This window comes from Balaenoptera acutorostrata, chromosome 15 (genome assembly GCF_949987535.1).
Source record: "Balaenoptera acutorostrata chromosome 15, mBalAcu1.1, whole genome shotgun sequence".
In the NCBI taxonomy this organism is placed as follows: domain Eukaryota; kingdom Metazoa; phylum Chordata; class Mammalia; order Artiodactyla; family Balaenopteridae; genus Balaenoptera; species Balaenoptera acutorostrata.
Genome location: NC_080078.1, coordinates 15,829,417 through 15,889,149, shown reverse-complemented (window position 1 = coordinate 15,889,149; position 59,733 = coordinate 15,829,417). Strand labels below are relative to the sequence as shown.

The 59,733-nt window shown below is 48.5% G+C and overlaps 3 protein-coding genes across 4 annotated transcripts; 2 read left to right on the top strand and 1 right to left on the bottom strand.

Annotated features, from left to right (window-relative positions):
- The first annotated feature begins 24,931 nt into the window (after positions 1 to 24,931).
- Positions 24,932 to 35,035, top strand: FUS (FUS RNA binding protein). Of its 2 annotated transcripts, none has more exons than XM_007186455.2 (15): positions 24,932 to 25,021; positions 26,575 to 26,599; positions 26,691 to 26,845; positions 27,590 to 27,734; positions 27,904 to 28,085; positions 28,303 to 28,510; positions 30,107 to 30,141; positions 31,670 to 31,702; positions 32,513 to 32,616; positions 32,972 to 33,101; positions 33,312 to 33,413; positions 33,549 to 33,672; positions 34,003 to 34,103; positions 34,220 to 34,367; positions 34,673 to 35,035. In XM_007186455.2, exons 1-15 carry the CDS (start codon positions 25,009 to 25,011, stop codon positions 34,710 to 34,712), a joined length of 1,545 nt encoding a protein of 514 aa, XP_007186517.2. In that variant the 5' UTR covers positions 24,932 to 25,008; the 3' UTR covers positions 34,713 to 35,035. The 2 variants fall into 2 exon arrangements, with proteins under 2 accessions (XP_007186517.2, XP_007186518.2); XM_007186456.2 differs by having other exon boundaries at positions 24,941 to 25,021; positions 27,593 to 27,734.
- Positions 35,036 to 41,164: 6,129 nt separating this feature from the next.
- Positions 41,165 to 42,349, bottom strand: LOC103004444 (apoptosis-associated speck-like protein containing a CARD). The gene is made up of 3 exons (XM_007186457.2): positions 42,076 to 42,349; positions 41,815 to 41,871; positions 41,165 to 41,455 (listed from the first exon to the last, which is right to left on the bottom strand). The coding sequence occupies exons 1-3, from the start codon at positions 42,347 to 42,349 to the stop codon at positions 41,199 to 41,201; spliced, it is 588 nt and encodes a 195-aa protein (XP_007186519.2). The 3' UTR covers positions 41,165 to 41,198.
- Positions 42,350 to 49,458: 7,109 nt separating this feature from the next.
- TRIM72 (tripartite motif containing 72) lies at positions 49,459 to 59,025 on the top strand. The gene is made up of 7 exons (XM_057530209.1): positions 49,459 to 49,686; positions 50,129 to 50,525; positions 53,235 to 53,330; positions 53,420 to 53,650; positions 54,502 to 54,524; positions 55,423 to 55,541; positions 56,451 to 59,025. The coding sequence occupies exons 2-7, from the start codon at positions 50,136 to 50,138 to the stop codon at positions 57,026 to 57,028; spliced, it is 1,437 nt and encodes a 478-aa protein (XP_057386192.1). The 5' UTR covers positions 49,459 to 49,686; positions 50,129 to 50,135; the 3' UTR covers positions 57,029 to 59,025.
- Positions 59,026 to 59,733: the final 708 nt, after the last annotated feature.

The following is a 59,733-nucleotide window of genomic DNA, read 5'->3' as shown; positions in this document are numbered from 1 at the left end:
CTTCAGTTTGCCCCCGAACAGGGAACAAAGAGAACCTGGGCACTTCTAAGTTTCTGATCATTTCCACCTCCCTCATCGCTTAGGCAGCTTTAACCTCCTTTAAGATCTGAGGACCAGCCCCCCACCCTTCCTTACCCAGATCTTCAGGTTCTTCTTGGGTAGGACTGAGAGCTGGGAATCACAGGGTAAAAAGAGGAAGATATTGGTGACATCCAGCCCTTGATAGTGCCCAACTACCATCTTCCTACTTTCCTCTTCCCCAATTCCCTGCCCTCTCAGCCACCCTGCCAGCACCCATGCTACCCCTCCCATCTTTTCTGCCTCTGTGGGTGATATTCCCCTAGTCCAACTGCCTTACCTGAGTCCTGGAAGGCTCCTGGGATGGGGCTTATGGCTGGAAAGATGGAGTCAGGAAGAGGCTGGAGACCTATTCTTACAATACGCCCTCCCTGACCCCCTCCCCCCAAGCTTTACAGGTACTCCATCCCCCCATGGCACCCAGGCCTCCTTTCCTCCTCCTCTCATATGCTATTCCTTCCCCTCCCGACACCTCACTCCCACCTTCTCTGATGTCCTCCTCCCCTGCCTCCTCTGACACCCCACTCCCCAGGCAGACCCCTGGAGTCCTGCTTTCCAGCTCCCCAGATGTTAGAAGCCAGGCCCCTTAGAACCATGCCCTGTCCCCTGAGGTTACCAAGGATCGCAAGTGGGAGAAGCAGGTTCTGGGACATGGTACATTTGAGTCAGCTGGAGGCACAGAGATCGGTGAAGATCTGCTCCCTGCCACAGCTCTGTCTCTGCCTAGGCAGCCTGTGACTCCTGATGGTCCCAGGGACAGCCCCACCCTCCCTGGCTGGAGCCCATCTCTGGGAATCTGAGTGGATCTGGGGCTAGAAGGAGGAAGTAAGGAGCCTGAAGTCCCCACCCAGAGCCCTGTGTGCGTCTCACGTCTCTAGAGGCCCAGTGTGGGTGTTGGGGGCAGGTGTCCTCGCTCCAGGACACTTACTGGGTGGGAAAACCTGCAAAGGCGGAAGGAGAGGACAGCCAGGGGCTGGGGGGCCAAAGTTCTGGGTCCTTGGTGAGGCAGGGCTGCAGGTCAGCAGTGGCCCTTGGGACAGAGAAAGTGGCCCCTCAGTGGCGTGACTCACCTGAGACTTCATCTCTCTTTGGGGTGTGGCTACCCCAATGGCTTGGCCTTTTCTTCTCACACAGCTCTGGTTACTGGAGTTGCTGGCCAGGTCTGGGACGGGAGCCCTAGGGAATTCAATCCCATCCCAACAAAAGGATCACAGATTCCGGCAGGTTGGGCAGGACATAGGATTCTGGGAGGGGGCTGGGCAGGCTGGTAAGGCTGAGAAAGACTCCACCCTTCTTTGTGTCAATGTAAGTACTCTCAGGTGTTTTGCCACTTACTCTGTGTGACCTTAGGAAAGTCACTCAACCCATCAGTATATTCAGTAGGAGTCTACTTAAGAAATATGGTGCCTCGAAGAGGAATTGAGGAGAGTTTAATGAAGGAACTATTTACAGAGGTGTAGGCAGGGAACAGGGAAACCGACAGGGATGGTGAAGCACCCCGGGGGCTAGCAGTAACAGAGAGCCCTGCCTGAAGGGGCAAAGAGAGGGAGCAGATACTGGAACCGGGAAAGAGAGAGCTGGGCTGTAGGAGAGGGCCAGCCAACAGGAGTGTCTTCAATGGAGGAAGGCAAACTTTATCAACCTGTGGCTCAGCAGGGAGGGGGCTGGGAAAGAAAAGTCCCTATCTCACTCTTCTCCTACCCTCTGATCACCTGCCAGCTCCTCCCATCATCTGAAACCTACCAGAAGTCAGAGTGCAAGGGAGCCCGTGATGTGGTCCATAAAGGTCGCCTTCTGGGGGAACAGATCAGGATGGAGAAGTGTGGGGAATGGAAATGGAGGGTCAAACAAAAAGTATCCACACAAATATATCTATTTTCTTATCAATAGCATAAGCTAATAATAACAATACTCTATTAGTCCAGTTTCCCTAGAAAACAGAGGCCTAGGCAAAGCCTACATGCTGTTTCTTTTTTGGGAAGTACAATCCCAGGGCAGCAAGAGTAAAGGAAAATAAGAAGTGATCAGGGAGAGAGGAAATACATATTCAGAGACCCAACAAGTGATTGACTGGATTCAACTGATAATCTTGTTAACTTTAGCTAGTCCGTGGCAGGAAATGAAGGTCAACCTGGTGGTGTGAAAATTACTAAAGGGAAACCTCACTGAAATGGAGTTGGGAGGCCAGAAGGGGGAGCTCTCACGCACATACTACTTGATGTCAATAGAGTTCCCTACTGGAAGAGACATCGCTTTGCATCTCCAGCAGGAAGTGACGCTACTTTTCTACCCCCAGCAGGAGGAAGAAAGATTTTCTCCCTGCCTGGCAGCAGCTCAGCCAATGAGAGACTGTCATGACTCAGCCAGTGAAAAGCCACTATACTTTGAACTCCCAGTTTCTTCGAATGGACTTTTTGTTTATAACAGCCCCTCTCAACTTCCCCCTCTCCTCTATAAAAGAGTTAACTCTCCTTTGCGCTACCTGGCTTGCATGTGGTTTGCCATAGTTGCATGTCCCGAATGGCAAATCTTTGTTGCTTCCGAATAAACCCATTTTGCTGGTAAAATAACTGGCTGTTGTATTGTTTTAGGATAACAACTTCAGACTTGTTAACACAATCCTCGGGTTTCTAAGTCTCCCCCGGCACTCATTTGTAGGCATTTGCCCCTCCAAAGATAAAGAACCAGTCATTTATTCAACAAACACTCAGAAAAATGAGGCATGGGAAGAAAGAAGGTAGGAAGAAGAGGGTGTGGAGAGTGGCTAATGCAAAGCATGCACGCCACGAAGACCCTCACCTACAAACTGCTTCCTCCAATTCAGCAGTTAAGTGTTTTGGTCTCAGGACCTCCTTAGAAATCTTAAAAATTATTGAGGAATCTAAAGAGGTTTCGCTTATGTGCCTTATATCTATCAATATTTACTGTATTTGAAATTAAAACTGAGAAATACTTGAAATACATATTAATTCATTAAAAATAAATTCATTATGTTAATGTAAATAACATATTTTTATGAAAAACAGCTACATTTCCAAAACCAATAAAAAGGTGAGAAGAGTGGCATTGTTTTACACTTTTGAAAACCTTTTTAAGTGTCTTGATTAATAGAATACAGCTGGATTCTCATCTCTGCTTCTGCATCCAGTCTATTGGGACATCATGTGTCAAGAATCCTTTGGAGGGCCTCCCTGGTAGCGCAGTGGTTAAGAATCCACCTGCCGAGGCAGGGGACACGGGTTCGAGCCCTGGTCCGGGAAGATCCCACATGCCGCGGAGCAACTAAGCCCGTGCATCACAACTACTGAGCGTGCGCTCTAGAGCCCGTGAGCCACAACTACTGAAGCCTGTGTGCCTAGAGCCCGTGCTCTGCAACAAGAGAAGCCACCGCAACGAGAAGCCCGTGCACCACAACGAAGAGTAGTCCCTGCTCGCTGCAACTAGAGAAAGCCCGTGCGCAGTAACGAAGACCCAACATAACCAAAAATAAAATAAATAAATTTATAAAAACAATGATACGAACGAACTTGTATACAAAACAGAAGCAGACTCACAGACACAGATAACAAACTTATGGTTACCAAAGGGGAAAGGGCGGTGGGAGGGAGGGATAAATTAGGAGTTTGGGATTAACATATACACACTACTATATATAAAATAGATAAACAGCAAGGACCCACTGTGTAGCACAGGAAACTATACTCAATATTGTGTAGTAACCTATAAGGGAAAAGAATTTGAAAACCAGAATCACTTTGTCATACACCTGAAACTAACACAACATTGTAAATTAACGATACTTCAATAAATAAATAATGAATAAATAAATAAATAAATAAAACAGAACCCATTTTATTATCTCTCTTTGTTGTGTGGGGTGACTGGGCTCCGCTGGGTTGTTCTTCTGCTGATCCAGCTTGGGGTCTCTCATGTGGTTGCAGTCGGATGCAGCTGGGGCTGGAAACTTCTGGATGTTCACCTGGGATGGCTGGGCCTCTCTCCTTCTCCACGTAATGTCAAGGTCTCTCCTCTCCATGTAGTCACTCTACATGGTCTCTCCAGCAAGGCAGCTGGACTTCTTACTGGTGGTGCAGAAGTTCCCAAGAACTCTAGAGCAGACGCTGCCATGCCTTCTTGGGGCTTAGGCCTGGACTGGCACAGCTCCACTGCTGCAGCATTCTACTGGTTAAAAAGAGTCACAACCTAGCACAGATTTCAATGAGAAGGGGATTACAAAGGGTATGAATACTAGAAGGCATGCTTCCTTGAGGGGGCCATCTTTGGAGCTGACCTACCACAGACTCTTAACAGGTATTTCACAAAAAGAGGCTACCCAACTGCCAATATGCATATGAAAAGCTGTGCAAGATGGCTTGAGAGAAATGAAAATGTAAACCATCAAGAGATTCCACCAAACACCCACCAGAATGGGCTAAAATTTTAAAAGCTGTCGATGCCAAATGTTGGTGAAGATATAGAGTGAGTGAAATTCTCATACACTGCTGAGGGGTGGGGATGGTGGGTAGAAAATTGTTTGGTAATATTCACTAAAGCTGAACATATATCTATACCATGACCCAATAACAATACTCCTATGATTAGACACAAGAGAAATGAGTGCACCAAAAGACATGAGTGTAGCAAAGTGTCTGTTGAAGCTTTATTCATAAGAGACAAAACCCAGAAACAACATTAATGCCTAATAACAGGAAAATTGATAAATCAATTGTAATATATGCATACAATGGAATACTATGCAGCAATAAAAAAGGATGAATTACTGATATGTACACTCACACGGATGGATCTCACAGAAATTATGTTCAACATATATAAGTATCATAACTGTATGATTCCAATTATATAAAATTCAAGAACAAAACTAATCAACGATTATAGAAGTTAGAATAGTGGTGACCTCTGGTGGAAGTAGTGACTGGGAAGAGCACAAAAATACTTGTTGCAGTGCAGGAAAGTTCTATATCTTGATCTAGGTGGTGGCTACTCAGGTATATACAAATTCAGAATTTCATTGAGATTTAAGATTAGCACACTTTGTGCACTTTTACTGTGTGGTCGTTATGCCTGAATAAAAAGAGACAAAGCACATTTTGCAATTAAGTGGATTCCAGGGTCAATTAAGGAAAAACAACTGAGCCAGCTCCAAAAATTCTTTCCTAGACCACAAGCTTTGGTAAAAGGTGGAGCATTCCATCAGATACACCAGAGCAGGCATGTTATGTAGTTTCTGAAAGTTTAGCCAAAAGAATGAAGCCCTTTAGTGATTGGAGAAACAATAAAAGCACACGTAAGCAAAGTTGTTGATACTACATTCCTGATAAAAAAGGTAATTTCTTTTAAAAAAAATTGGTAACAAGTTACTTTTTTTTCTGAATTGGCTTTCTCACTAAAAAGGTTGATTATCATTGACCTAGAAAAAAAGACATTCTTGAGATAATCGTTAAAAAATATTGTTTCTCCCAGCCAAGCTTTTGAAAGGTGCTGAGCAGAGGGGGCAGGAGATTGTTTCAACAGGTTAAGGTCAGGGCCACATACACTCCATGTGACTAAGCTGGACAGTGCTGCATCTTCTTGTGAAAAGATGTGCAGAAATTGGAAAAGAATCTGGGGTGTCTGCTCTAACGCACACCAGAAGGGTGTCATCACAGAGCAAGGCTGCAAACATTTTAGTTTGGAAAGCTGTTAAAAGTGGATGTAACCCCTGGTAAGTTTGTCAGGTAAAATAGACGATGTTCAGTTAAATCTGAATTTCAGATAATCAATGAACAATTTTTTTGTATAACTATGTCCCACGCAATATTTGGGAAATCATTATTCGTGTTTATCTGAAATTCAGAGTTAATTTGGCATCTTGCACTTTTATTTGCTAAATTTGGCAACCCTATTCCCTTGGCTATAACATTGCCTTGCTAAGTTACTGTGTTGTTGTCTCTCGCTTGGAAGAAGGAGACTTTCTGGAGTGTGTTTCAAAATAACATGAGACGGGGTCTAAAATGCGCACACCATGTAACTCGGTGCAGTGTCCCTCTGAGTGGGAATATTTGAGAGACCATTGATAAAGTTGACATATTTGACTTCACTCTGTACCAGAAGCCAAGTTGACTGGTACGGTCAAGATGTCGCCTGAAGCTCCCGCTTGTGGCAGGAGAGAGTAACTGCTCCTCTTTCCATTTCATTCTACCAGACACTCCCATCCCCTGACTCTATCACCTGGTCTCCAGGGACCATGCTGGCACAAGGTCACCACCTGGGCCTCCCTTCCTTTCCTCCAATACATCCCCCAAGCAGCTGAGGCATACTGGAGACAGGAACTGCCCCAGGACTCAGCACTTTGGTCTCAAACGAGCAGCCCTACTTCAAGAGTACTCATTTTAGTGAGGTGCAGTCTATGCCATGTGGAGGGTGGTTCTTGAGAGAAAGAGGAAATGATCTGTATTGGGGTCTGGGAGAGAGACCCTCTGCCTCTGAGGAGAGCAGCTGTGGATGGGTGTGGCTGAGCCCGGTTTAGCCCCTGGGGGTAAGAGAGGGTGCCAGGAGATGATTGGGGTGGGGGTGAGGGCAAGATTTTTGAGAAGCAACTGTGGCAACAAGGCCCTGACTTGGAGGCCTGAGCTCAGGAAGTCTTCTGGACCCGTCTGTAAAGATGGGGGATGAAGCATGGTGGGCCTTGGGTACTCATACCATAGCAGATGTTTCTCCTGTAGGCTGTTTGGGTTTTCTGAATTCTAAGCATCTAAAATGAGAGCGTGTATGAGGAGGGAAGCTGTAGATTATAGAAACCCATTCAGATTATATTAATAAAAAACAGGCACATTATTTCAGGTTTCCCCTTATGAAAAATTAATAAACAGAAACCTCAATTAAATAGAGCTGGGAGACCAGAAGGGTCTACAACAGGAAACAGAGCCCAACAGCAAGAAAAAAGACTCCTTTTCTGGCAAAGACTTAGCCAATGAAAAGCCATGGACTCTTTGTTTACTATAGCCCTCCCAACTTCCTTTTCCCCTCTATAAAAGAGTTCTCCTTCCCCTGTTGTACAGGGACTTGCATGTGGCTTGAATTCCCTGCTGATCCCAAATAAACTCATCTTTGCTGGAAAAATAACTGGCAGTCTTTTTATTTTAGGTCAACATTTTGGTGGCCCATACAGAGACCAGAGAAGATCCCTGAAGGCTCTGGGGCTGGTGAGCAGACAGGTGTGGTACCCACAATTGAGCCCATTTTCACTCAGTGCTTTCTCACCAACCCTGGAGTTTGAAGGTGCATCTTTCTCCTGGATCGGAGCTCACACCCTCTTTGCATTTGAAGCTTTCCAGGATTTATTCAGGGTTTATTTTTAGGTTTTGTCTTTTGAGTTAAGGCCTTGTTCTGCATGTGAGTACACATTTGATACTTCAGTCTGATTTTGAGATCAGACTGTTTCAACCAAAGCTGGCTGAAAATGCCTTTGGCCCATTCCTTTGGGAAGAGGGGCTGCTTCACTTAAACTGTGCCAGTTTTGCCACCTTTGGCCTATTCCTTTCGAATAAGCTATTCTCTGGAAACTGGCTGAAAAAGTCTTTGGCCTGGCTCCTCTGGGTCCAAGCTGTTTCCTTAGAATTGGCTGATATTGGCTTGCAAGCTGTCTGAATTGAGCTGTTTGAAGCTGGAAGCTGTTGAAGCTGTTTGAAAATTTTTCTTTTACTCTAGAGAAAAACTTCTGAGAAATGGGATCCAGGTTATCTAAATATTTTGAGAGTGCCCCACATCTAGGGACTCTAGCCGATTTTATGTTTCAAAACTGCAGTTCTTCCTCATACTCATTTCTAACTAAACTGACCACCTTGAACAAAGGCAATTTAGAATATCGATGGCCATGATGGGGAACTTTGGAAATCCCCAAACTTAATTTCCTTAAAGCCAAATTGGACTACAATAGCTCAAACGTTTCCAGAACTGAGTGGAATGCTTATTTTGATTGATCTTTTGAGGCTTCCCAACATTATCTGGAGTCTAAATTGCCTCTCTGCAAAATAAGATTTTAAGGTTAACTGAGGCCAACAAATGATTAAAGAAAGAAAACATGTTTCCGGAAGCCTCAGGCTCTTCTTTCTTGGCTTCTTTGTCTCAGGCACCACCTCTGGTGTCATCTTGTCTCTGTCTATGGGGCCATCTTCCTTTTTCCCTCCTATACAACCTAGGTGTCCTCTATACCCTCAGTTCCCCAGTACCAATTCTCTCCCTGAACTTCCCCTGTTCTATGAAAATCTCCTTGTTCCCTTTTCTTCTGAACTTGTCAGAATCTGTTCCTTTAAAATTAAACCTTCTGAGGATCCAGAGGCTAAACCTTTAATAGCTTATACTCCCTGGACTAAAGCTGAACTGCAAGCCATAGTCAAAGATTTTCCCAAAGTAACTGAAGTTTCTCACAGATTTGCTGAGAAATTTAATAAAGTCCTTCAGACTTATTAACCTGGTTTCTCTGACTTATCAGCTATTTTTTTTTTTTTTTTGGCTGTGCCACACAGCTTGTGGGATCTTAGTTCCCCAACCAGGGATCGAACCTGGGCCCTGGCAGTGAAAGCGCTGAGTCCTAACAATTGGACGGCCAGGAGATTCCCTTTATCAGCGATTTTCTATGCCTGTCGGTGAAGGCCAGGCCCAGCATTGGATGAAAATTGAAAATAATTAGAAAAATCCTGACAGATCTCTAGAATTACAACTGGGAGACCAGCCTGCTAATTTATTGTATGAGCAGGTTCATACAGTTGCTAGGCGACTCAATAGGGAAATTTGAAAGTCTGTTGATTGGAACAAAATTCAACCTTGCACACAAAAATCTGATGAACCTGTTCATGGCTACTGCAATGGGCTTCAGATTATTTAAAAAAAAAGATGGCCCTTCCTTTAGATGTTGATTCCACCCAGGTAGATTTTAGCTCTATATTTGTTAATGAGCTGAGCTGGGAACTTTCCCTTTTAGTTAAAAGGACCAGGATGGAGTGGGAAACTACGCCCACTTCAGATTTAAGGAAGACTGCCAAAATTCTTAATTTTCAACTCCAGCAAATGAAATCTCCTAAATGAAACCCAAACCCTCCTAGTTTCTGCTATTATTGCAAAGAGACAGGACATTGGAAAAAAGATTGTTACAAATTTAAGTGCTTTAGATGCCTTCAGCCCTTTAAGCAGTCTTTCCAACGTCCTCTTAATTCTCAAAATGATGAGGCTCCAAGGATCTACAGGGGCTCTTCCCAAACTTCCCTTTTAATCAGTTTGGAGAAACATTTCTCCAGATTGGGGATGAATTTCTTCCAGTCCTAGCTGACACCAGAGCCACTCTTGACCCCACTATTATAAAACAGCCCCTGCCTCAGAGTGCTAACACAGTTCAAATAGTGAGGACCTCTAATGAACCTCAAGAGGTTCCTGCCTCAGGGACTTCCCTGGTGGTCCAGTGATTAAGACTCCATGCTTCCACTGCAGGGGCGTAGGTTCAATCCCTGGTAGGGGAATTAAGATCCCACATGTCACACAGCTAAAAAAAAAAAAAAAAGAGGGGCGTTCCTGTCTCTGAATCTATTTATTTTGTTTAGGCCCTTTGAGAGATACACACCTTTTTATACTTAGTTCCTCTGCTCTTACCCATTTATTAGGCTGAGACTTCTTAGAGAAGCATCATTCAATAATTTCTTTCTCTCAAAAGGAGGATATAATTTCAATCAAAGTAACCAACAAGGTGAACCAAATGACCCTTTGACATTCTTTATGCCTTCCATCTCTGACAGTACTAGAGCTGATTCTGGAAACACTGATCATTTGTCCCTATTGAATCAGCTACCACCTTTCTTTTGGGAAAAAATCTCCAAATGATGTTGGCAAAATTCACAGCACACCTCCCATCAAAATTCAAATAGAGGGCTTCCCTGGTGGCGCAGTGGTTAAGAATCCGCCTGTCAATGCAGGGGACACGGGTTTGAGCCCTGGTCTGGGAAGATCCCACATGCTGCGGAGCAACTAAGCCCATGAGCCATAACTACTGAGCCCGAGTGCCATAACCACTGACGCCCGCGCGCCTAGAGCCCGTGCTCCACAACAAGAGAAGACACCGCAATGAGAAGCCCGCGAACCACAACGAAGAGTATCCCCTACTCACCAAAACTAAAGAAACCCTGTGAGCAGCAACAAAGACCCAACATAGCCAAAAACAAAAATAAATAAAATAATAATAAAATAAATTTTAAAAAATTCCAATAGATTCCTCAAAACCTCTTCTCAGAATTAATCAATACCCTGTAAGTCAAGAAGCCCTTCAAGGCATAAATTCCATAACAGAAGATTACAAGTTTCAAGACCTCATTATCCCTTGTATTAGCCCCTGTAACACTCCCAGTTTTACCAGTGAGAAAACCTGAGGTCCAAGGGTGGAGGTTGGTCCAGGACCTCCAATAAACAACATTGACAATAAACATCCCTGGACACCCTGTCATTCCTAACCCTCATATGTTACTAACATCCATTCCTGGGAAGCTAATTCTTTACTGTAATTGATTTACAGTAAAGAAATGTAGTGCATTCTTTAGTATTCCAGTTGATGAAGCTAGCCAATACCTTTTAGCCTTCACCTGGGAAGAAAAACAACTCACCTGGACAGTAAGGTTTCAAGGTTTTACTGAGAGTCCCTACTTCTTGCAAATCCTGAAGGCTGATGTATATGATATAAAGTTCCCTAGAGGTTTTATTTTGTTGCAATATGTGGATGATTTGCTTCTTTGCTCTCCTTTTCAAGCCTCCTCACAGGAAGACAACATCCACTCACTAAAGCTTTTAGCCTTAAAGGGACATAAATTCACCAAAGAAAAATTACGGTTTGCCCAAACCCAGGTTCAATATTTAGGGCATTTGATAATAGAACAAAGGGTACACTTGGATCCAGATAGGACTCATTGTGTCCTAAGTTTCCCCAAACCCAAAACTAAGAGTTAACTGGGAGGTTGTCTTGGGCTAGTTGGTAATTGCTGAAACTGGATTCCAAATTTTTCTCTTATGGCCAAACCTGTGCATGTTTTAGTCAACAATAACAACCCTGACCCAATTTTGAGCCAGACAACATAGACTTCAAGGCCTTAAAAGGAGAGTTTGATGAACATACCTGACCTTGGGAATCCCAATGCTCAGATTCACCTTTTCCTTCTCGTATATGAAAAGGAAGGGAAAAGAGAGCATTTGGGGTACTCACCTGAAAATACAAGGACCTCCATCGATCCATAGGGTGTTATAGCCAGTAACTGGACCCAGTGGCACATGGATACACCCCTTACCTTAGAGCCATTATAGGCACTGCCCTTTTGGTTATGACCACTGAGAAAATCCTTGTGAGATCCGCTTTATCCATTTTTGTATCTCATGCAATAGAAGTTTTCCTGAATTTTCACCACACTCAATAGTTCTCAGTCAGCCACCTCACCTCCTATGAAGTCCTTGTACAAACTGCTCCTCACATAACTCTTTTTTGTTGTAATAATTTTAACCCTGCTACTCTTCTCCACTCTGTCACTGATGAAATTCCTCATGACTGCTTAACACTGATGGACCACCTCCTGACTCCTTGTGATGGTCTGCAGGAAATTCCTTTGGATAACGCTGACTTCTCATGGTTGACTGATGTTTCTTTTTTAAAAGGTAACAATGGCTAATATCATGCTCGGTATGCTGTGCTACTCCTTTTGATGTTGTATTGAGGCAGCATCTTTACCGACGGCTACTTCAGCCCAACAGGCTGAATTATATCGTTCTTGTTCTTTAGCCAAGGACAAAATTGCCGATGTTTATTTATTTATTTTTATTGTATTTATTTATTTATTTATTGGCTGTGCTGCGCGGCATGTGGGATCTTAGTTCCCTGACCAGGGATGGAACCCGTGCCCCCTGCAGTGGAAGCGCAGAGTCCTAACCACTGGACCGCCAAGGAATTCCCCAAAATTGCCAATATTTATATTGATAGTAGATATGCTTTGGGAGTAGTTCATGATTTTGGAATGTTGTGGAAGCAACATGGCTTCCCCTCACTTCCAGTGGAAATAAAATGTAAAATGGCCCTTATATTCAGGAATTACTGGATGCAATACTTTTACCTGCCACTTTAACTATAATTAAGGTTCTGGGGCATTCTAAACATGACTCTTTAGAAGCTAAGGAAAATCACTTTGCTGATATTTCCACAAGAATGCTGTCCTTAATGGGACCAAGAGCAGCCAAACCTCTGTCATGGTCCAAAGGAATATTTTCCCCAAAGGATAACTTAGAAAAACTGGCTAGAGAACCCCAACAATTGGCCTCAGAAAAGGAAAAAGAAGTTTCGAAATTCAACAACTCTTGGTTTGATAAAGAGAGAAGGCTCCGGTTTGGGTCAAACAACAACCCAGTCCGACTGGAGACTCTAAAATTCCCACTTTTCACCACTGTACATGCATTAAACCATTGATCTACTAATAAAATAATAGCATTCATGAACCAATATTGGTGAGGAAACATTAACAACACCACAAAAAGTGCCTACCTCACTTGTCCCACTTGTCTGAAGTATAACCCAGGGAAGCCTGTTTGTACTGCTCCTGGACATTTTAAACTGCCTAATGGACCATTTGAAATCTGGTAAATGGATTTCATACAACTTCCTCCATCTTATGGGTATAAATGTTTTAGTCATGGTCTACATGTTTTCACACTGGACTAAAGCCTTCCCTTGTAGACAGGCTACTGCCTCTTCTGTGGCTAAAATCCTTTTAGAAAAATCTACCCCTACTTGGGGAACTCCTTTTGTATTTCATAGTGATAAAGGAACCCATTTTACTTGCCACATACTTCAACAAGTCTGTGCTGTTTGGCCCGTTTTACAAAACTTTCACTGTACATGCCACCCTCGACCAGGGATTGAACCCACGGGTGGCCTTTGGCAATGAAAGCATGGAGTCCTAACCACTGGACTGACCGACAGGGAATTCCCTCGCTCCTTTTGTTTACTTGAACACATTAATGGCATTATTAAGACTCAATTGGCAAAGTTTATAGAGACCCTCCAAATACCTTGGTCAAAAGTACTGCTGTTGTTCTTTCTAAATCTCAGATCCACCCATTTTTGGAACCCATGAATCTTATCCTTTGAGATAGTCACAGGTCATCCAATGCACTTGGCTCTTGATTCTTTTGACCCACAACTGATAAAAGGAGAGATACTCCAATATTTCAAAGGCATAATTGCTTGTATTAAAAATAGTCATGCTGGACTTCCCTGGTGGCACACTGGTTAAGAATCTGCCTGCCAATGCAGGGGACACAGGTTCGAGCCTTGGTCCGGGAAGATCCCACATGCCGCGGAGCAACTAAGCCCATGTGCCACAACTACTGAGCCTGCGCTCTAGAGCCCGCGAGCCACAACTACTGAGCCCGAGTGCCATAACCACTGAAGCCCGTGCGCCTAGAGCCCGTGCTCCACAACAAGAGAAGACACCACAATGAGAAGCCCGTGCACTGTAACGAAGAGTAGCCCCTGCTCTCAGCAACTAGAGAAAGCCCATGCAGCAATGAAGACCCAATGCAGCCAAAAAAGAAATAAATAAAGAGAAAGAAAAAAAAAAGAGAAAAGCGTTTAAAGAAATAATAATAATCATGCTTTGGTAGAGCAATCTTTTCACAGTGTGCCCTTGGGAGATGAAGACCTTAAACATGACATCTTGAAACCTGGAGATTTAGTCTATTGGAAAAGATATCTTCAGAAGAACTCTCTTCAACCTCACTGGAGAGGCCCCTATCAGGTTCTGCTAACCAGCCCTTGGGTTGTCAAACTCCAAGGCATAGACCCTTGGATTCATGTGACACACCTAAAGGAAGCACTGAACCCTGACTGGACCTGCACATTATCTGGTGTCCTGAAAGTAAAGAGTTCCTAGAACTGAAAGAGACAACATCTGATAAGACAGCTTTCCCAAGATATCCAGACCAGGCATGTTGGATGTTTGTCACCAAACTGTTGATGATGACATAATGGGTCTCTGCTGGACTTTCTCTTCAGAAACTCTGCTGGAGCTTCTGTAAAAGACTTTCTTCCACTATTTAAAAGAAAAGTTCCGGGGACTTCCCTGGAGGTCCAGTGGTTAAGACTCTGCGCTTCCACTGTAGGGGGCACGGGTTTGATCCCTGATCAGGCAACTAAGATCCTGCATGCCCTGCTGTGTGGCCAAAAAAAAAAAAAAAAAAAGAAATAAAAAGAAAAATCTCTTCAAGGAGAAAGGATCCTCTTCCCATGGCAGGATTGTACTTCCTGGCCCCCTAGAGTCATGTGACTAGTTCTGGCCAATGAGCTCTGAGTGGAAATGCTATGTTGTTGGTTCACCAACTGGCCCCATAAACAAAGGGCAAAGAGAGGTCGAAGAAAGAAGCAGACCACTCCAGACTCCAGATTGGTAGATGGCAGGTGTAATAAGCAAGGGAACTTACATACGAGGCTTGTCTTGGGCGGCCACAGATGAGTAGATCTCCATATCTGCCAGCCAGAATCTTAGAAGTTTATATAGAGGCCTTAACTGGGTTTAGTCATGTATACTGTCCAGATGGTCTCAGCAACACCATACTCTCTCAAGGCTACCTCCTTGTAATAGCTCCCACTGTGGGAACAATGGGCAGAGAGTACATTCCAAGGACGGGGGTGTGGGGGGGTGAGGAGCCTCCAAAAGACTGGGTCCAGCTTTCTGATGTCAACTGGTGGTCACTTCCTCTCCATGACCTCCTCCAACACATGTGCAACTACCAGGCCAGAATTTTAATGCTGGGACCTTCTAGCACTGGCTTTTTCCCCTTGCCCCGGTAATGAGCAATGTTCCAGCCTGGCCCCAGGCTGGATGATGCAGAGCAGAGCCCTCAGTCAGCCCTCAGTGGACGTGAAGCATAAGCACGACATAAACCTACGTGTGTTAAGCTCCTGAGATACTGGGGTTATTGCCACAGCATGATAATTTAGCACAGCAGTTCTCAAAGTGAGGTTTGGGGACCTCTATGGGCTCCCAAACCCTTTCGTAGGGTCGGCAAGATCAAAACTATTTTCATGATAATACCAAAAGGTTATTTGCTTTTTCACTCTCTGGAGTTTTCCAGAGACTACGTAACATGTGATGACGCTATCACTCCGATGGCTAACGAAATGTGTGCTTGTGTGTTCTTGTGTTTAAAAAAATTATCAGTTTTAATTTCCAATACAGTAAATATAGATAGACGTAACCTACATAAAGAAAAGCTTTTGGGGGTTCCTTTCTTCTTCCTTTCTTTGTTTTCATACCTATATACATTTCCCCCAAATATTTGTTTTATGACGTGTATTATTACACAAAGTATACATTTAAATTATAGTGCTAGGCAGAGCTTTAGCTTTCATTCATAGGGATGTATCCTTGCCCATCCATCTGGGCTTTAAGAGTACTGATATAATTTTCAGAGGAGATGGCCAGCAGGGCTGTTAAAGCAGTGTGGTGGCTCTGCTCTGCTGTTCCCTTGTGGCTCCTTGTGCAGGTTCCAACGGTGCTCCTAGCCAGCTCATCAGACACTTACGGCCATAAGGTCCCCCAGCATGCCAACTGGAGTTCCTGCTGTTGGAATCTATTTTTGTATTATCCCATTTATAAAATCACAGGCTCTCCTGTTACAGGAAGTTCCTTGTCATTTCTTTCCCTGTGTTGCTGGGGGGTACTTACATCATTGGTTTTATTTTTTTGTTTTTTGGGTTTTTTTTGGCTGCACTGGGTCTTCATTGCGGGCTTCTCTCTAGTTGTGGCACTCGGGTTTAGTTGCCCCACGGCATGTGGGATCTTAGTTCCTGGATTCTTAACCACTGGACCACCAGGGAAGTCCCTCATTGTGGGTTTTAAAAAAAAGTTTTTAATTAATTAATTAGTTTTTGGCTGTGTTGGGTCTTCATTGCTGCGCGCGGGCTTTCTCTAGTTGTGGCGAGCGGGGGCTACTCCTCATTGTGGTGCGCGGGCTTCTCATTGCGGTGGCTTCTCTTGTTGTGGAGCAGGGGCTCCAGGTGCGTGGGCTTCAGTAGCTGTGGCTGAAAGGCTCCAGAGCACAGGCTCAGTAGTTGTGGCGCACAGGCTTAGTTGCTCCGCGGCATGTGGGATCTTCCCGGACCAGGGCTCGACGCTGTGTCTCCTGCATCAGCAGGCGGATTCTTAACCACTGCACCACCAGGGAAGCCACCTCATTGTGTTTTATTTTACCATTTCTATGTAATGATTCTCCAGGTTTCCCACACTTTTCAACATCAGAACATGTTTCAGAACATGTTTTATCTTTAGGTCTGTGTCCATTTGCCCTCTGGCCTTTTTTTTTTTTTTTTGGCCACACAGCATGGCTTGCGGGATCTTAGTTCCCCAACCAGGGATCAAACCCACGCCCCCTGCAGTGGAAGCATGAAGTCTTAACCACTGGACCGCCAGGGAGGTCCCCCTTGGCCTCTTTTTGAAAGATATAGTGTTTCCAGGGAACAGAGATTAAAAATTAAAGGTCTATTCCTTAGAAGTTTTAGAGGCTAAAGTAAAAGTCTGAATTATTGAGAACTACTAGTTAAAGTAGGTCCTGCACAACTATTTGCTTTTTGTAATCCAGTTGACCCTTGAACATCACGGCAGGGTTAGGGGCGCTGACCTTCCACTTGTAATTTATGGTCGGCTCTCTGTACACGTGGTTCCTCTGTATACGAGGTCTCTCCATATCCATGGTTCCAAAACCTGACGATTCAACCAACCGCAGATCGTGTAGAACTACAGTATGTATTTATTGGAAAAAAGACAAAAACCAAAAAACTGCTTGTAAGTGGACCTGCAGTTCAAACCTGTGTTGTTCAAAGGACAACTGTAATTAAAAACTTAGGCTAAAGCTGAACAAGGGTATCCTAGATCATCCTGAGCTTTTCCTGATAAATTCCAATTACTCTGTGGTACTTGAGTATATTCAAATGCTTATTACGTTCTTTAGATAACACTGCTGAATAAGAGTTCTAGAAATGAATTCAAGATGACACAGGAAAACTCTCACCCAGAGAGTTTATTTGAACCATCATTGCAAATACTACTTGCTGTCTTGCACTAGTAAAAGGAAGTTCTGAAACAGACAAGCCCTGGTGAATTACAACCTCGTAACTCCACTATAATTAGATACATTTTGATATGATTATAAGCAAATTTCCACACAACTTTGGTACTGGTTCAGAGGGTTTTTCCTATTGTCATAGAAAAAGTAGCAGATAACAATTATGTTGAGCACAGCTACATTATTTTTCCCTGTGGACAATAATAAACTATGCCTGTATCTCCAATTTTACACTCAATGGTGGTTAGGTTTCTGGATGACGGAACGATGTGTTTCTTCTACTGCAGAGAAGAAATACATTTCCACCTAAAAATTACTAAAGCCAAATTTACCCATGATGTCTTCTTATTTCAGTAAGGACCATCAGGTAAGAAAACCCCTGAGGACTTCCCTGCTGGCGCAGTGGTTAAGAATCCGCCTGCCAATGCATGGGACACGGGTTTGAGCCCTAGTCTGGGAAGATCCCACATGCTGCGGAGCAACTAAGCCCGTGCGCCACAAAGACTGAGCCTGTGCTCTAGAGCCTGCAAGCCACAACTACTGAGCCCGTGTGCTGCAACTACTGAAGCCCGTGCGCCTAGAGCCCGTGCTCCACAACAAGAGAAGCCACCGCAATGAGAAGCCCACGCACTGCAATGAAGAGTAGCCCCCACTCGACGCAACTAGAAAAAACCCACGCACAGCAACGAAGACCCAACACAGCCAAAAATAAATAAATAAAAATAAATAAAAAAAAAAAAAAAAGAAAACCCCTGAAATGAGAAGCAAATCTCTCAGTTTTACTATGCCATGTTTTTCACACTTTTTTCTTTTTTTAAGCAACACTTTCCTAAGTTGTTTCATATGAAGCTTTCACTAAAGAAAGGAGTTGCGGGACTTCCCTGGTGGTGCAGTGGTTAAGAATCCACCTGCCAACGCAGGGGACACGGACTTGAGCCCTGGTCTGGGAAGATCCCACGTGCCGCGGAGGAACTAAGCCCGTGTGCCACAACTACTGAGCCCACGCACCACAACTACTGAAGCCTGCACGCCTAGAGCCCGTGCTCCGCAACAAGAGAAGCCACCACAATGAGAAGCCCGTGCACCACAAAGAAGAGTAGCCCCTGCTCGCCACAACTACAGAAAGCCTGCGTGCCGCAACTACAGAAAGCCTGCGTGCAGCAACGAAGACCCAACGCAGCCAGAAAAAAAAAAAAAAAGAGGAGTTGCTAAGTTCTCTGGTTTCTAATCAGCTAAGAGGCAGGAGCCTTAGAGCAAAATTCTTAAAAAGAAAAAGACCCCTCAAAACCTGTTTAGTTGGAAACAGAATTCATTGCAGTTTGGCTAGGCTCATCTTGGTGACCCACTAGATCTGAAGACATAGTTTGAAAAAATAAGAGTGTAAAATATCTCACTGATTCTCTTTACTTCTTAAAATGTGGCCTAGAAAAATTAAAACTACGTAAGTGGATATTAAGGCCCTAGATAGTTCCTTTGGACATTCATTAGAAACAATTTTTTATATGTGTAGTTTTCATTTTAGTTGCCCCACAAAGAAAGTAAGGCGAACTTTCCTCTTACTTGTATCTTCCTGTCAAAATATGCAAATGAATTTGAACAAAATATATTTGGCATGTTCAGGTCTTTGCATAAACAACTCAAGCATAAAGTTTTTTCAGATTTTTTGCTTATTTCTCAGGAAGCCCCTGTATTGCTACCTTTTCTCAGCCCTTCTCCTTTTTCCTTTGTCTGCAGAGCGAGAGACCCTCCCTGACAGGCAATGATGCGGAAATGCCACCAGAGCCTTTCATGTTTCATTTTCATGAACCGGGTACCAGTATTTGGGGCTGGCCAGTTTGTTCCCCTGGGACCTCTAACCCATTTGGAAGTGGATGTGCCATTATGACAGGACAGTTGTGCCCTTTGGTGTCACCATGGCCACCAAACTCCTCACCCCGTGTCCTTTCTGTCTCCTGGCTCTGCCTCCTAGGAGGCTTTCTGCCATTCTTGCTCAGACCCAGTGAACCGTGTGGCCCTTTCCTAGCCGGTCCAAGCAGGTTTTCTCTTAGCACAGCCCAGTGAGCTGCCCAGTATTTACTTTCCCAGTTCCGTTTATCATGACGACTTCCCACAGAGACACAGAAACTGAGTTAACCGCCCCGCCAGCCAGCGGCACTTCCTGTCCTGGGCGCTGCCCAAGGAAATAATAAAGCAATTATTTCTTACTTGAAGCTGTGCATCTTGAAGGACGGGTGAGAGAGAAAAGGACATTTATTCATGCAGTTATGTTCCAGGCCCCGTTACAGGTGATTTGCAGATGGAAATATCATTTGATATTCACCTTAGACCTACAAGGTCACTTTCTTTCATTCTTATTTTGACTTATAGGAAGTAGCAGAGTTGTCTTACACCTCAGGGCCTCTGCTTAGGGTGGTCTAGGTTTTGTCCCGCAGAAAACTCGTCTCCAAGAGGCAAATTGGGGCTGAGTGAAATTCAGCTCCTGCTCTATTCGCTAAGCCTTGGGCCCTGCTTGGGCCATATTGGCCTGGAGGAAGGGATGTCTTCCCAAGTCACACAAAGACACACTGCAGGCTAGAAGTGCCCAGGTCTGGCCCAAAGCCCCACTCCATCCCTCTCAAAGTTCCTGAGAAGAGGGATGTTGTCTGCTCTTCCCCATGAGCCCTGTAGACAGGGACCCAGCCACAGCGTCTGGAGGACAGGCCCTCGGTCAAGCTGGCTTCTCCTCCTTCCTCTGTTCACGCCATTCTTGGGATGACAGATGCCTTGTTCATCTTGTAGACTCCCAGCTGAAAAGTCATCATGTCTATTATAGGGAAGCCTGATCCATTCCACTGCTCACTGCAAACCTAATCAAGCCTCTTTGGTCCCACCCTACAACATCCTCTTACCACCTACTGCTATGGCACTGTGTAAGAGTCAATTTCTTTTTGGTCAATATACATTCATGGTAAAAAATTCAAACATAAAGGAGGATCCAGGGAAAAGTGAGTTTCCTTCATACACTCAATCCCAAGTTTCTCAGACTCCTTCCCCAGAAATAAGCACTGTTACTAGTTTTTTTCTTCTTCCAGAGATATTTTATGCATAAACAAACATATATATATATATATATATATATATATATCAGTAACTCTCCTCCCTCACTTTAAAACCTAAATAATAGCATATTACACACATATTGTCCAGTACCTTGCTCCTTCCTCCCATTAATAATAGAGATTAGATAGTCTTTATATCTGTGCATTTAGATCCACCTCATTAAAAAAAAAATCTCACGGTGTCTGTACACTTAGATCTATCTAATTTTCTTAATCTCATGGTATAGCTGTATCACAGTGGTTCTCAGTCTAGGGTGACTCTGTACCCCCTCCTCCTCCAGCCAGGAGACAACTTTGGTTATTAAAACTGGGGGTGGTTACAAACATCCAATATGGGTAGAGGCCAGGAATGTTGCTAAATATCCTATAATACACAGAACAGTCCCCCACAGCAAAGAATTATCTGTCCTAAAATGCCAATAGTGCCGAGATCGAGAAATTTTGCTGTATAATAACTCAGTTAACCAGATCCCCTATTGATAGGCACTTAGGTGGTTTCTAATATTTTGATATATAGACAGTGCTGCAATGACAATGGTATAAATTGGAGTTCTCAGTAGCAGATGATATAATCTATTTTAGTTTAAGCAGAAAGGGATTATAAGGTGGTGACTAACTTTTTGAGAAGGTTAAGAGTCAAGTTTGGATGCTTCCCAGCCAGTAATAGATACCAGGCTGAGGGTCCAACAATACCACAGAAAATTTCTAGTGGAAATTCCAGTGCTGTTGCCTCATGCCATTGGCATTAGTGATACTAAGGATGTTATAACCTGCACAAGAGCTACACCTGAAGGACCAAAGGCTTGGGCTGCTATGCTGGCCGGAACAGCTGAATGTACCAAAAATGACTGCCGCCTCCAATCCTGCGTGATGCATCTGCTGGACAAAATTGGGCTGGAGATGATCAAGAGACAGGCGTGGAACTCAGGAGCGTCACGGCTGGACCTACACATCAGGGAGCTGAAGGCACGATGTGGATGAGATTGTCCACAGCCCAATTTTTACCTTGGAGTCTTTGCTAGGGGTCTGAGAATAGCAACGGGGGGTCACAGATTTGGACAGGAAAAGAGTACATTTAAATTTTTACTAACCTCCAATTGACATTTAGCATTTTTCTCAATAGGCTGTCTATAGGCAACAAACCACAGCAGTGTCTGGGTCTTTGACACCAACAGAAATCTCAGAAATTTTCATATCACATTGCAGCTGTTGCAGGTATCTTAAAATATTTTTTACATTCTGTTCTACTTCAAAATTCAGATATTATGCTATCAGGTCTGTATATTTGATCACGAAGCTATTTTTAAGAAATATTTTGATAACTCTGTTTTCATTTAATCAGTTTCCTTTGTATTCTTACAATGTTTGTTTTATGCATTTAAAAATATTCTAAGAAGGGGTCCACAGAATTCACTAGACTCTGGCACAAAAAGAGGTTAAGAACCTCTGATCTGGAACTAATCACAAACTCAACTGCCTCCAAGGGCCAGGTAGAGGCCTGAAAACCAGGACCTGCTTTGGTTTCTTACTTTTGAAGGGAAGAAATATTTTCCCTTGCTTTTAATTCCACTCTAAGAACAACTACGTTAAACACCTGATATAAATGGCAATTGACTCTGGCTTCCATGTCAGGAATACTAGGAAGTAATGGAGACTCTGGTCAGTTGCAAGCACGTGCCCCAGCAGCTTCTTGTCCCAGCTGACCCTTGCCCTGCGGGAAAGTGGGCCCTGGATGGCCAGAGCCTCCAGTTTTCAAGAAAAGCCAGAAGTTCGGATTTTTCTCTATTTTTAGTGTTGGCAAATGGTTAAAAAAATTAAAAACAACATGTAGGCTACAGACAACCTGTCTGCGGGCTGAGTTTCACACCAGGCTGCAGTTGGGGATTTTGAGTCTCAAGGAAGAAGCAAAGGAGGCTGAACACAGAACTGTGGAGAGCACTGCTATCTGCAGGGCGAGCAGAGGAGGAGAATGCAGGGAAGGAGCTAAATGGACAGTGGGAAAGGGGGGAGGGCCCGGAGCAGGGATGCCAAGCTAGGAGACTTTTAAGTAGGAGTGAGAGGCCCCTGTGTTTCGTGAGTCAGGAGAGGTTCACTGAGAGCGATAAGCCTGGAGAAACAGTCACTTGAGGTAGCCTTTCAGAAGTCACAGTCTGAGCCTATTACTCCCTGCCACGCTGCTGCATGAGTGCCCTTCCCCACCCACGTCTTTGACTTTGCCATTCTGTCTGCCTGTTACACCATATCCTCTGCTGCTTGGTGAAATCCTACTTATCCCGTAAGGCCTGGCTTCAATGTCACCACCTCTTTTTCCTCTTCTGTGGTTGTCTACCTGATGGATGACTTGCTCTCCCAGAAGAGTTTCCACAGTCCTTGATTCCATGTTACAGCACTTACCACATTTGATTCAAATACACTTTGGGGTTTGTGGGTCTCACCCACACCTTGCCCACTGGCTATAAGGTCTTGTGGCTCAGGGACTGGATTTTTTTATCCTCTTCTCTCTAGGTCTGCCCCAGGCTTGGTACATATTATGCAGTGCTCAAGCGATGTTTGCTGAAGCACAGGGGTTAAGAGCAGGAACTCTGATCCAGGCTGCCTGGGTTGGGAACCTGGCTTTGCCACTTTCTGTGTAGCCCTGGGCACAGCTTTTCACTTTTCCATGCCTTTTTGTTCATCTGTAAAATGTAATCCTCATGTCAACATTTTATTGTGAAGAATAAGATTAAACAAGCTATACTTACAGCACTCAGAACACTGCCTGATACTTAGTAAGCCTTATCAAAGTGTTATGTTATTATAAATACGTTATATATAAATATTATTATTATTATATGTTAGCTTTATTATTAAATTGCTTCATCTATTTTGTACACTAATTCATCCTCAGTACCCTGGACAGTCCCTGGAACATTGTAGGTACTTAATAAATATTTGTAGAATCAATGAATGAATGAGTGATGGACTTCCCTCTGTTTGCCCTCACTCCAGTGTCACACTGCCCTCCCAGTGGGGGTGGGGTGGGTGACAGGGTGTTTTAAATTGCTTCATCTATTTTGTACACTAATTCATCCTCAGTACCCTGGACAGTCCCTGGAACATTGTAGGTACTTAATAAATATTTGTAGAATCAATGAATGAATGAGTGATGGACTTCCCTCTGTTTGCCCTCACTCCAGTGTCACACTGCCCTCCCAGTGGGGGTGGGGTGGGTGACAGGGTGTTCAAGGGCCATTAGGGCCTAAGTCAGGAATTCAGTAGAAGTTTGTGGGCATAGCCCACAATTATTTCTCTAGGAAAACGTGTCTAACCTACAAAGGAAGTTCTGGAACCCACGTCAAAGGTAAGTTGGGAAGGAAAATCTGCATGGCACATGTACCAGGAATAACCTCCTTTGTCTTGTTTTATTCGATACTTTCAAATTTCCTTCTCTAGGCAAGGCTGATTAGAGTGCAAGTTGCAAGTTAATTTGAATTTCACTTTTTGTCCTTGCTCTTATAGGGAGTGAAAAGGCTTCAGAACACTTCAAAGTGTTTGCATAACCAACATAAGGAGTGTTTTGCAGCCACACAGACCTGGATTCAAATCAGGACCCCTGACCCTTAGCTGTTCTATAATCATGGATTGCACTCAGCCTGAGTCTCATTTTTCTTACCTGTAAAATGGAGATAGCTTTACTTTCTTCATAAGACTGTAATGGGAAAGCAATTAATTGTGCATTTTGAAACCACTTCAGCTCTATACAAATATCAGTTATTATTGGATCTCCACATTGGTTCCTCGGTAGGGTTTCAGGAAAATAAAGAGTAGCCCTTTATCAGTAAAAAGGCTGGGAAATCCCAGATCTAATCTCAGTGCTCTTTGAGATCCGGAGGGTTCGGGCTTTCCCGTCCAAGAGCTAGTCAAGCCAAGCTACTCACGGGCCAAGCCGTGAGCGTGTGGGTGGGCGATCAGTGCTTGACCAGACTAGGACCCAAGGGTCCGGGCTAAACTCCATGCTTTCTTTCATGGCAAACGTCACACTCTACAAACCCTGGTAAGGACTTCAGGAGACGCAAGCCTGAAAGACGATGAGTGAATACCTAGATGCAGGGAGAGGGTCGGTGGGTGTTGTCGGTGGAGAAACACTAGAGCCAGAGAGGGAGGCTGGCGCCAGAGGGAGGATGCGTTTGATGCAGTGTAAGGCGAATGGAGCGCAGGAGCTCTCCATCCTGAGTGAAAGTGAGGCCCAGTGAAAGGGGCCAGCTTGAGGAATTTCGGTTCCCGCCCCTCGACTCCCGGCTTTGACTACAGTTCCGCCCGCAACCGCCCGGGGCCCCTCGCCCCGCCCCCAGGGGGGTAATCGGGCCGTACCATTATGCAATCATAGGGGTGAGGGTGAATCGTGGGATTAGTCCTGCAAAGCAAATCTAACTTCTTTGTATGAAAAACAGAGGATTACATATATTATTTGCAAGGTTCTTAGTTAATACGCTTCCTTTCTGCCTGCTAGGGTCCTCTATACTCCCTGAAGAGTGGCAGGAGTCGGCCATGATTCCCCCTTTCCTTTCCGCAGTTGGTGCGTTCCCCCGGCATGCGTAGGCGGGGAGGCGTACATAAACCTCGACGCAGGAGGCGGGGCTGCTCAGTCCTCGAGGCGTCGGTGCTGTGGTGTTGGAATCTTGTTGATTGTCGGCCTGTGCGCGCGTGCGCGGACATGGCCTCAAACGGTATGTAAGGGCGCGAGGCGGCGGTGGCGTGCCGGCCCCGGGCCTCGTTGCCTCCTAGTCGGGCTTTTGTTTTTCGGTGAGACCTGGGCGGCGATCGCGTGTAGGGTCTTCTCGCACCACTGGCGGGAAGCAGCGGAGAGGGGTGGAAGGGGGAGGCCGATGTCGCCATCTTGTTTCGCTCCTCTGGCGCCTGGCGCGGGGCGGGAGGTCTTCCCTTCGTAGCCCCTTTCCTTGAGATGAGGGTTGGGAGGGACTCTTCTTGGTGATTGGAAACGTGAGGCACGGATGGAAATGCTCGGTCCCTGTAGCCGTTTCTCCTCCTCGTCCCCAGCCTCGCGCTCGGGCCCGCTTTGTCGCAGTGCTGCATCCGGGCACTCGGAGCGCGCACGCGCTCTGCTGGCCCCTCCCCCCTTTCTGGCGGCGCGAACCCCCCCCCCCCCCGCCTCGTGTCGGTCCTGCTTTTTGTCGCGAGACCCTTCGCTGGAGGCTCCGCGGCGCGCGTCCGGTTTGGGCCTCGCCCCCGGGGTCCCTCGGGAAGGGGCGGGACCGCCTCGTTCCCGCCTCGCTTGCCACGCGGGCGGGGGCGGAGGCTTGGGCGCGCTTAACGGCTGGGGGTGGTCCAACGGACTTGGGGACCCGGCCCGAGGCTTTTCCCGCCTAAATTTCCTCTCTCGGAGGTGGGAACTGAAAGGAACAGCCGCCCGAGGCCACACCTTCTCCCGGTCCTTTTGCCCTTTTCTGCGGGAGGAAGCGACTCGTTTCCTGTACCGGGGAGACGAGTGGATCTGGCCAGCGCGTCTAACATGTGGCGTTTTAAAAGCGCTTTCGCTTCCTTCGGTTCACCGAGTCTCCCCACAGCCCCGAGGCGGGCAAGGGAGATAAGAAAACGCACTCGTGGGGAGCCACAGGGCTGGGGACTTGAGTACCAGTCGACTTGCCTCCCGAGGCGACCGCTCTTTGATGGTGATCTCCGTCGTTTGGGATCAAAGAGCGCTCTTCTCTTGGTTAGCTAGCTTTGCATTAAAAGCCTCCGTTTCCAGTCTCCAAGACTGGGCAAAGGGTGAAGAGCGGCCTCTTTGGAGACGTTCTTGTTTTTCGGATTGAGAAAGTGGAGGCTACGTTCCGAACAATTCTGCCTCTGGCTTGAATTAAAACCTGTTCTGCTGAAGCAGCTGTGTGACTTTAGCTTGACTCTTGGTGATGTCTTCGTCTTCGAGCGGGTGTGAGAAGGAAATGTGTATATTTGTGCAGTTCCTGACTGACATCGATTGAAGTTGCAGAAAATTATAGCTGTTCACCAAGACTCTTGCTTTTTCCAATACTTCAGGCGTCTTGGTCTCTAGAAATTCGCTATTTCTTTGCTTTTCTTTATTGTAAGAAAACTTGACTACCGTCTGCCATGTTGCTCTTCTCAACTAATGTTTCATGTGGGAATTTATGCCTCGTTGACTTTCCTCTCCGGGGGCCCCAAAGCTAGCTTGAGTTAAGATTTTTCGCTCTAGTCTACTCTTAGGAATGGTTGAAGGTAATATAATCGTGTTTTTGTTTTTCAGACTATACGCAACAAGCAACCCAAAGGTGAGTGTCATTTCTGGGCTTCCAGAGTTTGTCAAGGGCAAGGGTGGTGAAGGTGTTTTTTTCTGAGAGCACGGTTTGTCTTTTTCTCCAGTTATGGGGCCTACCCAACCCAGCCTGGGCAGGGCTATTCCCAGCAGAGCAATCAGCCCTATGGACAGCAGAGTTACGGTGGCTACGGCCAGTCAACGGACACTTCAGGCTATGGCCAGAGCAGCTATGGTAGTTCTTATGGACAGACCCAGAACAGTGAGTCTCTTTTAGTGGGTCACCCCACCTCTGCCTGCTCTTTCTGAATGTTGCTTTTTTTAAACCTAAGCAGTGCTGAAATGTTTCCTTTAACCAGTCTATGACCCTTAAAGCACTTCAGTGTTTGAGTCCTTTCAAACAAAAATGCTTAATTGGTTTGTAATTCTGTTTCCTGTTATTTTCTTTGACTTTTTACTTTTCTGTTTATGTTGCACTTTTCCCCATTTCCCCTAAGAATGAAAGTGAAATGGGAGGGCGGGGGGCGTAGTATTGCGTAAAGGGAGAAAACTTTCGGATACTTAAAGGGAGAAAATGACTTCCTTGAAGATGTTTGAAGTCAGACTGCTGTATATCACATGATACACCAGGAGGTGGAATTTGCCCTGAGGTCCTGAAGTGTAAATAATATGGGGTTGTCTTATTTGTACTGCACACATACGGGCAGGTTAAAATGCTGTTAATTAATAGCGGTCTCTTGGGCTGTGATTAGTGGTGGTCCTGGAGGCTGGCTTTGGTGTGGGTCGGATGAGATTGGAACTCTGAAGTTGGTAGAAATTGGAATATTAAGCTTTAAGGTAAAAGAGAAGGGTGATCTCTGAGTTGCAAGATTTCCGAGCATCTTCTAAGAGGCTGACTTTTCAAGTATGGGAAGCATTAGGTGGTATATAATGTTTTCTTCAACCCATTCCCTGCCTCTTCTCTTTCGTCGTAGTTTTTGTGACTTCCTTTTTCTTTTTCTTGTAGCAGGCTATGGCACACAGTCAACTCCCCAGGGATATGGCTCAGCTGGTGGCTATGGCAGTAGCCAAAGTTCTCAGTCGTCTTACGGGCAGCAGTCCTCATACCCTGGCTATGGCCAGCAGCCAGCTCCTAGCAGCACCTCGGGAAGGTAAGGAGTTGTGGGGAGAGGGGAGAGGACTGAAAGATTAGGGGTGCATGAGTAAGCATGAGGAGTAACGGGGGTGGTCTCTGTTGGGTACAGAGAATGGGATGTACTGAAAGTGAAAGAAGGTTTTGGACATGCTGGCATTATGATTCTGCTTTTTCTTTTTCCCTAGTTACGGTAGCAGTTCTCAGAGCAGCAGCTATGGGCAGCCCCAGAGTGGGGGCTATGGCCAGCAGTCTGGCTATGGTGGACAGCCTCAAAGCTATGGACAGCAGCAAAGCTATAATCCCCCTCAGGGCTACGGGCAGCAGAACCAGTACAACAGTAGCGGTGGAGGTGGAGGGGGTGGTGGAGGTGAGATGTTTTCAACTTTGTCTCATACTTGCTTTTTGTAAGGAATTGTATCCTGCTCGACCCGTTCCCTAAAAGGGTTCTTAAAAATCTTGCGCTTTGTTTCCTAGCTTCATTTTTTAATTTTTATGGTCATTTATCCCCTGGCGCAGTTGAACTGTTTTATGCCACCTCGCAGTCTGTTTCGTGTTTTTTAAAGGCATTCTTTCTTTCCTGACAGGTAACTATGGCCAAGATCAGTCCTCCATGAGTAGTAGTGGTGGCGGCGGTTATGGCAATCAGGACCAGAGTGGTGGCGGAGGCTACGGGGGAGGCCAGCAGGACCGTGGGGGCCGTGGCCGGGGCGGTGGCGGTGGTTACAGCCGCAGCAGTGGTGGCTATGAACCCAGAGGTCGTGGAGGCGGCCGTGGAGGCAGAGGCGGCATGGGGTAGGTGTCTTGTGAGCCAGGGAGTAACATCAGTGAGCAGTGTGGAGGGTTGCATGAATCTCCCTTGAAGCCTAGTCCCTTAGTGCATGGTTAGTCTTATTCTAGGGATTTGTGAGGGCTTTGATTTAGGAGCATTGACTGTTTCTTCTTCATACATACATCCCCATTTTATTTTTGTGAGAACTTGGGAGCCTGAACTTCTACCCACACCTCTGTATAGAGATTTGAGTACTGACACTTTTATTTTCGAAGAAAAAGAAACATGGGTGTATATGGATTGGAGTCATTGATATCCTAGGCAAGAAACATGGAAGTAAAGGCTTCTTTCTCTGCAAGGGAAACCGATGATCCCACTCCTGGTAATAGGGAAACTTGTTACTTGTATTCCCATGTGTCCTCTGAGGGAGTTGTAAATGGTTAACCTGACTTGAGCTTCCAGGAATTGGCTACTCTCTCTTTATTCTGTAGTCATTTGAATCCACGAGCACTCATTTGACTGACAGTAATGATTTTGTGTGTGTGACTTGGTTTATGGGGCTATCTGAAGTGTGCAGACCTTTTGGACAAAATACAGTACGCTTGACAGTGGTATCCCACCTATTTGCTCCACTGTCCCCCTTCCTCTGGTTACTTGTCCAACTGGACCTTCTTTCCTCCCCTTCCCGCTGAAGTTGAAGTAAAACCTTAGATTTGATGTTAAAGCATTTGTCAAATCTGTTGGTAAATATGATTTGAAGGACCCTACTCTGTCTCCCTTGAGAGGGGAGGAATGTCAGTGTGTTACTCCTTTTTGGGAAAAAGTAGGTTTTTTAAAGAGTTTGTGTATGGTAAGTATTCAGAGGTGGGTGGGGGCAATCTCAAAAACAAAATAAGGAAAACTCTGTTGTGTGCGTGTGTTTAATGCAAAACTTTAAAAAGAAAAACAACTGTTAATGTGACTGTTAACTTGCTCTGCATTTTATGTGCCACAGGTATGAAAGGTGACATTGCAAAATACTCCGCTCTTCTCACAGTGTAGAAGGGGTGACCCCGGGGGTGGGGAGAGATCAAAAACAGCTCAGTAGTTAGGGTAGGGCTTAGCTAAGTTTGTCTCGCTTTAAGGGGAAATTGCCTTTGGTTTTGACTTTTTATGGAATGGGGTTTGGGTCTGCTTGCTGCTTTCAAAGCAAAAAACCACAAAAATGTGTTCAGGGCTACCCCAGCCTGGTGTGAAATGTCTTCTGGGTAATTCGGGGGTAGGGTTTTTAAACCAACTACTGGGTTGTCATCCACTCGCGACAAGAGGAAAAAACATCTGCTACATCGGAAGAACGACCAAGGAAAATGGGTCTTTTTTTTTTTCCAGAGGAAATAGATATATAACCTTTTAAAGCAAAATCCTTAAAAATTGTGTCTGAGAAATTGCACACGTGTGTGTGACATGCTCAAAGGTCAGACAAGGGGTGGTCAGGAAGGGGAATGTATTTTAGTAGCCATTTGTATTATCATTTTCCCAAAACACCTACCCATGTTTGGGGAATGTTGAACAAAATCAAAAACCGCCCTTTTGTAGCCGTTGGAAGCTTCATGTCCTTTCTTCTAACTTGTCTTCTCCAGCGGAAGTGACCGTGGTGGCTTCAATAAATTTGGTGGTAAGTGAACAGAGTTTCCAAAATTCCCAACTCCCAGCAATGCTTTGTCTGATTGTTCATTTGCAGATGTCTTAGCGTGTTTTAAGTGTCAAAGGTTTTGGAGTGTCCAGAACCACCTCCAGAAAGGGGTGGGGTAGAATGCCACCTGCTGCCAGATGTGTGCTAACCTGGAGGCAGGCAGGGGTAAGACTCAGCAGGCATCTGGTACCAATTCGGTTTGACCCAGGTTAATAAGAGGTGTTTAAGTAGGCCTCTGACAGGAGTGTTGCCACACCCGGCACTTAGTGAGCACTGTAATGAGAAACTGGAGAGTGTGTGCTGGAACACGTGGGGCCGACTTGGCTTTAGGAGCCTTTTGATCAGTGTGTCCGAGGTTAGTGTGTGTGTGTGTGTGTGCGTGCGCGCGTGCGTGCGTGTGCGTGTGTGTATGTATGTGTATGTAACAACCTCCAAATGTTTTAATTCTGGACGAGGGATGTGAACTATTGCCCTGCCCTGAGGATGGTGAAGTTGGTATATATTTATTAAATACTGAATGGTGTCAATGCGATTCTACATACACGCATTTAAACTCAATTCAGATGGGCAAATAGAAACTAGCTCTGGGAAGGAAGGTGTGGACTACTTCCAAGAAAGGTTGGGAGTATGTGTGGCTCATGGGAAATAACCAGGTCTTAAACAGCACAAACTGAATTCATGGAAAAATGGCAAATTTGAGAAGTCTCCCAGTAAGCTGGAACTTTTCTGGTTTGGTTAACAAAAGGTTTCTTGATTTGTCTCAACATTTAAAGCCAAAGGCTTGGGTTCATGATTTAGGTGTCATTGAGTGTGGGTACAATATTTATTTATGATGAATTCAGATAAACTTTGGTCAAAGATGGTCTCTGGAAAAAAAATAGAGGCTGCATTATGGAAATAAGATTTCTGGTCTGTTCCCTGGGACATGCTTTAAAAATATAATAGCTGTTATGTATGATTTTTATTTTCATATGGTTTTGGGGGAAACAAACATGGTTTTAAGAATGGTTTCTAAAGATGAAATTAAAAATTGTTCTACAAGGGATAAGTGTCTTTGGTGTTAAAGTTTGGAGAAACGGTATGGATGCATATCACATTGCTGGTGGTGAGCCCATTTCTCTCTGGGGTGAGAGAACAGGGCCAAGCTATGAGTTGGTTTGTTAACTTCAAGGGGTCTCCCTCCTGGCCCTCCCAGTCTGTGCTGAGGACATTTCCCAGCCTGAGCTGGGGGAGGCAGCATTTTCTGAAGTGTGGCGTTGTCCCTGTGGGGACTCAAGTTACATACAGGTCTTAGGAAAAGGGGCCTCTGTCTTCCCCAGACCTGCCTAGGATTTTTCTCTGGGCAGACAACCCAGGACAGGGTTTGGAATGAGGCTGTGAGCACTTACCTGATATTTTGCAAAAGTTTGGATTTGGTGTGAATTTTTTTCCTTGTCTTTCTCAGCCTGTTGACTAACGGCTCCTCTTTCCTTGTTTTTTTGTTTTTTGTTTTTATTTCATGTCACTTAAGGCCCTCGGGACCAAGGATCACGTCATGACTCTGGTAAGTCCAGAGGTGGCATGAAGGAATGGCTCAAGTGGTGTCAGGACTTTTCCTGGATGTTATTTGAAACTTAAAGGGATCTGAAGAACTGTGGGGTAGAGAAGAAGGAAAATGTGGGGAATGGAGTTTAGGTGTAGCTATACTTAACAGTGATTTATAAATGAGCCATGTATCAGAAATACCTGATGTGGTGACTTCCTCTCCCAGCAATTTAGTAGGTCCGGGAGGAGCCCGAGAATTTGCATTTCTAACAAGTTTCAGGAGATGCTGATGCATCTGTGTGTGGACCATAATCCTGAACTGCTGGTTCAGTTAAAGCAGTGGCTTTTAAAAATGGGGATCGTAACCAAATTATTGAATGAAAAAGACACATAAAGGGAAGCACTTAGTGTATTTTTTGTTTTAATTATGTTTGTATACTGGATTTTAGTGTAAGATTGGTTTCTTAACTTGGGGGTCTTCAACTGAACGTTGACAAACAACTGGTGTACTTACTGTGTGGTTGGACAGTTAACTCCTGAGCCCTTGTTTCTTTAGTGAGTATCAACATGTTTCAAAGGGTAGTTGTAAAACTAAATTTAAATTTGTGAAGTGGCTGGCATACTGGTACTCAGATAATAAAATAGAAGGGATGGGGATTTCTTTTGTCTGACCTAAACCAAAGTATATTGCTTGCTTTAGAGTTTTTTTTCTTTGAAAGCAAAATAGCAAGTATTTCTTAAAGTTAGGTTATTAAGAGTCACTGACTTGTTTTACCTTTGCTTGTTTTCTCTCTTCAAATTCATGTTTCTTTCTGCGTTTGACAAGCAGAACAGGATAATTCAGACAACAACACCATCTTCGTGCAAGGCCTGGGCGAGAATGTTACAATTGAGTCTGTAGCTGATTACTTCAAGCAGATTGGTATCATTAAGGTACTTGTGGAGCAGAGTGGGTGCTTTCTATCAGTGCTGCAGGCTTTTGGATTTCACACCTTAGTGAAAAAAAAAGTCTTAATGGTTGCCTGCTTCATTTGTTGAGGAAAGAACATTAGCCTTTGCCATTTTCTAAAGGGAATCACATTTTAACACAAAAGAGGCACAATTGATAAAAAAGGGAGTGTCTGAAACTTTTGAATTTGTAGTCTATAATCTTTACTTTCATCTTTTAATATTGAAGTGAGAAACAGTTATAGTTGATGGCTTTAATTCAAGTTACGTGAAAGAAAGGTATGGTTATGATAGTGCTGTCTTCTTTAAGACTGATGTTATCTCACATTGATTTCTTTAGACAAATAAGAAAACAGGACAGCCCATGATTAATCTGTACACAGACAGGGAAACAGGCAAGCTGAAGGGAGAGGCAACAGTATCATTTGATGACCCACCTTCTGCTAAAGCAGCTATTGACTGGTTTGATGGTATGTATGAGGAGGCTGGCAGGGGTGGGGGACAGGGTAACTAGCTTTGGGAAACGGCCTGTGTTTTGAGGATTTCTTTGAGTCTTCCAACACTCCTATTTTGGTGTGGTCTTATTACAAGAAGGCAGAGTCTTCTCTTGATTGTACCAAGTGTGTTTTTGGACCCACAGGTCTTAATAAAAAGTCTCTATACCGCCTTTATTTCTTTAGGTAAAGAATTCTCTGGGAATCCCATCAAGGTCTCATTTGCTACTCGGCGAGCAGACTTCAATCGGGGCGGTGGCAATGGTCGTGGAGGCCGAGGGCGAGGAGGTGAGGAGCTACTTCTGCTGGCGTAAGAGGTGATGGGGAGAGAAGGGAGGCAGGGTGGTAAGGGTTTGCATGGGAGAGAAGGTTAGGTTAACCAAACTTGGAAGCGGAGCAGACCTATTCTTGTGTCTGCACTAGGACCCATGGGCCGTGGAGGCTATGGAGGTGGTGGCAGTGGTGGCGGTGGCCGAGGAGGATTCCCCAGCGGCGGCGGTGGCGGTGGAGGACAGCAGCGAGCAGGGGACTGGAAGTGTCCTAATCCGTGAGTGAAACTTCTTTAATTCTTTTCTCAGCCCTCTTACACGTGTGCCCTTTGGTATTATGGTAGAGCTTGTGTTTTCTGACTAATAGATGTCAAAGCTACACTTTGACAGGCTTGGCCAGGAGTCACCTAGGTGAGGTAGCTCTAGTGGGAACGGTATTGGACTGGGTTCAATAACCTGCAGTTTTTGTCTGGCTCGCTCCTGAGAAACAAGCCCTTTTGCTTTTCTGAGGCCTCATTTTCCTCACGTAAGGTAACTGGAGTGTTTGTAATTCTAGGTCTTGTCTTACCCCGCCCCCCGGCCCCGACTAATTGTCTTATTTTCCTCAGTACGTGTGAGAACATGAACTTCTCTTGGAGGAATGAATGCAACCAGTGTAAGGCCCCTAAACCAGATGGCCCAGGAGGGGGACCAGGAGGCTCTCATATGGGTAAGGAAGAGGCGGAGCTGGTGGTAAGGAGTTGGGATCAAAAAGGAGGCTAGAGGGGAGGTAGGAGGAATTTGGGGGATGTGATATGGGGATATATCATGTTTCTTTTTTCCTAGGGGGTAACTATGGAGACGATCGTCGTGGTGGCAGAGGAGGCTATGATCGGGGCGGCTACCGAGGCCGAGGCGGGGACCGTGGGGGCTTCCGAGGGGGCCGGGGTGGTGGGGACAGAGGTGGCTTTGGCCCTGGCAAGATGGACTCCAGGTAAGTAAGACTAAATAGAAATGAAAGTAGAACAGTTGAACAGAGGTCATGGGATTGTAAGGTTTTGGGACAGTGGTTTCGTTTTGAGGGCTAGGTTGGAAAGCTGAGACTGTAACCATAGTGGGTAGGGAAGGAGGGAAGGAAGATTATCTGGGGGAGCTAATCTGTAGACTCCCATGTACTCTATATACCTAGGGAGATACGAGCTATTTCTTGGGGTTGGGTAGCAGGGGCAGATAGGATTTCGGGGGTGGGTTGGGTAGAGAGGTTGGTAACTCAGACCTAATGGATACTCTTTCTTGCAGGGGTGAGCACAGACAGGATCGCAGGGAGAGGCCGTATTAGCCTGGCTCCTGAAGTTCTGGAGCAGCTTTCTTCCTGTACCCAGTGTTACCCTCATTATTTTGTAACCTTCCAACTCCTGATCACCCACGGGTTTTTTGTGTCGGACTATGTAATTGTAACCATATCTCTGGTTCCCATTAAAAACCATCATTTTAGTTAAATTTTCTTCCTCTTCCCCCTCTTCACTCTCCTGGAGCGTTGATGTCCAGGTCAAGAATGTGGGGAGTTTTCCTCTTTCAGATCAACCTGCCTTGTGGGAACTGGAATAATTTGTTTGTTCTCGCTTAGCAGGAACTGGAATAAAGTGTTTGATACTTGTTTCAGGGGAGAAAAGGTCAAGTGTATCCTTGAAAGTAGAGATTAAACTTTTCTGTTATGGTAATAACTAGATGAATGAAAGGGGTAAATGAGAAACATGTGGTGTGTTGGCCCAGAATTGTCCAACCATTTGGAAGTTTTTCTTTTACCATGTTTATTCACATGCTGGTTTTAGTGAGTTTATTATTTATAGTAGTTGTGTTCTTTTTTTAAGGCCTTTTGGCTCTTTTGGCACTTTTCTGAGTGGGGCTCAAACAAATTAGGTTGCTTTGGGGGTGGTATTCAAGCTTGATCATGATTGGAGCACGTAGTTATTAGCCAGTTGGGTGTTTTGCAGGAAGGAGAGTAACTGAGCACCTAATTAATGGCCGGTGTTCCGTGGCCTTGCTCACTTCATGCCCAGTGCATGGGTGATGTGGCTCTCACTTCTCAGGAGATGGTCGACTCCAGGAAGGAGTCCCTTTCTTCTCACTTCTTTTTCATTTCTTGGCATTTCGTTCTGAAATCATTTTTCTGAAAGGGACAGACTCCTGTCCTGAACGTTTGTTTGCCTAGGCCTTAAGAGGATGCTAAATTTTAGGGAAAGAGACTTGGGAAGGAGAGGAGATGGTAAAGGGGGGAGGTTAGCTGGGACAGTAAGGTAGAGGCAGTTCTTTATATTTCAGGGTGACCCCCCCCCATTAGTTTTCCTGAAGGTGGGACTTTGGTAGGTGTCTGTAGGGAGACAGTGGTCTAGCTGGGTCGTGTTTACATCCTGCCCATACCCAGAGGGCTGAGGTCATTGATAATTTTGAGAAAGGCAAAGGGTGGGGCTGATGAGCTGAAACCTCAGGCTAGTGCCCGTCAACCTTACATGCCTTTCCTGACCCCAAAAATCTCCCCCCCGCCTTTCTTCCAGCTCAAACCGAGTTTAGAAAACTTGCCCATTCCTGCCAAGCAATTGAATTTTAGTTGTACAGAACCGAAAATTATAGCCAACAGCAACAGGCTTCTTTGCTGTCAGAAGCACAGCTCGTAGAGTGCCTGGGACCCCTGGTGGGAAGTGCTTTTTCTCTTGGTTTAAAATTGTCAAGTATGCTGTAAGTATTCTCTTCTTAAGAGTTGTTTCATCTTCCAATCTCTGGTGATTTGAGACGGAAGCTGTGGCTTTGTCAAAAGGAATAGCTGCGTTATCCTCCCTACTGTGTGGAGGTGCTCTACCAAGAGTGGGTGGAGAATGGCTGAGCTTCTCCAGGCAGTGCTTTCATTTGGTTTACTGAACTTGGTACATGCGAGAAACCCTCAGAATTAGAGCCAAGGATATGGCAGTGTTTCTCTCCCTGGTGCGGTCAGCTGCCTCTGCTGTTTTTGATCTGCTTTCTTACAGTGATGCTTGGTTTGAATGGCACTATCCATGTCTCTGAGAAGTTTATTGTGTGTGCTTCACCTGGTGGGGTTCTGGTGTTCGGGTTTGGTTGTGGTTCCTTCATCCCTACTGCTAGCGGTGAAGGAGGTTGAAGCTCTGGGTGAGACCCAGTTACTGACTGGGACTGTTAGTATTTAGTTCTTGTCCTTTAAAGGGCTTCAGTGATGGGCCTTGCTCTTAAGTAAAAGAAAATAGAGTCCCAAGTGTCTAGTGGGTAGATCCAGTTTGGGGTCCTTTTTCCAGGAGAAAAGAATGGATGACGACAGAACTAGGAACAGAGGGAATGTTGTCGATTCTGGTGCCAGCTTATCCATTGGCGAGAAAATAGGAGTGAGACCTCAAGGGGGTTGGACTTCGGGCCCTCTGCTCTTTGCTGCATTCCCTTGTAAGCACTAGGCCAGTAATAGCCAGTCAAATTTCTCTGATGAGGATCTTAGGCTAGTCCTTAGAGATCTAAAGAATACATTATTACTGAATTATGGAAAATGGCCTGCAGTCTGGAAGCACTTAGGCACCTGGCTCTTTTGAATTGGGACAGGCTAACTAGGGAGGAGTGAGGAGGGTAGGTTGTGGTGGGGAAAAGTGTGCTGAAGTGTGCTGCGGGTCTGTTTGCTTCCACTGATTTAGTTCTCAGTCTTTTCACCTTTTCCCCATCACATGCTGGATTTCAGTAACTTGGATATAGGGCTGAGGTTAAGTCATTGCTGGGTCCAGCCCCTATGAGACTCAACACATTAACATTTTTATTTAGGCATGTTGCTTCCCACTTCCGGTCTCCTGTCAGTCTTCCACCAGGGGTTTTGTAACCAGGTCTCACTCCCTCTACTAGTCTGTGAGAGGCTCAGCTCAGTGTGAGGTCCCATCTGCAGCCATTCCTCTCCAGTCTTTCCAGAACTCAGACTCCCTTTTCTGCCTTTGGGCCCTCAGTACTTAGCCTCTTTCCTTTCATCTTTAACTTTTTATTTTGAAATAATTCAGAGTTAGGAGGTTTCCACAAAAATTATGTTGTTCACCTCCCCATGCAGACGGTAATCTTCATGGTGCTGGGTATATTAAGAAATGAGGAAGTAGTGTCAAGTGGATCTGGCCAGCAGGTTTGACTTTTGGGCTTGTAGAAATTGCCCCTCAATCCTATGGTGTTAGCAGTTAGAGCTTTAAGAGACCATTGAATTTAAAATTCCTGAATATTTTTGAGGGAGGAACAGAAGTATGTCAGAGGAGTTTGGGTCTGGGAATAGTGCTCTGTGGATGGGTTGTGCTGTTCAGCTCCTTGGATTGTCTTGGGGTTATAGTGCGAGCATGAAGGGCTCCTTTAACATGAAGGATAATTGAGAGCCACCAGTGTAGGGATTGGAGACAGGAAGGGAGCTTGGACTACAGGGTCGAAGATAGGGGACTCCTTGTGTGTAGTGGGGAACTGAGCTTAGGCCATTCCCGGTAGAGAATGCCAAGGAGGGGGTGGGGTTGGGTATGGGAAGAAGAAACTGAAGGGAAGCAGGAGCCAGGCCTTCCAGGTAGCATTCTGCACGCGTGCCTCAGGGTGGCAGTGTTGCACAATTGCGCTGATTCCTTGTAGCTGTTCCATGCAGGATCCTTAGGGCCTCACTGCAGCCTGCTTGGGGTAAGAACCTGTCAGATTTAGCTTGATGGCTGTCCCCCACCCCCACCCCACCAACCAGAATTTGAGGGGAAGTGGGCCCATCCTGTATACCCTTTCCCTGAGTGAAAAGGCAAATCCCTATGTGAGAAGGCTTCTGCAGACCTGTCACCGTCTGACTGAGGTGGCAGAGCCAGATTCTCTCTGTAGCAGTGTGTCTAAGTTGAATACGTACCTGAATCGCTCGGCAATGTGGTTAGGACGTCGGTTCTAACTCAGTGTGTAGGTCCTGGTGGGGTGCTGCGACCTCTCTGGCGATGTTCTGAAGTTCTGCAGAGACTCCTTTTCTGCTCATTCCCCCCACCATGTCTGGAAAGGGGAACTCAATTTTGTACAAAACTGTCCATGTAGACAGTGTAAGCCAGGAGCTAAGAAATAGGTCATCACTTGTGGAAGGCTGGGTCCTGCATGTGGGTTTTTGTTCTAATTAGCACAGGCCCATCGAACATTTGCTGTTGATCTGCTTGTTTTTTTTTTTTTCCAGTCTTGTGATGCTTAGAGGTTTGGGCAGAAAATGTTGATTGTTCCAGATTGAGGAGCCTAAGCCATTGAGCAGCTAGGAAGGAAAACATCCTGGAGATCACTGTTGACACTAACGTGTGCTCGCTGTGGGCCAGTTGCTGTTAGGTGATGAGCTATGTCCTGTTATCCCTACTTTATAGATGGGATGCTGAGGTACAAACTGGCCTTAAGTCTCATAACTGGTGAGTGGGGTAGAGCAGGGATTTGAATCTGTCCTTTGGCTGCAGAAGTGTGTCCTTAACCAGTATGCTGTGGCTGGTAGAACTCTGAGCCTCCCCCTTCCCCCCTCCCCCACCAAATATAAAGGAAAAATAAAGCCCCCAAGAAGTCTTTCAACTTAGGGGAGCTGTTTCTTAGAACCGTGTCTTTTGCCTCAGGCCTGCACTAGTTTTTGTAGCTGCTCTGAGCATCTGCTGTGCAAGGAAGTGTTATGGCTCCATCTCATGAGAAGCATTAGGTTCCTGTGAAGTTCAAAAAAAAAACCTCTGTTAAGACACTAGACATACACAGTGACTGCTATTTTTCACATGCAAGGCACTGTACAGAGGCTGAAAAGATGTCTTTTTATGGGGCTCTAACGGGAGAGTCCTGTGTGAAAATAGAACGTGACAATATGGTTTGCTCTACCACGGGGAACCTAGGTGAAAGTGCCACTGGAGCCCAGAGGAAGGCCCTCTCTGGGCATGCTAGGACAGGTGGGTTTCAAGGTATCCAGAGTCGGGACCAGCGTGCGGTAGGGCAGGGGGTGTAAGTAGTGTTGAGATCCAGTGGTGTGTGAAGAGGAAGGTAGGAGAGGTTGGATGGGGTTATTCAGGGTCAGGCTGGAAGCAGGGCTTAGGTGTCCTAGTGTTAGAAGGGAGTCCATTTCCATCAGTTTTCAATACTCAGGCCCTTGAAGGTGGTTGACTAGAAGCGGGGAGATCAGGAGGCCTGTTGCGGGTAAGGCATGAAGGCATATGCCATTTGGGGGCAGTGAAGTTGAAGGTGTTTGGGTGTAAGTTGGAAGACTGACTAAACCTGGGCTTTACGGAACATGCTGGAGTTTCTTGTTTTCTGGTTAGGCTGCTGCTGTTGCCATATGTTGAGATACAGGGATAGTAAAAGGAAGACAACTTCAGTCTGGGAAATGGTAAGGTCCTTCAGAACATAAGGGAACAAGCACATCTCAGGGATTGAATAAGGCTTGGTTTATAAGATTTAAGAAGACTTGGTAGAAAAGGGCTGAGGGTGAAATGGGGAGCATCATTTATTTTATGGGGTAGTTGGCCAAAGAAGATGAGCCCACGGGATCCTGAGTGAGTGGGCTGATTCCCGCTTTTGGGGAAGCTCAGCTTTCCTCCTGGAGTCCTAAATGGCATTAGGAGCAGTCCCATGTCACCGTAACCTTGACAGTGGTCATTAGCTTAGCTTTTTGGTAGCTTTCTCCTGCAGCAAACAGCTTGTTTTCTCCTGTTGCTCTGGTGATCCGGTCATCAGAATAGGGAAGTGTTAGACGGTGTGGGGTGGGGGGAGGGGGATAAGCACTGCATCTGTCCATTCTTGTGTCTAGGGAGGGTGTTCCAAGTGAAGCCTTCATACAGCTTTTTCATTCTTCGCTGGTCTATCGTTGTGAGTGGCACACTTTGTACCCTCATGCCTGGATCGCCGAGTCTGATGATCTGACTCCTAAGGATAGGATATCTGGCCTTCTTGGGGCCTGCCTGTTGCTTTGCATCTACCCCCTGCAGGCCAGAAAGAATTTGGGTGCAAAGTGTACTCAGGATGTGGTCCTAGGATCTGGTTCCCTAACAGCCTCTGGAAAGGCTCCCTAAGTGCTGTTTTGTGGAAATAAATACTCCTATTTTCTTTTGTGGGCACAATTTCATCAAGAGAAGGAACAGCTACTAGAACTCATTTCCTGAAGTTGCTTTTGTGGTTGGCATGTTTTCTGGGCAAAGTGTAACCTATAACCCCTCTTGCAGTGGGTAGGAGGGAGCAGAGGGAGCAGTGACGCCTGCTGGTGTCAGTGCCAGAAGGAGCCCTAGGGACACTTGGTGGTTTGTGCTCTTTCCTGTTTAGATGATACTCTTGTCGCTTCCCCTGAAAATTGCTCTCATTTTTCAATTTTTTTTTCCTATGAAAAAAAAGAAGCTTGGTAGACGAGTCTGTTTCTAAATGCATCTGTCAAGTCTGGCCCCCTACAGCTCCAGGCCCTTTGTACATATTTCTATTTCAATTTTTAGACCTTGGCCACAAGGCTAACTTGTGTTCACAGGTCTCAAGGGCAGACCCTCTGGGGTGGCATTAAGGGAGCCAGCAAATGGTGAGTGAGGGACCATTCCATGGTGACTGAGGTAGGTAGGATGAAGTGTCTGGGGAGCCTGCTGCCCCAGGAACAGGCGGAGACCAGAGCTTCATCTGAGCCTCTGTGGCGCTTGGATATGTAGCTCAGCTCTGCATGAGCTTCCAGGCTGGAAGTAGGAAGACACACCAAGTACAAGCTGGTTTTTCATATATTATGTATATTAAAAAAAAAATCAGACTCCAGGTAAGTTGGCTGGAACTGCCAGGGGTTGTCTGTGGGACCGCTGCTGGGGAAGATGCCTCAGCTCTGCTCCAGGTCGACCACCAGGTAGGGCTGGGTGTCCCTCAGGGCCTGGAGGAGCAGATCCTTGCAGGTCAGGTTCCAGGCTGGAGCAAAGCTGAAGAGCATCCTCATCTTGGTAGGATTGGTGCGCTCCGCCCGCACTGCCTGGTACTGCTGCTCTGTCAGGACCTTCCCGTACAGGGCGTCCAGCATCCCATCCACATCTGTGACCCGCGCAATGAGGGCCGCCCGATGCTGGTCCACAAAGTGCAGTGCTGGGGCGGGAGGGGGGAGAGGGGATGAGCTGGGACCAGGGTGGGTGCTGGAGCCTGTCCCTCTTGACACTTTGCTTTCTTTAGAAATTGCCCTGAAGGCAACCCTAAGTGGTGGGGCTCAAGGCGGGCATGCCACCGGGACTCTACGTATAGTGGGATAAGTTTAACTTTGTCTCCCTTTCTCCTCCCAACCAGGCTCAGCCCCAGGAGGTGTTCGTGAGTAGCTGGGTGGGAAGGGTTGGCCTAGCTTTGTGCTCTTTGGGTGCTCCTGGCCTTGGGACAAGAAGCTATGCAGGGGTACGGTGGGGTGGGGCTGGTGAGGTGCCCAGGTAGGTGAGGTTGGGTGTTGAAGGCTTTACCTGGCTTGGCTGCTGTCTGGGGAGGTTCCTTGATCCCGGCTGGCGTGGTTCCGGGGCCTGTAAGAAAATGTTAAGTGGTGTCTCCCAAGTGTTTCTGGGGTCAGGGGGTCTCTTGGTCCGGAAGCCTCCCCAGCAGGAGAAGATTTTATTAAAGGGTAGCAGAAACAGGAAGCGGAAGCTCCGGGAGAGGCGAACTTCTGGGTTGGGAGGAGGGTGTAGAGGGGATACTGGTCCGGACCTGTGTGGAGGGGGCGCACTCACCCTTGCGCAAGGTCTCCTGCAGCTGCTCCGCCACCTCCTGCATGCCCATGTTGCACAGCACGAGCACCGTGAGCTCGGCGCCGTACGCCTCCAGATAGTAGCTGACGAGCTTGTCGGTGAGGTCCACAGGATCCATGGGCAGCAGCGTCCCCCGTGGGATGCGTCCGTAGCCTTCGCGCAGCGGCACTGAAAGCAGCTTCATCTTGAACTTCTTGAACTCGTCAGCGGTCAGGTTCTCCAGTGCATCCAGGATGGCATCACGCGTGCACCCCATGGCTCCTGGGGTCCCCTCCGGCAGCCGCCGCTTCAGCTCACTTGGGGTGGCTGCTGAGCAGGAAGTCTGCTCTGGGGCGGGACCTGGAACTCCCCGCCTTCACTCCTGTCCCTGCCCCAGAACATTGCCCTTGGGTGTTAGGCTCTTGACTACTGTGTTCCTTCCCTTTCTCTCCTGGCCATCGGGGGGCGCCCAGATCGCATCCTTTGGCTGGTCTACAAGGTGGGACCCAGGAGACCTGGTGGAAAAGGGCTCATGGGTGCTGCCTGCCTCTCCAGGCTTGGACTAGGTAGCACAGATCAGGAACCTGGTTTATTGGAGCACTAAGGCTTAGAATCGTGGAATTTTGGAACCCTGAAATCTCCATGTTTCCTTAAACCTTATCATCCTCTCTCCCTGTCATAGGATCAGAACCATAGAATCCTAACAGCCATGTAGCTTCCCAAATTCCACAGGTAGAGATAACTGTGCTTTCTCTCGCCAAGCCTCAGTTTCCTTATCCATAAAATGGGGATAATAACTCTAACTCATTCACTTAGTAATTATTCTAGCATAACGTGGGCTACCTGATGGTGCCTGAAACCTTGCCAAATGCTTCCTGGGAGAGCCAGGATTTGGTCCCCCAGGAACTGAATTTCTTGGGAAGTGATGACAAGAGACACTTGTAATGGTTGAGAAAATTCTTGACTGGAAGGAAAGTCATGGGAAGAGAGCTGTTCTGGGATCAGGGGGCTTGACCCAGAAGAGCAGATGAAAGGTGGCTTGGGTTGGTATAGGTTGGAGTGGGATGGCGTGGGTTGGCGTTGGAGGCCAAGCTGTGCCCAGAATCCTTAACTTGCCCTTAACATGGCTGGGAAGGCCCTGCTGGTCTGCCCCTGTGGACCTCACCAGCCTTGTCTTGCACCACACCCTGACCACACTCCATCTATGAGTTCCAACCACACTGGCTTCTCAGTTCCTCAAATGTGCCAGGCTCCTTTGCTTCTCCAAGCCTTTGCACATGCTATTCCCTCAACCTGGAGCTCTCTTCCCTCTCTGCCTGACAAACTCTCAAGACTTTAGGTCTAAAGTTAAATGCCACTTCTTCTGGGAGACCAGGTTTAGAATCCCTCCAGTTCAAAACACTTGCTACTGGTTTGTAGCTCTCATAGCAATTGTGACTAAATTGTAACTCAGTATTTGTTTAGGCACCCACCTCCCCACTAAAACATGAGCTCTATGAGAGCAGGGACCTTGTCTGGTTCATTGCTGAATCTCCAGCATCAAGAGTGCCTGGGACATAATAGGTACTCAGTGAAGATTTGCTGAATGAAGGAATGACTTGAGGCTGTGTTACCTGCAACATGTGTTCAAAAGCTTCCATCAGAGTAGCAGGGCCCTGCTCCCCATCTGTGTGCGTGTTGCCCCACACAGGCTGGGTAGTACTATGTGCCAACATCCTTACCATGGGTGGCACTTGTGGCCCAGCGGCTAGTGTTCCCTGGCTCATGGCTGTTTATTATTGTGCCTCTTCACTGGTCTTCGTCCTTGCAGAATCTCCATGTCATTTTGTGCACTGTGGCCAGAAGGCTACATCTTCCTAGCCCACACATTGATGCTGTCCCTCCCCTGCTTGAAAACCTCCTATGACCCCTCAGTGCCCCCAGAATCAAGTCTAAGCTCCTTGGCTTGGCCTTTAAGTCCCCTGCCAACTTCCTCTGCAGCACTTTCTACCCTGTGAGCCTCTGGACCTCTGCACGTGCAGCACCTGCTCTCCGCTTGGCCTCTCTTCCCTCCTGGTCTGCTTGATGAGTTCCTGCCTGTCCTCCAACATGCATCAGGAGTCACTTTTTCTAAGAAATAAAAAAATGGAGCCCTTATGTATAGGCTGTGATCCTCCACATGCGTTATTTCTAACCCTTACAACAGTCCCTTTGGGATACGGTATAGTAGTCCTATTGTACAAGTGAGAAGATTGAGGCTCAGAGAGGTTGAAGGACTTGCCCAAGGTCATATAGCTGAGGGATCATGCAGGTTGTCTGGTTAGCTTTTGAGTCTGGCCGCTGTCTACGCTTCCCAGTTGGCTTTTCTGTCCTCTCTGTGCAAAATGAATTATTCCTTGGCCATGTCGGCTGGATACCCCTATGATGCCTTTCTCACAGTGTTTATCACACACTGTGTCTGGTCACTCTGCTTTCCTCACCAGACTGAGGACCCTTTCAGGTCCACAGCACCCAGCACAGGGCTTGGCACAGATCCAGCCTTGATAAGCTTTCATGAAATGACAAAAGAATCCTAGAATCTAGAATCATAGAAACCCGCTCTTTTCACATTTGTTGGAATCTCAGAAGCTTTGGGTGTTTGATCCATGGAATTTAAAAAGCGATTGCCTGATTCAAACCGCACCCCCCCAAAAGAGCGGGGATCCCCTTGGCCATACATATGGCCATTTGCATCTCTTGAATTCTTGTTTGGATGGGGTGGCCTTGGCTTTACGTAAAACCAACGTAACACATCTCAACGGATCTTTTGGGGCTGCAGGGAATTGCACCTTGGGGAGTGTGTGTCATGACTAGGAGGAGAAGGTGGTCTCCTCACACCTGGCTTCCTGGAAGCGGGGGAGCTGAGGATGTGTGTCATGGTGTGACACGGTGCCCCTTCCCTTGTTCCTGCTTATCACCACCCAGGGCCCTTCCTCTTGGACCCAGCTTGCCCCTGGCACCTGACTCAGTCTCATTCTTGCTCAAACACATTCAGACTGAGACACAGAAGATCCGGCTGTGATTTTTCGCCTGACATGCTTCAGAGCACACGCTAGCACTTTGGTGTGATGTCACAGGGAGCCAAGGGACAAGGGGCTGGAAGTGCAGGAGCATCCTCTAATAGCAGTGGAAGCCTCACTCCTGCAGTGATTTCAGGCTGGAGGTCAGAGAGCACAAGTGACACCTTGTCAGGTGGACATGCTCTATTGAGCCCACTGTAGACTCTCAACTCAGAAGGAGAATCTATTTGATCCTAAAAAGATGTATTAACTATATATAAAATAGATAAACAACAAGGACCTACTGTATAGCACAGGGAACTATATTCAATATCTTGTAATACCTATAATGGAAAAGGATCGGAAAAAGAATATATATATACACACACATGTATAACTGAATCGCTTTGCTGTACACCTGAAACATTGTAAATCAACTATACTTCAATAAAAAATAAAAATTTAAAAATTAAAAAAAAGATGTACTAAGGACCTACTAGATGCCCAACCTCATGATAAGTGATGTGGGAGACTAATAATAGTAACGACAGCTTCCATTTTTCAAATTTACTGTTCCAGGCACTGTGCTAAGCACTTAACATGCATAATCTCATTTAATTCTCCCAACAACCCCATGAGGTAAGTGTGTCTATCCTACCTCACAGAGGAGGAAACTGAAGTTTTCAAAAATTCCTCTGGAAGCCTGCGCTGGTAGTACATGAGGAAATACAGACAGAGCCACCTGACTCCTGGGCCCAAATTCCAACCTACGTCCTCAAAGTCCCACTCTCTGTCTTCAGAAATTGACAAACTGCTTGGAGAGATAATGTATATGGAAATGTATGCCTCCTCCAGACTGTCCAAATACACCCTTAGGAGGGCAGATGTTGCAATACTAGGAATGGTAATGTTAACTTCCTCCTCTTTGCAGAATGCTCAAGAAACTCACAAAGCACATTCAGAAGACTGTGGAATAGTGAGAAAAACAGGAGATGAGGGGTATCAGACCCACTCAGATTTGATTCCCAGACCCTCTACCTCTTAGCTGTGTGACTCAGGGTGGTCACAGCCCTTTTCTGGGGTCTGCACTCACCAGCACATAGGGAATGAGTGCTCTGAGAAGGACAGTGGCTTCTCTAGGGTACCCCAGGGAGGTAGACTCAGAGCCAGCTCATTCTTGGAGACTGCAGGGCGGTTTCCCCCTGCGGAGGTGGGGAATAAGAGCCCTGGGCAACTCTCTGGGAAGCCGTGGTAATCCCTTCTCCCTGGGCCCCCCTTTTCTGGGGGAAGTACTCCGAGTTCTGAGCATTGACTCCTGGCAGGAAAGAACCTCTGGGTCTCCCCTCGGGCCCATCTTCTTGCCCCCGGACTAGGCCAGACCAGTTGTTGGTGGTAAGATGCTTCCTGGGTGTGATCCGACACCTCCACCACCCAACAAAAGTAACTGATTGCTGGAGCCAGATTGCACCTGCTGGGGTCAGAAGACCATAGACTGCCAGGACATTGGGCAAGTCATTTAATCTCTTTATGCCTCATGGCTTCCTGTTAAGATAGGAAAAATGATGGGGTTGTTATGAGGTTATAAATGAGGTTATGAGGTTATAAATGGATTGAGAATTGTGAAGTGCTTGGAACAGGCCTGGCACAGAGTAGGTGCTTTTGTGATTGTTAAAGTTTCTTAGCTTCAGTTTCCGAATCTGTGAAGTGGGGATGATGTTATTGACCTTACAGGGCTGTAGGGAAGGTTCGTTGGAACAATTAGTAGTAATAATTGTAATAATATCAATATCAACATTTATTGAACACTTTCTACGGGCCTGGCATTGTTCTAAAAGCTTTCTATGAATTAGCTTGTTGAATCTTCATAACGATCCAATAGTCTCGATAATAATCCTGACATGATCCCCATTTTCCAGATGAGAAAATCAGGTTGATCAAGGTCACACGACGAGGAAAGAGCAGTCAAGATTTGAACCTAGTGGTGGCAGTCACTGCTTCCTAAGTCCTTGGGTGCCAGCATGCTGTTCTTGCTGTTTATTTAGTGTATTATCTAGTTTCATCCTCATAACAACCCTACAGGGATGGTATTATTATCCTACTTATCCTTATATTGTAGCTGAAGAGGCTGCAGCCCAAAAAGGTAGGTGATCTTTCTGGGGGCACCCAGCATGAGTTTGTGACACCAGCATTCAGATCCTGCATCTGCAGGGGCCCCGATCGGGGGATTTCTGGCTTCTCTTTGCATTTATCTAATACAGGGAGTTCTCACCTCCCATGGCACTTATCACTCCAGCCGTTGGGAAGCTCTCCCTTAGGACAAGCTGAAATCTGCCCCCTCTGAGTTCTGGGCCTCAGCAATACTAGTCCTCACCTCCTCCTCCCCTGGACATGGTTTTGGGCCCCTTCTTGTCCCCCACCCTGCTGTAGATGATCTATGTCCCTTTCATGGGTCAGAGGTCAGATCTGGCCCATCTACAGAAAGGGATTGAGTTGAGTGTCACCTCCCTTTCCTGGGCACCCACTCCTAGTGACCAAAACCTTCAGCCCTAGCCTAGTAGGGGTGGAAACTCTAGGTGAGATCTACATTCAGGTTGTTGACTTTTTGAACCGAAATGAAGTGGTTTCAGAGACCAGCTCCAGATGTGCTCTCATCCCCACCTGCCTCCTGTTTGGGGAAGTGGAACTTCCCTGGATTTCTCAGGGTTCTGGTAAAAAGCCCTACCTTCCTGAGACTCTTCATATAACCAGAATCCTTCATATAACCAGGATTAATTGCTCTAATCCAAAAGAATGATAAAACCTCACTTATCTCTTCCCGAGAGGCCCAAATCATTACAGCCCGAACAAAGTTCCTAGGTTAAGACCCCAAGGTGCCAGGAAGCCTGGAGCAGCTCCCTCAGTGGGCCAGCATGAAACATGCAAGAACTTCAAATGTTCAAGAAGGAATGAGCCCCCGAACTCAGAGACAAGTCATAAAAGCAGAGGTGTGCTAGGAGCTATCTGCCCCCTGGGGAGATTTATTTACTTGCCAAAAAGTTGGAGTAAGAAGATCTTTAAGGGGGGCTTCCCTGGTGGTCCAGTGGTTAAGACTCCACACTTCCATTGCAGGGGCCACGGGTTTGATTCCTGATCAGGGAGCTAAGATCCCTCATGCTGCAAGGCGTGGCCAAAAAAAAAAAGAAGAAGACTTTTAAGGAGGGAAGGGGGACAGCTGCTTCCTTCACCTTTATAAGCAGGGAAAATAATTCTTCCTTGTTTCTCACCTGTGGGGTGTCTGGCTACTCTCATGGGACAATTGACCTGGCTCTTGTCGAAGCTCAGACTAACAGAGACAGAGAGTGGTCGAGGGAGAAATGAACAAATCCAGGAAAAGGCTGAGAGGCCAGAAGAGAAGGACAGAGTGAGTGTTTATTCATTCATTGAGTATTTACTGAGCACCTGCTGTGTGCCACAGGCTTTGTTCAAAGTTGGAGATGAGCAGTGAACAAAATTTATATTCTGGTAGGAGGAGACAGACAAGAAACCAACAAGTAAAATATATCATGTGTCAGATCGTGATAAATGTTATGGAGAAAAATAAAAAGGGGAAGGGAGATGTGAGACTTAAAATCAGGGAGTTAGGAAAAGCCCCACTGAAAAAGTGACATGGGGTAAAGATCTGAGGGAGGAGGGGGAGGCAGTCACAAAATAACTGGGGTTTGAAAGAGTGTTCCAGGCAGAGGGGAGAGAAATGCAAAGGCCGAGGCGGGAGTGAGCAGAGGGAGAGATGAGTGATGACTAGGGTGTGAGGACTTTGGTTTTTAAATTGAGATTTGAAGGATAAGCCTTGAGGCTCCCAGAGCAGAACGGAATTCTCGGCTGCAGGCTCTGGATCTAGTTCATTCATTTATTTAGCTGTCCCTCTATCACTCATTTTCCAAGCACTTAGGGAGGCCCACTTTGCCCCACAGCTTGTGCTGAGCACTGGAGACACCAACAGGGAAAAGGCTCTCCCCTCAGCCCTGCAGGAAGAAAAACTTTCAGGGTTGGGGGAGGTTCTATTCTCCCGCAGGTGGAAATAATACTGCCGGTGTGACTTTGGAGAGCCTTAAGCTTGGGGAATAAGTGGGTGACAAGCTGGGGAGGGGGCCACAGGCAGGGAACAGGGGAGGCTGGAGAGTGCGGAGGTTGGGGTGAGGGAGAAAGGGGAGACTCCCTCCAATCATGTTTCTGTCTTTTCCGTGGTATGAGAGGCCCTGTCTCTCTGCTGGCTCTGAGCTCTGGCTCCAGGCTGGGCAGGGGATGGGCCAGGACAGGTGGCCTTGACATGTGATGCTTGTCTGACCGCTCAGTCCTCACTTTTAGAACGGTTTCCAGAAGTGATGGAAGGGGATGGGCAGGGCAGCTAAATATAGTCCTGGGGCCAGAGCTCAGTCTGGGAGGGTCTGTCTGCTATTCACTGCGTGCCCATCACCCGTGGTGTCCCTTGTCCTCGCTCTGAGCTCGGTGCTTCCTTCTCACCTGTCTTCAGACACAGCTCTGACCTACCTACAGTTAGGCCTGACCTTGACTGGGCCTCTTGCGAGTCTCTTTTTGTCCAAGATCTCCAACCAGACCTGTGAGTCCTGCCGGTCCGGCCGGCCTGGGGATATGGGGGAGGGGAGGGCTGCAGGCCCTGGAGAGGTGAGAGGAGGGGAGGGGGGAGGGGCGCTGGAGAATTTGGGGTTGGGGCTGAGGCCTGGGGCTAAGTCGGGGGAAGGACAGTGGGTAAGACCGTGTTTGCAACCCAGCCTCGTGTTTAGGAACTGGGATTGAGACCGGGTCCCTGATAGGGGCTATTTGGGGGGCCGGGGCTGAGAACCGCAGTTGAGGCTGCCTTTGGGACTGAGAGGGAGTCCCCTTCCCTCCCTTGGCTGGAACCAGAGTCCCTTCCTGTTTGAGATGAGAGGCCTCTACAGGCTGGGGGTCCTCCCTGCGGGGCTGCCAACCCCGCCTGGGACTGGGGCTGGCCCGGGATTGTGGCTCCGCTGAGCCTCCCTGACCGACACCTCCTTACCCAGGCCCGCAATGTCGGCTGCACCCGGCCTCCTGCACCAGGAGCTGTCCTGCCCGCTGTGCCTGCAGCTGTTCGACGCGCCCGTGACAGCCGAGTGCGGCCACAGCTTCTGCCGCGCCTGCCTAGGCCGCGTGGCAGGGGAGCCGGCGGCGGACGGCACGGTGCTCTGCCCGAGCTGCCAGGCACCCACGCGGCCGCAGGCGCTCAGCACCAACCAGCAACTGGCGCGCCTGGTGGAGGGGCTGGCGCAGGTGCCGCAGGGCCACTGCGAGGAGCACCTAGACCCGCTGAGCATCTACTGCGAGCAGGACCGCGTGCTCGTGTGCGGCGTGTGCGCCTCGCTCGGTTCGCACCGCGGCCACCGCCTGCTGCCCGCCGCCGAAGCCCATGCGCGCCTCAAGGTGCGGGGCCGAGCGGCCTCCGGTGGGGGGCGGGGGCGGATGGGGTTGTTGGACAGGTCGGGGCCGGGCCGATCGGGCCTCTTGAGCTTCAGGGCCCGGTGCGCCTGGAGTTGCCGGGTACGCGGGCGGGGCGGGGCGGCTAGGGAATGGGGGGGCTGATGGGCTGAAGGCGGAGCTTGGCGGAGACCCGAGCCTGAAGAGGCGCTCGGAGACCGGCCTCGGCGGGATAGGCGCGGCAGCTGGAGCGCGCCGGAGATGCGGGGGCTCAGCCACGGGGCGGAGTCTGCGGAGCCCGGGGCTGAGCGAGGACTGAGTCGGTGCCCGCCGCCCAGGCGCGCAGGCTCTGCTGCTGGGCCGAGGCCCGGCTAAGAGGGGCGGGGCTGGCCGGGGGGGCGTGGTGGTGGGCGGGGTGGGCACACAGCTGCTGGGCGGTGGCCCCCCCGCGCCCCTGGAGCCTCCGAGCTTGTGCGGGCCTGACCGTCACCAGATGTGGCCTAATCCAAGGGGACCCGGGAGGCCAAGGCACGCCTGGGTACGCACCTCTGTGCACAGGCCCAGGTTGGCACCGAGACCCAAGTCCAGGCTGTTACTGTGATTGGAGCTGGAAGTTCCAAACGCTTCCAGAGCCCACACACAGTTGTGCGCCCCGAGGTTGGCGATTTCCATGGAAGCCCAGCCAAGACACCCAGACATTGGCAAATGGGGACACAGGCACACGCTGGCTCAGCTGTCATACGTATGGCAAATCACACGCATGCATCTACAGGAGGGTTTATGTATACACAGGCCCAAGGAGGTCTGTCATGAAGCATTTATAGGGTTGTTGGAAGAATAAACGACAGGTGCAGGGGCGGGAGGAGGCGGGGTCTGGAGGCATGGAGCGGTCCTCCGTCTCTGTCTCCGCGGTGCAGAAGTTGCCACCGTCTTCTCGCGCTGCTGTTTGGGGGAGGTGGGGGGGTGGGGTGGGGGGGTAATCTTTGCCCACAAACATCAGCGTTGCAATGCACTTCTCCTTGGCCTCCAGACTCCTAGAGGGGGTAGACCCCGCCCTGAGGCTGGTATTCAAGGGCCCCAGTCTCCCCTAGGGGCCCAACTTCACCGTACCTCCGGCTTCAGCCTTGCACAGTCCCGCTCGGTGCTGGCTGGTGGTCCCTAACCCAGTGCAGGAGCCTCCTCCACCCAGGAGCCCTCCCTACCCAGGCTCACCTCTGCTGATAACCACAGAACTCCCATCCTTACCCATCTTTATCTGCGAAGAGAGAACAGAGTCCGTGAAATGGGACAGGGCACCAGGCAGCCCAGGAGCCTCGAGGGGGCAGATGGGGTGGGATACAGTCTGCCAGGGTCTGTACCAGCCCAACCCTAAGCCGCAGGGAGGGGCTGGCTGGAGGTCTGAAATGGGGATCCCTGGAAGGAGCCTGAAAGAGGAGTGGGGCAGGAAGCCTGGGGTGGGACTGAACACCTGGGTCCTTGGGGAGGAAGAGGGGCTGGGCCCAGAGACCATGTGCCAGACCCAAGTATGGTTGAATGGGATCTGCCGGGTGAGGGGGACACTCACGACCCCCCGAAGCCATGCTGCCTCCTCCTGCACGCCTCGGAGTAGAAGGAGACAAGCCTGTCGGTAAGATCCACCACACACCACGTCGTGGAGCACTGCTCCCCACACCTCCTCACTGCAGGATGTCCGAAAGTGTCTGTGCAGCCCCCAGCTTCTAGGGTGGCATTGTGCTTTGTCCCCATGGCTCAGCCCTTCTGCCCATGAACCTCGGACGGCTGAGAGCCGCCAGGCCCACCCCGTCCTGCAGCAGGCAGGGCTGTGGCCCTGCAGGACGTCTGGGGGAGGAGACGGACCTGGCGGCTGGCCACGGGAGCCCATGGTCCAATTCCTGTGAGGATTCATCAGCAAACAGTGCCTAGAGGGTCTCCCAGCTTCCTTTAGTGGGAGGTGGGAAGGAGGCTGCCAATTTGTCACAACCAGAGGTGAGGGGGGGATGACAGTTCCCATTCTGCAGAAGAGCAAACTGAGGTTGGAAGCCATGGAGGCATGGCTGATTCCAGGGCCATGGGTCTGATTCCAGGGCCGTGCACCTCCCGGCAAACAGTGGCTTTGGCTGGAGGTATAGGAACTCCCTTACACCTGCATTTCAGGAGTCACAAACTGACAGACCTAGAGTAGGAGCTGACCCACAGATATGTTTGGTTCATCCATGCAGAAGACATTTTTATTAAAATGTCTACTCCCAGAGCCCACCGGTGTGCAGGGAGGCTGATTAGGGTGTTTTGCTAAGGTTCTGCTTTTAGGTATAGGGTGAAGGCCAGGAATAGCAGGAGGCTGCATTTCTTCTTTACACACCCTCTGCTCACCGCTGAAACCTGCTGTGTGCAAAGCCCCTGCCCCTCCAGTGGAGGAGACCAAACCACATTTGTGATTATCATCCTCACAGAGACCTGTGCTGGGGGGCTGTCTGCTGAGGCGATGGAATCAGGGAAGGAAGGCAAGGCTAGGGAGGACTTACCTAGACAGACAACAGGAGAGTGAAGCATTCTAGACCTCAGAACCGGTACCGGCAAGGACTTGAGACCAGCGAGTGTGTATGGTAAAATGCCAGCCTCGCTGGAAGAGAAGCTGGCGCTGAGGCTGAGCCAGAGGGAGCAGGTTAAGTGGGGGAGGTGGGCAGCAACATCACTTCTTTATGTCTCACCCCCCAGACGCAGCTCCCACAGCAGAAGCTGCAGCTGCAGGAGGCGTGTATGCGGAAGGAGAAGAGTGTGGCCGTGCTCGAGCATCAGCTGGTGGAGGTGGAGGTGAGGGGCTCCGCACAGCAGAGCCCGGGGACTGGGGGTCTAGGTTGGGGGGTCCCCAGCCAAATGTTTTTGTCTGTCTGTCCCCACAGGAGACAGTGCGTCAGTTCCGGGGGGCCGTGGGAGAGCAGCTGGGCAAGATGCGCTTGTTCCTGGCTGCACTGGAGGGCTCCTTGGACCGCGAAGCTGAACGTGTACGGGGTGAGGCAGGGGTAGCCTTGCGGCGGGAGCTGGGGAGCCTGAACTCTTACCTGGAGCAGCTGCGGCAGATGGAGAAGGTGCTGGAGGAGGTGGCAGACAAGCCACAGACTGAGTTCCTCATGGTGAGCACTGGATGGCTTTCCTCTCTGCCCCTCAGCCAGGGTTCAGGTCTCAAAGACCTCATTCCATTGTTAGGCAGGGACCCTGAGGTCCAGAGAGGGGCAGGGACGAGCCAGGGTCACACACTGAGGAGGGGTGCACCCCAAGATGGCCATTATAGTTGTTTAAGCTGGGCACTGCACAAGGACACTATATCTAAGTGGGCACCATTCATATCATAGATATTGTAGGTCTGCATATTTATTAGGACAATTTTTTTACCAGGTGGAATTAGTTTCTTGAGGAAGGGGGTACATTTTTCTTCTTTTAAATTAAAAAAAATTATTTGTATTTATTTTATTTTTGACTGTGTTGGGTCTTCGTTGCTACATACGGGCTTTCTCTAGTTGTGGTGAGCGGGGGCTACTGTTCGTTATGGTGCGCAGGCTTCTCATTGCGGTGGCTTCTCTTGTTGCGGAGCACGGGCTCTAGGCAGGCGGGCTCAGTAGTTGTGGCACGTGGGCTCAGTAGTTGTGGCTCGCGGGCTCTAGAGTGCAGGCTTAGTGGTTGTGGTGCATGGGCTTAGTTGCTCCGCGGCATGTGGGATCTTCCCGGACCAGGGCTTGAACCCGTGTTCCCTGCATTGGCAGGCAGATTCTTAACCACTGGGACACCAGGGAAGTCCCAGGAGGGTACTTTTTTCTAATTCACATAGAGGTAAAGGGCTAAGGGCGACCTTGAATTCTGGGCTTCTTTTGTCTTCTCTGATTCTTCCTGGTCCCACACTCAGCATTTCTGTGGTCCCCCCCACCCTCAGAAATCCCCAGTGTGCTCACTGCCTGCTCAGCTCCATTCTCTTTCTCTCTCTTTCCAGAAATACTGCCTGGTGACCAGCAGGTGAGATCAGCCTGGCCCTGCCCCCTTTCCCACTTTGCCCTTGTCTGCCAGGGACACTGGCACCCTCTACTCCCATTCAGTCCACTGCGATCCCCCTGCACGTTGTGTGGATGTAGAAAAGAACCCAACATGTCCTTCTCCTCAGGGACCTCCCAGACTTGTCCTGGAGACAGACAGGGACACAGGACACAGGAATCACTCAGTGCTGCCGTGGAGGGGAGGTGGTGGCCAGGGCAGGTTTTCCGGAGGTGTGCATTGTAGAGTTGGACGCTGAAGGAGCGAACAGGAGTTGGCTAGGTTAAAGAGTTGGTGGAAGACCATTGCAGGCAGAGGGAACAGCAGTGCAAACCGCTAAGAGGGAGGGAAGATGAAGCTGGTGAGGCAGGAGGGGCCCAACTGTGAAGGGCGGAGGAACTGGACCTTATCCCAACAGAAGGCTTTAAAAAAATTCTAGTAAAATATTCATAACATAAAATTTACCATTTTAACCTTTTTTTTTTTTTTTTTTGGCGCGGCTTGCGAGGTCTTAGTTTCCTGACCAGGGATCGGCAGTGAAAGCACAGAATCCTAACCACTGGACCACCAGGGAATTCCCCATTTTAACCATTTTTTTTTTTTAGTGTACATTTTAAGTTCAGTGGCATTAAGTACATTCATGTTGTTGTGTAACCATCACTGCCATCCATCTCCACAACTTTTTCATCTTCCCCAACTGAAACACCAACAGAGGAGTTTTAAGCCAGGGTGTGATGCGGTGGGGCTGGTGTGGGGGGGACCCTGGAACTCCACCACAGCACGCGTCCTCCTCTCTTCTGGGTACCCCCGCTTGCCCTCCCCCCACCCCGTGCCTCCTCCAGGAAGTCCCTTCTCACACACCTCTCCCCCCTCCCCCCCCCAGGCTGCAGAAGATCCTGGCAGAGTCACCACCACCTGCCCGTCTGGACATCCAGCTGCCCGTCATCTCAGATGACTTCAAATTCCAGGTGTGGAGGAAGATGTTCCGAGCTCTGATGCCAGGTACTGGGAGGGTCTCGCTCTGGGTTTGCGTTTGTAACTGTGTGGTTGATGGGAGGCTCCGGCCACATACAGAGAGGGAGGTCCCAGCTGGGGAGGTCATCCAAGAAGGGCCCACTGCCCCTTTCCCTTGGGGTTTCCCTGCACCTTCATAACCTGTGCTCAGAGAAGGATCTTAAAGGGCATGGGGTTTTCAGGTGGGTGACTGACATGGTGAGGGCGCTGCTTACTGAGAGGGTGTTGCTGCCGGCAGAGGGGAGGCGGGGGCCCGGGTTTGAGCCCTGCGTGATCCTTGGCCCGTCCCGGCCCCTGTTGGCCAGTGGAGATGATGATCCCTGCTAACTGGGGGCTGAGGACCTGCAGAGATGGAACCCTGGGGTCAGACACTGACTCTGGCCTGTGGCTGGGGAGGCCCAAGGGCTCAGCCTCCTCTCCCCAATAGCTAAAGCACATTGGAGTGCTACAGGTTACAGAGCTCCAGGACACGTACACAAGGCTGGTGCAGCCCTCACTGGTGGGAATGGAGGGACCTCCATTTTATCCAAGAGAAGACTAAGGCCCAGAGACTGGATCACCACTGAGGTCACACAGTGGGGTGAGGTAGGGACTGGCCTAGGACCAGGCTTCCTGACCATCTCCTGCTCTGGGGCCTTAGACGGCGAGTGACATGCCTTGTATCAACTTAGTCCTGCCCACAACCCTGGAAGGAGGCAATTATGGCCTCGTTTTACAGCTGAACAATCTGAAGCCCTGAGAGGTGTGGTCTTTGGCCCCCACCAGTAAGCAGAGAGGGGCTCACTTCCCGGAGATGCCGGGAGGATTAGAGGAGACGCAGCTGGCCCACAGGTGGGTGGGCAGAAGGCTCGCGGGAGCCACACCCGCAGGGCCTGACCCTCCTCCCTCCGGTGGCAGCGCTGGAGGAGCTGACCTTCGACCCGAGCACGGCCCACCCAAGTCTGGTGCTGTGCGCCTCGGGCCGCCGAGTGGAGTGTTCGGAGCAGAAAGCGCCGCCGGCCGGAGAGGACCCGCGCCAGTTCGACAAGGCCGTGGCGGTAGTGGCGCACCAGCTGCTCTCCGAGGGCGAGCACTACTGGGAGGTGGAGGTGGGTGACAAGCCGCGCTGGGCGCTGGGCGTGATCGCGGCCGAGGCCGGTCGCCGCGGCCGGCTGCAAGCGGTGCCCTCGCAGGGGCTCTGGCTGCTCGGGCTGCGCGAAGGCAAGATCCTGGAGGCTCACGTCGAGGCTAAGGAGCCCCGCGCCCTGCGTACCCCGGAGAGGCGGCCGACGCGCATCGGGATCTACCTGAGCTTCTGCGATGGTGTCCTCTCCTTCTACGACGCCAGCGACCCCGACGCGCTCGAGCTGCTCTTCGCCTTCCACGAGCGCCTGCCCGGGCCTGTGTACCCCTTCTTCGACGTGTGCTGGCACGACAAGGGCAAGAACACTCAGCCGCTGCTGCTCGTGGGGCCCGACGGCGGCGGGGAGGCCTGAGCCGCCCGCCGGGTTTGGGGAGGGGTGCGGCGCCCTGCCGGCCTGGAAGGAGAGACGGGTCGGGTTGCTGGGCTTGAAGGCAGGGCGGAGGGGGTTGGGGACCGGGGACTTCAAGCGTTCTGAGAACTTTGGGGTTGGCATGAACAGGGGACTGCCAGCCAGGGGTTGGGGTGGTGGTGGGAAAGGGAGATCTGAAGTCAGGTCAGTGGGGGAACTCCACTTGGAGAACCAGGAAAGCCCGAGGGTTCTGAGAAGAAACAGATTAAGGGTCAGGGGGCTTGGGGAGAATTACGGGGAGGAGCTGGAGAACTCTGTAGAGCAGTGGTCCCCAACCTTCTTGACACCAGGGACCGGTTTCGTGGAAGACCATTTTTCCACGGATGGGGGGCGGGGGCGGGGGTTTGGGGGATGGTTCAGGCGGTAATGCCAGCGATGGGGGGCGATGGGGAGCACAGATGAAGCTTCGGCTGGCTTGCCCGCAGCTCACCGCCTGCTGTGCGGCCCCGGTTCCTAACAGGCCACAGACTGCCACCGGTCCGTGGCCCTGGGGGTTGGGGAGCCCTGCTGTAGAGCAAGGAGCCCCTGCAACCTTGCACTCCGCTCCCCCTTGGGGGCCTCCACTGCCAGGGTCCAGACTCACTGTAGCAAGAGGCCTTCCACTTGGTGATTCCCCAACCGGAGCATGCATCAATATCACCTTTTCAAAGCGCCTAACAGTTCTGGTTCAGTAGGTCAGGGCAGGTCAAAAATGTGCCTTTCTAACAAGTCCGCAGGGGACGCTGATGCTACAGGTCACACGCAGGATCACACCTGAAGCATTGCTGACTCAGCCGTCCTTCTGTTCAATCAGCTCTCTGTTACAGAGAGTCAGTTATCACATAGCTATCAGCTATGAGGCATAGAAAACCCGAAACATATTCCTCCATGCAACGGCTGTTTAAAAACTGCCAGAGGGCTTCCCTGGTGGCGCAGTGGTTAAGAATCCGCCTGCCAATGCAGGGGACACGGGTTCGAGCCCTGGTCCGGGAAGATCCCACATGCCGCGGAGCAACTAAGCCCGTGCGCCACAACTACTGAGCCTGTGCTCTAGAGCCCGCGAGCCACAACTACTGAAGCCCGCGGGTCTAGAGCCTGTGCTCTGCAACAAGAGAAGCCAAGACAATGAGAAGCCCGCGCACCGCAACGTAGAGTAGCCCCTGCTCACTGCAACTAGAGAAAGCCCGCGCTCAGCAACGAAGACCCAACGCAGCCAAAAAGAAAAAACAAACAAATAAATAAATAAATTAAAAAAATAAAAATAAGAACTGCCAGAGCCTATGCTGGGTGAATAAACTGACCCCCAATCTTTTGCCCTTTGTCTCTGGAATATGTTCACTGAGTGTCTAGGACATGGTGGAAATCCCCCAAGTTGCCAACCAAGAGAAAGAGCCTGAAGCTAGCCCTGCCCTGGGCCCTGCTGCTTGTGGAGGATAGAAGCTCCCACCTCATCACACCCCCCAACCCCCAGTTGCCTCCTCAAAAGCCAACTTTTTTTTTTTTAACCCAAAGGCCTGTTTCTTGGGTTTTGGAGTAACCACTGAAGCCAAGAGTGGGAGTCCCTCTTCCCTGGAGGGAGAGGCTTTTGGGGACTCAGGCAGGTGGGACAGGAGGCTGCTGCCTCTCTCATCCTAAGGGAGGGTGAAGGCCTGCGGCCATTCACTGTCACCAGTGGGCCTGCTGCTGCTGTGTGAAAAGGCCTGGGGCCCCCTGGCAACTGTGGGAATTTTCTGGGGGTGGGGGGAGAAGAAGGTGGGCAGGGTTAGAAAGGCCTCAAGACCTGGCTGGGGGTGCACTCCTGGCTGCGTCTGACAGAGGAGGGCCTCTTGGGCCCTGGCTCTGGGACACAGAAGAGAGGATTCATTTGAGAAGCTCTTTCATGCTAGAAAATAAAACCATAAAGTAAAGAGATTCTTTGGTTGTCGAATCTAGCAGCATGAATAAACACGATTATATTCTGACTCCTTCCTCATTGAATCCGTGTGAAGAGATGAATGTCCTATTGCTAGGCAGTATCCTCTCATGGCCAGCCCAGCCTTCAGTCTTGACCCATCAAATCTTTCTAAAAACCCAAATGTGGTCATGTGATTCAGTTGCTCAAAACTTTCAAGGACTCCTAGTTTCCTGCAGGAAGAAGCCCCCAGTCTTTGGCTTGGCTGCCCGCGTGCACCGCTCGGCTTGTGGGATCTTAGTTCCCTGACCAGGGATTGAACCAGAGCCCTCGGCAGTGAAAGTGGAGTCCTAACCACTGGACCGCCAGGGAATTCCCCCTCCAGCCTCATCCTGTGCTTCGTGTACACGTACGCTTACACTCTGGCCCTACTGAACTCTTGGGGTCCCTGTTCACCCCATATTATGCAACTCTCCACTAGGAATGGCTTTTCCTTCCCCCACTCATCCTACAAGTTTCTCCAGAAACACCACATTTCTTAGCTTCTCGTGATCCCAGCACCTCTTTACAATGTGCAACCACTGCACTGAATCCCTGTCATGGGTGCCTGGGGAAGGCTGGAGGCTCTTGGGCCCAAGAGCCTCCAGCCCTTTTCTAGGAAATGGGTACTCTGAGACACAGATGCCAAGACAGGATTAAATGTGCAAGGATTTTTTTTGAGGGAAGACGCCTGTGAGAGAGAAAATGGGGCCGTCAGATTGTGATGCCCATCTGACCC

Coding starts and splice junctions, on each gene's coding strand:
- FUS (XM_007186455.2), top strand. Junction 32,617..32,971: donor AGCAGATTGGTATCATTAAG/GTACTTGTGGAG, acceptor TGATTTCTTTAG/ACAAATAAGAAAACAGGACA. Junction 33,102..33,311: donor AGCTATTGACTGGTTTGATG/GTATGTATGAGG, acceptor TTATTTCTTTAG/GTAAAGAATTCTCTGGGAAT.
- LOC103004444 (XM_007186457.2), bottom strand. CDS start 42,349: ATGGGGTGCACGCGTGATGCCATCCTGGATGCACTGGAGAACCTGACC. Junction 41,872..42,075: donor GCAGGAGACCTTGCGCAAGG/GTGAGTGCGCCC, acceptor ATTTTCTTACAG/GCCCCGGAACCACGCCAGCC. Junction 41,456..41,814: donor CCAGACAGCAGCCAAGCCAG/GTAAAGCCTTCA, acceptor CTCCCGCCCCAG/CACTGCACTTTGTGGACCAG.
- TRIM72 (XM_057530209.1), top strand. CDS start 50,136: ATGTCGGCTGCACCCGGCCTCCTGCACCAGGAGCTGTCCTGCCCGCTG. Junction 50,526..53,234: donor AAGCCCATGCGCGCCTCAAG/GTGCGGGGCCGA, acceptor CTCACCCCCCAG/ACGCAGCTCCCACAGCAGAA. Junction 54,525..55,422: donor TACTGCCTGGTGACCAGCAG/GTGAGATCAGCC, acceptor TCCCCCCCCCAG/GCTGCAGAAGATCCTGGCAG.